Here is a 72,089-nt window from a genome sequence, read left to right as displayed (position 1 = left end):
ACATTACCAGATCCAAGAGATCACGGAGCCCAGGGGTGAAGGGTCACGCGATGGAGAAGAGCGGAGCGCGATAGCACCGCCCAGAGGCTGAAATGACTGATCGAGGTATTTACATAAAGCCTCCTTTCTCAGTTTTATAGAGATGTGGCCACCACTGCAGAGTAGTGAACCACCCCTTTAACTCCAATCATCTGTCAAGGCTTATTGTACACATTACACTGCCAAGCCCGTCAGCCAAACCTGTCAATATCGGCAGCTAATGTGTAGTGTATGGGGGGGGTGGTAGCTGTAATTGACAATCAGCTCCCGATTGACACAGGGAATCGTAATATCCATTTGTTACTTCATTCATACATTTCCGGGAAGAAAAACAGAAGGGCATCACATTTTAGAATTCTTCAGATTCCGATGTGGCTTGAGGCGGGAGACTAACATAGATCAGTTCATTTATATGTGGCGCCCCAGGACCTGGTCGCCACAACAGCATTGCCCCTCCAAAGGGTTAATGCTGAGCCTGGAGGTAATTGGGAGGTCTATTGGCCAGTAAGTTTAACATCCAACGCAGTTCCTCCCTCAGGCCAGCAGGGGGAGCTCTGAACCTGGAATTCCAGGGAGCATTCCTTAAGCCTGACCTGAGGGAGGGGTTAGTGTTCAGTCTGTAGAGAGAAGTCAGAGCAAGCAGATGCAGAGTGTGCTGTCCTGTGGAACTGGGGCCTAGAGCTGGAGCAGCTTGGCCCAGTGAAACAGGAGGAGCAGAGAGGCACAGAAGAGACTCGGACATCGGAGTCTGTGGCCACCAGGGCCTAAAATACTCCCTGGTAGCTGAATCCGAAGGGCAGGAGAGCTGCAAGCCCCTGGCCCATAAACAGCCCAAAGGTACAGCTGCATCATCAGGGCCCGGTGTGGACTCCAGCAGAGAAGCACCAGAGAGGGCCTGTGCAGCCTACCACAGAGGGAAAGGGACGTACCACCGGTCCCAGCAGAAAGAGGGCCATTGCTAAATCCAGAGAGCAGGGTCCTATCACAGTAAGAAAAGGAACAGGAGTAGGCCTCATACTCAGCTGGCCAAAACGACATCTCAGTTACTTCCAGGCCGGCCGGAGCCCTCTACCACCTGTAACGGTCTCCCAGGACTAACCGTTTGTGAAGTAAAAGAGGAGAAGGTAAAGAGACTGTTGTTTATGCCTGTTTCTTTCATTGCCTGTCGGCCCTGCACCGTGTTATCCACACAACACCATAGACTCTCACGAGCACCAACAGTGTCCCCGGGGCACCGCTCCACCTGTGGGGAGCAGTACCACCATTGCTGCCACATCATCACCCCGGAGGCCTTACACAGCAGCGGCGGCTTAATAGCCGCATACCACAGGTGGCGTCACGAACACAAACCCCAAGTCACCAGCCATATTTAACTGACACCCACCAGGGCCACGGAGTCGGGCCCCGCCACCACTGACTACCTCCAGACTAGTCCGGCCCGGCACCGGGTGTCCCATAGCCCTGGGGTGGGCGAGTCATATACAGTACACACCAAAGGTTTTGACACACCTTCTCATCTCTAGAACAACTGTTAAGAGGAGACTTTGTGCAGCAGGCCTTCATGGTAAAATAGCTGCTAGGAAACCACTGCTAAGGACAGCCAACAAGCAGAAGAGACTTGTTTGGGCTAAAGAACACAAGGAATGGACATTAGACCAGTGGAAATCTGTGCTTTGCTCTGATGAGTCCAAATTTGAGATCTTTGGATCCAACCACCGTGTCTTTGTAGAAAAGGTGATCGGATGGACTCTACATGGCTGGTTCCCACCGTGAAGCATGGAGGAGGAGGTGTGATGGTGTGGGGGGCTTTGCTGGTGACACTGTTGGGTATTTATTCAAAATTGAAGGCATACAGAACCAGCATGGCTACCACAGCATCTTGCAGCGGCATGCTATTCCATCCGGTTTGCGTTTAGTTGGACCATCATTTATTTTTCAACAGGACAATGACCCCAAACACACCTCCAGGCTGTGTAAGGGCTATTTGACTAAGAAGGAGAGTGATGGGGTTCTACGTCAGATGACCTGGTCTCCAAAGTCACCAGACCTGAACCCTATCGAGATGGTTTGGGGTGAGCTGGACCGCAGAGTGAAGGCAAAAGGGCCAACAAGTGCTACGCATCTCTGGGAACTCCTTCAAGACTGTTGGAAGACCATTTCCGGTGACTACCTCTTGAAGCTCATCAAGAGAATGCCAAGAGTGTGCAAAGCAGTAATCAAAGCAAAAGGTGGCTACTTTGAAGCACCTAGAATATAAGACATATTTTCAGTTGTTTCACACTTTTTTAAGTATTTCATTTCACATGTTTTAATTCATAGTTTTGATGCCTTCAATGTGAATCTACAATTTTCAGAGTTCTGAAAATAAAGAAAACTCTTTGAATTAGAAGGTGTGTCCAAACTTTTGGTCTGTACTGTACATGATATGTGACCCACTGGTTCATTCACACCTACAACGCGTGAGATGTCACTTTCTCTTATAATGCTAGTGCAAAGAAGAAGGCACGAAAGACTCAATGTTATGGTCCTATCTAAAATTTGAAAAATTGCAAGAAAATTTGCCAAATTTGCACTTCTCGTGGACAGAATAAATGTAGTTTTTACAATGTGAGAAGTAAAATGTATCAATTTTACGATAAGATTTAATGAGTGAGAGTTTCCAGAACTTCCTTCAGACTCAGCAAACAAAACTGATAATATCACAATCAGTCATTGATAGTTCCCCGTCTGTGACCATGGGTTTATGGCAGTGCTAGTTACTGCCGGGACACGCCTCGGGCTGCATTTACGTATATTTTTGCTGGTTTCTATTGACCTGTAACTTAGTTGCATTCATCATGGTTACAAATTATTACTTAGCAGTGCAGGAGCATAGTTCTTGCCAGGTTCATTCTCTCCAGGGGTATTCACTGTGGGGAAATTCTGCATTTTAAGCACTTGCCAAAAGGTATTCTACTAGAAGAGTCGGACTACATATATACAGTACAGTATATATCTATGTGTTGGTTTTCCCCTTAGCGTAGTCTGTGGTGTTTGTGAATTTCCCTTGAAGCCAGACAGGAGTGAAAAACTCCAAATGATGAAGGTTTCCAAGTTACCTTAAAGGGGCTTTAGGACTTTTAGGACAACCCCTTCTGATTCCACATGTTTCCCCCAGGTAAAATAATAAAGCCTATATCTCCTTCTGTCATGGTGCTCTTCCCGCCTGGTCCAGGATCGCGGTGCCAGGACTCATATGGGGTTGTGACGTCACACGAGCCCTGAGTCCAATTAGCGCCAGATACTGTCTCCCCGCCTTCAGACCAAACGAGTTAATCAACAGGAAGTGAGTGTAACGGCTGATGCTCACTTCCTGTTGTTTGTTCATTTTGTCCGAAGGCGGGGAGAAGAAGCCGTGATTGGCCATAGGGCTCATGTGATATCACAACCCCATATGAGTCACGGCACCTCAATCCTGGATACCGGGGGAAGAGTGCCAGTACGGGAGGTGAGTATAGTCTTTATTATTTTATTTGGGGGAAACATTTGGAATCAGATGGGTTGTCCCAGTAGTGGACAACCCCTTTAAAGTGATTTTTCACTTCAAAATAAAAATGTCTCCATAAATGGATAGTTCTTAGTTAACTTGCTTAGTGCCTACCTTTTCTTTATTTTTCTGATACTATTTTTAATTATCAGTCCTATTTTCATGTATATAAAATGTCTTCCCACATCCTCTATACACCTTGTGCTTTGGTAGTCTGAGACACACCCACTGTCCTGGGCTGGTCAATCTAGGGGAGGAGGAGGAGTTGTCTGCTCATGATTCCTGAGCCGGTGCATGTATACTGCCTCTGGGGTTTAAGTCTCTTAAGATGGTCCTGTTCAGTCTGGCCTTGTTCCGTGGGGGTCACGGCGCCATATCTTGGTGCTTCTGCTTCCGGGACGCCGCCAGTGATATTTCTGGCTACTGCTGTGTGCTCTGTTTCTGTGAGAAGTTCTCTGTTTCTCGTCCTGCTACCCGGTACTGTTTGTCCTGACCTCCGTCCCCCCGACCTGACCTCCATTTCCCCAGCCTGTCCTGATCTGCATTCCTGATGCTCATCCGTACCTCCATGTCCTCCAGTTTCCTGTCCTGTCCCGTGTTCCCCAAGTCCTTCCCTGTGCTTACTTGCTCTCCCAGTATCCGACCTTGGCTCTGTTCTTTGACTTTGTATAGTTTTCTCCTCAGTACAACGTGACAACCCGGCATAGACCCTGACTGATTGATTATCCCTGCTCTTGTTAGTGACCTCTAGTGGGCTTCTGTTGAACCACTCTCAGGAGTTCTTTTCCTACCTGAGTCCATGCGCCCTCGAGTGGTAGCTTGACATTCTAGTCTGATAAATTCTTTCCACCCAGCCTGCTCTTGGATAGAGCAGTATAGTGCACTTTTTGTGAATTTTATTGTTTGTGAGGTGGTATGAAATTTCATTGTGTTGAATTAACCCCTTAACACTCAATTATGGATATTGTTGTACTGGATTCAGTCAGGCTGTGTGGAGTGGGCTCGGGGCAGATATTGGCTGAGTTATAATGCCGGCATCTGCCAGTGATCATCGCTAGCTAAAATTGCAAACTTAAATGCCATTGTCAATGATTGATGTGTTTGAAGGGTGGTGATAGTTTATTATGGCAGCCAGGACAGGGCCTACTGACAAACCTGGTGGTGGCGGCCATGTTGTCATTTCTGTGAAGACCATGATTAGGAATATCGCCACAAATTTTGATTTCCTCAGGTTTTCCATCTTTAAATCAGACGTGTCCATGGTTACTGAAGTACAATCATAAATATATACTACATTTTTATATTTTGATTGACAAATACATCAAGTGTGACGCCCTGGGCAAGCCAGGGGTCACAGGTCATGACACCACCACACCCTACACCCCGGATAGGTACACCAAAGCTACACCAGAAATCCTTGTTGCCTTCCTCCAGGGGCTGATGTCCACACCAGGGGGTGGGCCAGGCAGTTGGCTCCGCCCACCGAGGAGTTCACAGCCCTGGAGGCGAGAAAACCAGGCAGTTAAGCTAGGGAAGTGAAAGAGTGTAGACAGAACAGTTTGAGAGTGAAGGGGTAGAGGAGCTAGTGAGAGGAGTTGAAGTGAAGGAGAAAGTGACAGTTGAGAAAGCCTGAAGTTGGTCCGGGTGTGTGCCCCGGACTGAGAACAGCAAGGTCAGCAGACGGCGGTGACCGTCTGCAGGAGCGGCTGATCGGAGGTTGCCGAAAGGACCGTGGACGGGTGGTGGCCCGGCGGTACAGGAGCGGTATACGAAGTGAAGCCAGCACCATTGGCAGGGGCCTTTCGGATCCCGGCAAGGCTAGGAGTCGCCGTGAATTTGCCAAATCCGTCAGTGAAGGGGACCTCTGGGTCTCCCAACAACTAAGTCCCGATTGAAGGCAACAGTCCAACCGTAGGAGAGAGACACCGCCACCGCCAAGGCACCAGTTTCTCAGGGCCAGCGCCTGCGGGCAAAGAGGGGCTCCTCCGGCCCATATCCAAGCCGGGGAGCGGGTTACCGGTGGGAACCCATCGCTACCAACATTTCATTAGGTGCAGGGACAGAGACCGTCACCGTCAACTACCGGGAAAAAGCAACAGCAGCCGTCCGTGGGAACCGTCTTTCCGGCCGTGTGTTTTACCGAGAACTGTGTCAACGTCTCAGGCTGAGTGAGTACCACAGTGCCGTGCGGCACAGCGCTGCCCCCGCGTCCCTGCACTCCACCAGGCCCCGCACCTGGCCTGCCATCCATCCCTACCCCATCACCGGGCCCCGGGACAACCAACCCCCTACCCACGGAGGGGAGAAATAACAACAAAGCTGCTCCCTGTCACCGCTCCCGGGATCCCAATACAGAGCAGCGGTGGTGTCCACACAATCACCACAACCGTGGGTGGCGTCACGGACAATAAACAATCCCAAAAACCAATCCCTTTTCACTGACGGGCGAGGAGCACCGCTCGAGTCCCCGGGATCCGGCCCATTGCTCGAGCCACCGAGCAGCAGCAGGCCGCAGCAGCAGTGGCAGCCGGACCCGAGCAGTGGGAGAGCGCAGCGTCCCCTCCTCCGCCCGCGACACAAGTTTTTTGGAAAGACTCAATATTTACAGTGCTGACTCATTTTTCAAGACTTTTGCCCTTCACCCTGCCAGCTGAATATCAGCTTCTTGGCCAAATCCTTACTGATGACCCGTTTTGCCTAATCAGTGCTTGGAGTCCATCACCATTTCTGTGGTTGTGGTGATCCATTCGCTTTTTAGAGAATTGACCACAGTTACTCAATGGGATTGAGATCTGGGGAGTTTCCTGGCCATGAACCCAAAAGTTTTGTTCCCCTAGTTATTACTTTTGCCTTGTGACCTGGTCTCCATGTTGTTCATCACGACATTGCTCCTGGATCTTTGGGAGAAGTTGCTCTTGTAAGCTGATTAGATCCCATTCTTTATTAATAGCAGTGTTCATGGACAAAATTCTGAGTGAGCCCCCTCCATGGATGAGAAGTAGTGATGAGCGAGTATGCTTGTTACTACTCGGTACTCGCACGAGTATCACTGTACTCGGGCTACTCAGCGGGGACCGAGTAATCTCGCGATACTCGTGCTGTACTCGTGGTCTTCATCTCAGCATGTTGGCGCTCTTTTGAGAGCCAGCCCTCATGCAGGGATTGGCTGGCAGACCACTGCAATGCCACAGCCCTGTTAGTTGTGGAATTGCAGTGATTGGCCGGCCTGCACAGCGTGACCGAGCCTTTATACCGGCGGGCGCGCTGTGCTCTGCTCACAGCCATCCAGACAGTCAGTGCAGGGAGAGTGTTGCTGCTTCAGGGAAAGGTTTGCGGCCCTTTATAGTTCGTTCCGGAGGAGGGCTGCAAACAGTGTGACCAGAAGTCCTTCTTAGGACTATTATAGTTGTATACAGGCAGGCAGGGTATAGCCAGGTCGGAGTACAGTAGCAGAGTCCTTCTCAGGACTATTGTTGCTATATACAGGCAGGGTATAGCCAGGTCGGAATACAGGCTAGTGACCAGAAGAGTCCTTGTCAGGACTATTGTAGCAGTATACAGGCAGGCAGGCAGGCAGGGTATATAGCCATTCCTAGTGGTGACCGTATACCAGCCTTCATCATATCTGGGGCTGGTGTACACAGTCTAAACCAGTCCAGATAGTGTCAGACTTCTCAGTAATTGTCGCTCCTAAACCTGTTAGGTTCTTAGTGCGTCCGTGCTTGCATTTAAAAACCGCACGTGTGTGCCTGTCGGTGGCAGCGTACAGGTGCACTTGTGTGTGTTTTTCACAAACTAATATATAACGCACAAGTCTAGTGAATACACGTCAGCACAGCATTGCAAAATGCGCAAGGGCGTTGGCAACGAACAAGGAAGTGAGCGTGATGGTGGTGCAGGCAGAGGCCGAGGTCGTGGGCAAGCTCTAATTTCGCCACAACAAAGGGCCACATCTAGTCGCTCGCACGTCCTGTCCCAAATTCTTGGGGACCGCAGCAGTACACCGCTCTTGAACCAAGACCAGTGTCAACAGGTTGTTAGTTGGATAGCGGATAATGCTTCCAGTCAGATTGGCACCACCACAAACACTCTGTCTTCCACACGGTCAAGTGTCAGTAGCCGTGATACTGCACCGCACATTTCAGAACCTGATCCTCCTTCCTACCACCAGGCCGAGTACACGTCCTCGGACATTACTGATCCCACACTTGGACACTCGGAAGAGCTGTTCACATTTCCATTCGCACATTCTGGCCTCTCGCCAGCTCATGTTGAAGTGGGTCATGAGGAGATCGTATGTACAGATGCCCAAATATTTGAGCAGCCACGTTCTCACGAAGTTGGCAACGTGTCTCAACAAGGGGTGGACGATGATGAGACACAATTGTCAGGAAGTCAGGAGGAGGAGCAGGGTGCGGAAGAGGAAGACGACGTGGTGGATGATCCAGTAACTGACCCAACCTGGCAGGAGGATATGCAGAGCGAAGACAGCAGTGCACAGGGGGAGGGAGGCGTAGCATCCCAACAGGCAGTAAGAAGCAGGGTGGTGGCTCCAGGCAGAAGTCAGGCAACCGTTCCCCGGAACAACAACACGACACAAGGTGCCTGTACAAATGTTAGGTCTTCCCGAGTCTGGCAGATTTTTAAGTTGGCTCCAGATGATTCTAAAAAGGCCATTTGCAACACCTGCCGTGCCAGCATCAGCAGGGGTACCAAAACTAGCAGCCTGACCACCACCAGCATGATCAGGCACATGTCAGCCAAGCACCCGACTTTGTGGGAAGTACAACAGAGTCGAGGAGCAGTGCTTGCTGATGTCACTGCTACGTCTTCGCTTGTTGTGCATGCGAGCCAATCCCCTGTCCATGCTGCCTGCGAACAAGCCTCCTCCGGTCCTGCACCTGCAGTTGCCTATGCAGAAATAACACCATCATCAAGCACGTCCTTGTCCCAGCGCAGCGTTCAGTTATCCATTCAGCAAACCTTTGAACGCAGGTGCAAATACACTGCCAACACCCCACATGCCACAGTTCTAAATGCTAACATTTTGCGACTGCTTGCGCTGGAAATGTTGCCTTTTAGGCTGGTGGAGACAGAAGCATTCCGCGACCTGATGGCGGCAGCTGTCCCACGTTACTCGGTCCCCAGCCGCCACTATTTCTCCCGGTGTGCCGTCCCCGCGTTGCATAACCACGTGTCACAAAACATCACACGTGCCCTGAACAACGCTGTTTCACCCAAAGTCCACCTAACCACAGACACGTGGAGAAGTGCTTGTGGGCAAGGCCGCTACATCTCGTTGACGGCACACTGGGTTAATATTGTGGAAGCTGGGACCCAGTCTGAGCGAGGGACGGAACACGTTCTTCCCACACCAAGGTTTGCAGGCCCTACCTCAGTCAGGGTTTCACCCACACTCTACAGCTCCGGAATGTCATGCTCTTCAGCCTCCTCCTCCTCCTGCGCATCCTCATCCACTTTACCCTCCACACCAGTCCCAAGCTGGAAGCACTGCAGCACTGCCTCGGCGAAGCGGCAACAGGCTGTGCTGAAGCTAATCTGCATAGGTGACAAACCCCACAATGCAGAAGAGGTGTGGACAGCTCTGAAACAGCAGGCAGATCACTGGCTCACACCTCTGAACCTAAAGCCAGGAAAGGTCGTGTGTGACAATGGCCGTAACCTGGTGGCGGCTTTGAGGCGAGGCCAGCTGACACATGTTCCATGTGTGGCCCATGTGCTCAACCTCGTGGTTCAGCGGTTTCTAAAGTCATACCCAGAGCTGTCTGATCTGCTGGTAAAAGTTTGCCGCCTGTCTGCACATTTTCGAAAGTCACCTACTGCTTCAGCCGGCCTTGCCGGCTTTCAGCGCTGTTTGCATCTTCCGGCTCACAGACTGGTGTGTGATGTCCCCACGCGTTGGAATTCAACTCTGCACATGTTGGTCAGGATATGTGAGCAGAAGAGGGCAGTTGTTGAGTACCTGCATCACCTAAGCCGTCGGGAAATGGGTCAAACTCCACACATAACACCTGAGGAGTGGAGATGGATGTCCGACCTATGTACCATCCTCCAAAACTTTGAGGACTCCACCAAGATGGTGAGCGGTGATGACGCCATTATTAGCGTCACCATACCGCTTCTCTGCCTTCTAAAACAGTCTCTGCTCAAAAACAAACATGATGCATTGCAGGCGGAGCGCGATGAGTTGCAGCAAGAAACAGTAGTGGGTGTGGGTGATAAATTTATACTAGCTGGGTAACCCACCAATAGACAAATAACGCCTAAAATATACCTTTTAATATAATAATATAAAATTGTAAAGGAGACCAAACAAACATATATAGCGCACATGCGCCTAAAAATTGTCACCAGCTGTGATATCCTATATCATTATCATTAAGAATATTCTTTCACAGACGACAATAGGTAATCGGCAGTAGAGTGACCCTCATCAAATATTGTGTGATAGGGAATAAAAGGAAACGATCTCACCCGTCTTCAGTACGTTAAGGGTGAATGTTCCTCAGCCGAAACAAATGCAGGCAAACGGAGTTGCCACAATTCACTGAGATCCTATGGTTTCAACAGGTGTTCCACGGATCCACTCAGAAACAACTCCGATAGCATATCAAAGAAACTTTTTCTCTCTCAACGCGTTTCATTTGATCATCAGGAGATTTAGAGAAGGAATATGGTGTCTTTCAATGAAACCGGCATATCCGCCGTAGGGTTCAGACACACATCCGATGCCACATTAATATGTCCTTCATAGGACCGGCACATCAGCCACTATATGGGTCCAAAAAACATAGTATGAGTCTCCAAAATAGAACGACCGGCCTCATATATATCAAACAGCCTCATTTCGTGAAAACCAGATACAAATTGTGTACTCACCAAGGTCCCGACACATGACATTTAATGGTACTGCGCCATCATGCCGAGCACCGGCATTATGTTTAAATAACAGAGCATTGCCGCTCTGAGTCAGGCGTGTGACGTCACATCCGCCTCACGGGTGCCCGCCCACTTCCTGCGGGTCACTCCGTGTTGAGACGCACGCAAACCAGGACGGAGTCCCGGAACGCAGGACACTCTGCGCATGCGCAGAAAACGGCCGCTGCATCTTACGGTGCAGCAGGCGCAACAGCCTGCGGTCACCATCAAAGGGAATGTTGACATAGCAAGCATTCCAAATAATCCTGCCCTGGGACATAGTTGTCCCAAGAGCAGTCAATCCAGGTTAGACATGGCTGTGCAATTATGGTAAAAAGGACAGTTTCAAACACAATTCATAAGTTATGGTACAGAGGAAGAAGAGGGGAAAGAAGGGGAGGGGGAGGGGGGAGGGGGGGAGGGGGGAAGGGGGGAGGGGGGAGGGTGATAACACACAGCCCAGCCTCGTCTCATCACAACGTGCAGTGGAGGACTATGACGAGGAGGAGGATGAAGACATGGAGCAACTCTCCGGCCAAATTGAGGATATTACATGCACACCAGTCATATCCTCGGTTCAGCGTGGCTGGCCAGAGGACAGGGTAGATGAGGAGGAGGAGGAGGAGGAGGAGGACAGCATGTTCAGTCATCGTGTTGGTCAGGATACTGAAGTACTGGCTGTTAAGAGTCTGGCGCACATGGCTGACTTTATGGTAAGCTGCCTGTCTCGTGACCCTCGCGTTAAGAACATCTTGGCCGACAATCATTACTGGTTGGTAACACTGTTAGACCCACGCTACAAGGAGAACTTTATGTCTCTTATTCCCGAGGCGGAGAGGTCAACCAAAATGCAGCAGTTCCGGAAGGCCATAGTCACGGAAGTAGGCAAAGCATTCCCCTCACAAAACGCTAGCGGCATAGGTCAGGAATCAGTGGACAACCAAGGCGTACAGCCGAGAGAGGCACAAGTCCAATCCGCCAGAGGTAGGGGAACAGTCTTTAAGATGTGGGACAGTTTTCTCAGCCCCTCACGTACCACAGCCCCTGAGGTGCGGGGTAGTGCCACAAGAAATCCTAAGTTTGCCCAGATGCTCAAGGAGTACCTTGCAGATCGAACAACTGTACTCCGACATTCCTCTGTGCCTTACAATTATTGGGTATCCAAGGTGGACACGTGGCATGAATTGGCTCTCTACGCCTTGGAAGTCCTGGCCTGCCCTGCCGCTAGCGTTTTGTCAGAGCGTGTTTTTAGTGCCGCAGGTGGAATCATTACAGATAAATGCACCCGCCTGTCAACTGAAAATGCTGACAGGCTGACTCTGATCAAGATGAACAAGGGTTGGATTGGGCCAGACTTCACCACACCACCAGCAAATGAGAGCGGAATTTAAAGTTTGAAACGGGAATTTGCCATGTACCTCCACTCACCCATGGGTACACACTTCTGGACTTTGGATAATCGCTGGACTGCTCCTCCTTCTCCTCATGCGCCACCATGATGACCGTTACAATAGTTAGGCCTTTGTTTCAGGTATACCCCCAGTGGTAAATTTTTTCGCCCATTCTTTCAGAATAGACATTACAACGACAGGAGACCCGCTCCTTTGCAATGGGAACAATGTTTTGAGACCCTCATGCACGTCTCTATCCAGGGACAACGTGGAGCCTCCCAATTTTTGGCTGCCCTGCCAAAGGGCTATACTACAATACACCCACTTCCTTACAATGGGCACTTCAGGTTTACAGGCCCTCATGCACGTCTCTATCCAGGGACAACAAGGAGCCTCCCAATTTTTGGCTGCCCTGCCAAAGGGCTATACTACAATACACCCACTTTCTTACAATGGGCACTTCAGGTTTACAGGCCCTCATGCACGTCTCTATCCAGGGACAACGTGGAGCCTCCCAATTTTTGGCTGCCCTGCCAAAGGGCTATACTACAATACACCCACTTCCTTACAATGGGCACTTCTGGTTTACAGGCCCTCATGCACGTCTCTATCCAGGGACAATGTGGAGCCTCCCAATTTTTGGCTGCCCTGCCAAAGGGCTATACTACAAAAGACCCACTTTCTTACAATGGGCACTTCAGGTTTACAGGCCCTCATGCACGTGTCTATCCAGGGACAATGTGGAGCCTCCCAATTTTTGGCTGCCCTGCCAAAGGGCTATACTACAAAAGACCCACTTTCTTACAATGGGCACTTCAGGTTTACAGGCCCTCATGCACGTGTCTATCCAGGGACAATGTGGAGCCTCCCAATTTTTGGCTGCCCTGCCAAAGGGCTATACTACAAAAGACCCACTTTCTTACAATGGGCACTTCAGGTTTACAGGCCCTCATGCACGTCTCTATCCAGGGACAACGTGGAGCCTCCCAATTTTTGACTGCCCTGCCAAAGGGCTATACTACAATACACCCACTTCCTTACAATGGGCACTTCAGGTTTACAGGCCCTCATGCACATCTCTATCCAGGGACAACGTGGAGCCTCCCAATTTTGGCTGCCCTGCCAAAGGGCTATACTACAATACACCCACTTCCTTACAATGGGCACTTCTGGTTTACAGGCCCTCATGCACGTCTCTATCCAGGGACAATGTGGAGCCTCCCAATTTTTGGCTGCCCTGCCAAAGGGCTATACTACAAAAGACCCACTTTCTTACAATGGGCACTTCAGGTTTACAGGCCCTCATGCACGTCTCTATCCAGGGACAATGTGGAGCCTCCCAATTTTTGGCTGCCCTGCCAAAGGGATATACTACAATAGACCCACTTTCTTACAATGGGCACTTCAGGTTTACAGGCCCTCATGCACGTCTGTATGCAGGGGCATTGGTGAACCTCACAATTTTGGACTGCCCTGGCAAAGGAAAATACTACAAAGACTCACTTCCTCAAAATGGGCACATTAGACTCAAGAGGCCTTCATGTACGTCTCTTCTCAGGGACATCGGAGTGCCACACAATGTTTTCACGTAAAATCTTTCATGTAATCTCCAAAAGTAACATACACCAGCTCTATCTCACTATTGGGTATGTGCCCTTAACATTTCCGCCATGAAAATTCATTTTGGTGTCATTTTGGAAGGTTTTCTGGTGAGTCCGTAAAAATGGCGTAAAACGCGGACAAAATTGTTCACAGCTGTGACTTTTGAGTGATAAATGCTTCAAGGGGTCTTCCCCATGCTGTTGCCATGTCATTTGAGCACTCTTTTTTAGGGTTTCTACATGCTGCCGGGGGTCATTTCATAAAAATACTCGGGTCTCCCATAGGATAACATTGGGCTCGGTGCTCGGGCCGAGTACACGAGTATCTTGGGATGCTCGGCCCGAGCCTCGAGCACCCGAGCTTTTTAGTACTCGCTCATCACTAATGAGAAGCCATCACACGTGAATGTTGTCAGGATGCTTTACTATTGGCAGACACAGGACTCATAGTGGTGCTCACATATTCTTCTCCGGAATCTTATTTTTCTATACCATGTTCAAAATTATTATGCAAATTATATTTTTCTCTGAATTTCCTAAATGGTCGCTGCAAATGACAGTGAGTCTAATAAAAGTCATCCCCCGTTAGAGTATACATCGAATTTTATTGAAGAAACGAAGAAACCTCCCAATAATAACAGTATAATCTTCAAAATTAAAAAAAAACCCTCAAAATGTACTGTTCCACATTATTAGGCACAGTAGAGTTTCTAAACATTTTATATGTTTTAAAGAACTGAAAATGCTCATTTGTGGAATTAGCAGCATTAGGAGGTCACATTCACTGAAATAAATGCTATTTACATCCAAAACACCCTAACAGGCTAAGTTACATGTTAATGTGGCGCCCCTGACCTGGTCAGGCACCACTGAGTACTGCACCCATGCTGGGGACAGTACAACACAGGTAATCCAGAAGGCTGACCGGGGTGTGGAACACAGGCGCATAGTGATCAGGTCTCACACATGTACCCATGAGAGGACCCCTGGGGATCCCAGGAGGGGGAAAAGCCTTCACCTTCACTGGAATAGTGGAGGGGGCCAAAAGCCTCCATCTCCTCTCAAGGGGTGTGGTAAGAGAGTCTGGTTGCTAGGTGGCGTAGGCAGGCACAAAAGGGAAAAGAGAAGGAGGAGTAAACAGTCTAGAGTCTGCAGCAGAGTGTGGAGGAGTGAGGAGCAGGAAAGTGAAGCTCAGACAGGAGCAGCAGTGAAGGTCCCAGATGTGAGCCGGTTCAGAGCAGAGTCCAGGGAGCTCGAGTGAGGAGCAGATCCCGTGGGCTGCTGTAGTCTGACAGCGTCCGCGCAGTGGCTACCGACGGGGGAGAACGGTCAACTAGGAGTGCTACCCGAAATCCATCTTCAGCTAGAGAGAGAGCAACGGAGTGGGAAGTAAGGAGACTGCTAGAGAGTACCAGGCCCAAACGGGCGGCAGATCCCGAAGCGGAGATAGATCCAGCTTTCTTTTGCTAAACCTGCCGGTGTGGGGCTCTCAAAGCCCACACCACAACACCACAAAAGCCGCAGCCACGTAGCCACAGTTAGGGCCCATAGGTCACAGGAGGCAAGCAGCTGGAGTGGCCTGGTCCAGGCGACAAGCAAACGGCAACTGAAGGGGAGTGAGGCTTCAGCAACTTCCCTGGGTGACCCCCATAGGGACTAAAAGTCGGGGTTACCCCAAACCACCAAGGGCTAAGGAAGGCGAGTTAGTAGTCACCCTCACAAGTCAGCCTGAAGGACACCTGGTTCCCACTTGGTGCATCCCAGCTACGCCCGGGTCACTCACCCTGCCATCAACTGTGAGTAAAAACCCTGAAAGACATCCTGCCTGTGTTGAGTCATTCTGCGCCTTGTAGTTCTACACATCTACACAGGGCCCTGGGGCTTGCCTCACTCTCAGGAGGCTACTACAACTGGCTGCACCCACCATCAGCCCCAGGCATCCCTTAACCTGCAGTGGCGGTCCCCACTGACCGCAAATCTGAGAGTGGCGTCACGACAAACTAGAATAGAAGATTTCCTACCAGACAGATCCATCTACGTGGAGTCCCTGAAGGTAATGCACCGACACAGCGTCCCCGGGGCTCCACATCTGGCGTCACGAACAGGATAAGGACTAGACCTGTTGAGACAGGTGACTATGTGCCTGGGCGGTCCGCTTGAAAAATTGGAAGCGCCGCCATATTGCCACCATGAAAAGCGCGCTGAAAAACAACAGCAGCCCGCGCTGGAAGAAGTTACCGCCCACGAAGAGGTGTGGCTACCCAGAGATCCCCTGCAGAGTTCTGACCTCGCTTGTGAAGAAAGCGGAAGCGTCCAGAGACGGCGGGAAGGAAAGAGAGCCACAAGCCTGCTGCTGCAGAGAGAAGAGATGGAGTCCGGACGTGGATACCCAGAACCAGGCTCTGCTGCCTGGTGGTGCCGGGAGCTTGCTATCTTCTGCGATCAGCTGGAGGCCAGGATTATGCGACAGCTCAGTGAGGGACGCACGGAGCTTCTGGAGATGGCTGCGGCGGTTCGGACCTACGAGGAGGGAGCCGCGCGACGCATGCCAGATCGAGCGGCGACGACTCAGATCCCGATGGTGCCACCGATGGGTGAGTCCAGAGTTGCCCCGGCCAGCGCAAGTGCTCCGACCCCTGCTGCTACGACCGCGGTCCCAGAAGAGGCGCCTGGCGCGGCGACGCTGAGCGAGGCCGCAGCCACGCTAGGTGCGGCCCGCCAAATCCAGGCCGCCGCAGCGACACCCCGCCTGGCCCGCAAAGGTCCGACTGCCACGGCGATACTCATCCGTGCCGCAGGTGTGACGCTGACCCAGGCTGCCACCCTGCTGAGCCCAGTCCGCCAAGACCCCACCGCAGCAGCGACGCTCGTCCGAGCCGCAAGTGAGATGCTGAACCAGGCCGCAGCCCCGCCAGGTGCGGCCCGTCAAGCCCCGATCACTGCAGCGACGCCCAGCTCCACCTGCACGGACCCCATTGAGGATGCGACGCCAATTCAGACCGCGGCTGCAATGCCCAGTCCGGCCCGCCAAGAACTGGCCGCAACAGCGACGCAGATCCAGGCCGCCGCCACGTCAGGCTCGGCCCGCACAGACCAGGCCGCCGCCATGCCAGGCGCGGCCCGCCAAGACCAGGCCGCCGCAGCGATGGCCTGCGCGGCCCGCCAAGAAAAGACTACATCACCATTTACCCCGGCCTGCAAGGCCAGAGCAGACACCGCTCCCCAGTCCAAGGAGGTCCCGGCTAGGAAGCCCACGCTGGGGGAGGACCCCGCGTACTGGCAGCTGAAGGCTGACATGGAGGCCAAGTTTCCACAGGAGATGGTGGACCAGTACATGCTCCCTCCGCACACCCCTAAGGCAACCCCTGCAGCAACCACGCCGAAGAGTCCACCGCCTGGGCCAGCTGAGGAACACTCATCCCCAGCGCTGCCACGACCAGAGTGCAGCGAAGAACTAAGGGGGAGAGGAGGGCAAGAAGCTGAGGAGTTGCCCCCGGAGCCAGCAGCAGTGCTAGTCCCAGAGCCGGAGATGCTGCCATATTCCCGCTGGGACGAGGAAGACCTGACACCTCCTGCTGAAGAAGACCTGCCCAACCGCCCCACCTGGGAGCTTGTAAGCTGCACTTCGCAGAATCCAGCCCGCAAGACACAGCGCCGCAGTAGAACCCAGTCTTTCCCTGCACCGCCATCCCCAGAGCAGAGAGAAGTCACGGCCAGAGACCTACAAGAAAAACGGTTCCTGAGAAGAGCCAAAGCACAGATCAGAGGACCCCTGCGTCGAGGAATTGTCGAAGATTTCAGCCTCAAATCAGGATACGGCTTTATAGTATCACCTGGTGTGAAGGAAGGGATTTTTGTCAATCGAAGGGATGTGAGAGCCCACCTGCCCAGAGGACACCCTGGAAGAAATTTGAAGATAGGAGACTCAGTGGAGTTCACTATGCATCAGGGAGAAAGAGGCTGGTATGCCCTAGATGTTGCACCATGTTCTAGAAGTCCTTGCAGAAGCCCTGCAGTCACAACAGAAGATGAAGACAGAGACACTGAAGAAGAAAGAAAATACAACGAACCCACAGACGAAGAAAGAGATCAAGAAACCAACAGGTGCCGCAGCCCTACAGGCCCAAGCCCTGGTATGGAAGAGTAGAGGAATCTGCATAAAGTAAAGCATACAGCAAGTTAAAGTTTTGAAGAGTTGGAAGTTTTGCAACGTTTACGTTTAAGTATGTGCCCACATAAACTTGTGTGAGAAAACCATAAACCTTAAGGCTATGAACTGGCTATAGCCACAAACTCTCGCAGTGTAAATAGTTACACCAGAGGGCACCACCACCACCAGAGTCAGCCTGTTTAGGGGCTTGGCTCGTCTGCAACCAGGAGGAGCCCGTCCGTATATAGGGCCTTGGCTCACCTGCGACCAGAGAGCATGCCTGTTTATGGGGCCTGGCTCTCCACCACAAAGAGGGTACCTGGTCAGCACCAACTGTGGAGGCCGCCTCTACATCCTGCCAGAAGAGGCTGAAGGCGCGGATCCACCAGGCCAGGTATACCCTGAAACCACCAGCCCATGAAAGCCGCCTCTACATCCTGCCAGAAGTGGCTGAAGGCGCGGCCAACGGGAGAGGCAGATTGGAGGAAAGGTCTGGGGAAGTAGATGGCCCAGATCTGGTTACCAAAAGGACCGGTGACCTGCCTCCTGAAAGGGTTTGGGTGGGTTAACGGACTTGTGGGTGGAGGGTGGTGATGTATGGTACCTGGTGCTTTTAAAATGTTTTACATGTTTTAATGTTTTATGCATTTTTAAAATGTTGTCTTGCAGCCCGAGGACGTGCTGGTGATAACTAAGGGGGAATGTGGCGCCCCTGACCTGGTCAGGCACCACTGAGTACTGCACCCATGCTGGGGACAGTACAACACAGGTAATCCAGAAGGCTGACCGGGGTGTGGAACACAGGCGCATAGTGATCAGGTCTCACACATGTACCCATGAGAGGACCCCTGGGGATCCCAGGAGGGGGAAAAGCCTTCACCTTCACTGGAATAGTGGAGGGGGCCAAAAGCCTCCATCTCCTCTCAAGGGGTGTGGTAAGAGAGTCTGGTTGCTAGGTGGCGTAGGCAGGCACAAAAGGGAAAAGAGAAGGAGGAGTAAACAGTCTAGAGTCTGCAGCAGAGTGTGGAGGAGTGAGGAGCAGGAAAGTGAAGCTCAGACAGGAGCAGCAGTGAAGGTCCCAGATGTGAGCCGGTTCAGAGCAGAGTCCAGGGAGCTCGAGTGAGGAGCAGATCCCGTGGGCTGCTGTAGTCTGACAGCGTCCGCGCAGTGGCTACCGACGGGGGAGAACGGTCAACTAGGAGTGCTACCCGAAATCCATCTTCAGCTAGAGAGAGAGCAACGGAGTGGGAAGTAAGGAGACTGCTAGAGAGTACCAGGCCCAAACGGGCGGCAGATCCCGAAGCGGAGATAGATCCAGCTTTCTTTTGCTAAACCTGCCGGTGTGGGGCTCTCAAAGCCCACACCACAACACCACAAAAGCCGCAGCCACGTAGCCACAGTTAGGGCCCATAGGTCACAGGAGGCAAGCAGCTGGAGTGGCCTGGTCCAGGCGACAAGCAAACGGCAACTGAAGGGGAGTGAGGCTTCAGCAACTTCCCTGGGTGACCCCCATAGGGACTAAAAGTCGGGGTTACCCCAAACCACCAAGGGCTAAGGAAGGCGAGTTAGTAGTCACCCTCACAAGTCAGCCTGAAGGACACCTGGTTCCCACTTGGTGCATCCCAGCTACGCCCGGGTCACTCACCCTGCCATCAACTGTGAGTAAAAACCCTGAAAGACATCCTGCCTGTGTTGAGTCATTCTGCGCCTTGTAGTTCTACACATCTACACAGGGCCCTGGGGCTTGCCTCACTCTCAGGAGGCTACTACAACTGGCTGCACCCACCATCAGCCCCAGGCATCCCTTAACCTGCAGTGGCGGTCCCCACTGACCGCAAATCTGAGAGTGGCGTCACGACAAACTAGAATAGAAGATTTCCTACCAGACAGCTCCATCTACGTGGAGTCCCTGAAGGTAATGCACCGACACAGTGTCCCCGGGGCTCCACATTAACATAGTGTTACGTCACCACCGGAGTCCGATCCAGCGACTTCTACTCCGATAGCCAGATGACGCCATATTCCTGCCATGGATAGTGCTGGTGATAGGAGAGGAGTCGATGCCAGCGGCACCGGTGGGTGAAAGGCTCCGCTCATCCACTGGGCTGGGTTTCCTTGGGATCTGCAGTACCACTGGCTGACTATAGATGGCGTGTGTCTTCCAGCTGAAGTTACCATCATTCAGCTACAACCAATGGGAAGATACCACACCCTTCTTAATTCCCCTCCTGTCTGCTGACCACTGCCAGAGATAGTTCTGATATTCTGGTCCCTGTTCCGCCCTGTTCTGTTTAGTGATTCTGGTGTTCTGACTTCTGCTTGTTTCCTGACTACCTCTCCTGCCTGCTGTTTATGTGCCTCGCTGCCCGATCCGGATTTGATCTCTGCTACGTTTTCTGATTACATACTTGCCTGCCGATTCTGTCACTGTTCTGCAATTCCTGGTTTGACCCTGGCTGACTACTACTCTCTCGGACTGCAGACTTCCACAGGTAGTGATCTCAAGGGCACTGTGTAATTCCAAATCCCTGTATAGGGGTTAAAGGGTTTCAGGGTTCTAGGGGTCCTGCTTGGTGAAGTGGTTTCCCTCTAGCCTGTCCATTACAGAATCTGTGGATCCAGGCAGGTGTAACACATAGGAACCCTTCTTTGATATCACCTTCACAATTCGTGCATCCATTGAACTTGTGAGTTTTCGGAGAGTTTCTGCTTGAATTTCTTTGAATGATGTCATAATAGCCTCCCAGAGCTGCTGTTTTGATGTGAACTGCCTCTCACCCTCATAGATATTTTGCTTGCTGGTACTCCAAAGGTTCTCTATAGGGTTGAGGTCAGGGGAAGATGGTGGCCTGGTGGTTGTCTCCTTTTATGCCCATAGCAGCCAATGACACAGAGGTATTCTTTGCAGCATGAGATGGTGCATTGTAATGCATGAAGATGATTTTGCTTCTGAAGGCACATTTCTGCTTTTTGTACCATGGAAGAAAGTTGTCAGTCAGAAACTTAGCAGAGGTCATTTTCACACGTTCAAGAACCCTAAAGGGGCCTACCAGATGTCTTCCCATGATTCCGGCCCAAAACATGACTCTTTCACCTCCTTGCTGATGTCGCTGCCTTGTTGGGACATGGTGGCCATCCACCAACCATCCACTACTCCATCCATCTGGACCATCCAGGGTTGCTTGACATTCATCAGTAAACAAGACTGTTTAAAAATTAGTCTTCATGTATGTCTGGGCCCACTGCAACCGTTTCTGCTTGTGAGCACTGGTTAGGGGTGGCCGAATAGTAGCAAGCCTTTGAAGGATCCTACAGCTTGAGGATCAAGGGACTCCAGAGGCAGCAGCAGCTTCAAATATCTGTTTGCTGGTTTGTAATCGATTTTTAGCAGCTGCTCTCTTAATCCGATGGACTTGCCTGGCAGAAACATTTCTCATTCTGCCTTTATCAGCACGAACACGTATGTGCTCTGAATCAGCCACAAATGTCTTCACAGTACGATAATCACGCTTACGTTTTCGTGAAATATCTAATGTTTTCATTCCTTGTCCAAGGCATTGTGTCGCGGGCGGAGGGGCCGCGCTCGCTACGCTCGGGTCCGGGGCTGCTGCTGCTCGGTGGCTCGAGCGGTGGGCTGGACCCGAGGACTCGAGCAGCGCTCCTCGCCCACGAGTGAAAAGGGATGGTTTGTTTGGGGAGATAGTTTGTGACACCACCCACGGGTCGTGGTGATGTGAAGCCCCGCAGGTGTTGTATCGGTGCATACCTTCAGGGACTCCACGTAGCTGGTGCTGGTCACAGGTAGGGAATCTTCGGTTTTGATCGTGACGCCACTCTCAGTATTGCGGTCAGTGGGGACCGCCACTGCAGGTTAGGGGACGCCTGGGGCTGATGGTGTGTGCAGTTAGTTGTAGTAGCCTCCTGAGAGTGAGGCAAGCCCCAGGGCCCGGTGTAGGTGCGTAGTACCACAAGTCGCAGAATGACCACACAGGCAGGATGTCTTTTAGGGTTTTTACTCACATTTGATGGCAGGGTGAGTAACCCGGGCGTAGCTGGGATGAACCAGATGGGAACCAGGTATCCTTCAGGCTGACTTTATGAGGGTGACTACTGACTCGCCTTCCTTAGCCCTTGGTGGTTTGGGGTGACCCCGACTTTGAGTCCCTATGGGGGTCGCCCAGGGAAGATTCTGCAGCCTCTCTCCCCCTTTTGGTTGCCGTTTGCTTGTTCCCCGGACCAGGCCACTCCAGCTGCTTGCCTCCTGTGACCTATGGGCCCTCACTGCGGTTACGTGGCTGCGGCTTTTGTGGTGTTGTGGTGTGGGCTTTGAGAGCCCCACACCGGCAGGTTTAGCAGAAGAAAGCTGGATCTATCTTCGCTTCGGGATCTGCCGCCCGGTTGGGCCTGGTGCTCTCTAGCAGTCTCCTTACTTCCCACTCCGTGCTTTCTCTCTAGCTGAAGCTGGCTTTCAGGTAGCACTCCTAGTTGACCGTTCTCCCCCGTCAGTAGCCACTGCGCGGGCGCTGTTAGACAGCATCAACCCCACAGGTCTGCTCCTCACTGAGCCCTCTGGAGTTCTCCTCTAACTGACTCACTGCTCCTCCTCTCCTGTTCTTGCCTACGCCACCTAGCAACCAGACTCTCCACCACACCCCTTGAGAGGAGATGGAGGCTTTTGGCCCCCTCCACTATTCCAGTGAAGGTCAAGGCTTTGCCCCCTCCTGGGATCCCCAGGGGTCCTCTCAAAGGTACATGTGTGAGACCTGATCACTATGCGCCTGTGTTCCACACCCCGGTCAGCCTTCTGGATTACCTGTATTGTACTGTCCCCAGCATGGGTGCAGTACTCAGTGGTGCCTGACCAGGTCAGGGGCGCCACATTCCCCCTTAGTTATCACCAGCACGTCCTCGGGCTGCAAGACAACATTTTAAAATGCATAAAACATTAAAACATGTAAAACATTTTTAAAAGCACCAGGTACCATACATCACCACCCTCCACCCACAAGTCCGTTAACCCACCCAAACCCTTTCAGGAGGCAGGTCACCGGTCCTTTTGGTAACCAGATCTGGGCCATCTACTTCCCCAGACCTTTCCTCCAATCTGCCTCTCCCGTTGGCCGCGCCTTCAGCCACTTCTGGCAGGATGTAGAGGCGGCTTTCATGGTCTGGTGGTCTTCAGGGTATACCTGGCCTGGTGGATCCGCGCCTTCAGCCTCTTCTGGCAGGATGCAGAGGCGGCCTCCACAGTTGGTGCTAACCAGGTACCCTCTTTGTGGTGGTGAGCCAAGGCCCCATAAACAGGCATGCTCTCTGGTCGCAGGCGAGCCAAGGCCCTATATACGGACGGGCTCCTCCTGGTTGCAGACGAGCCAAGCCCCTAAACAGGCTGACTCTGGTGGCGGTGGTGCCCTCTGGTGTAACTATTTACACTGCGAGAGTTTGTGGCTATAGCCAGTTCATAGCCTTAAGGTTTATGGTTTTCTCACAATAGTTTTTGTGGGCACATGCTTAAACGTGAACGTTGCAAAACAAAACTTTCAAACTGGTCGAAACAGTAACTTCTTACTTTCCTTTACTTTACTCCTCTTTACCAGGGCTTGAGCCTGTATGGCTGCGGCACCTGCTGCTTTCCTGCTCTTTGTCGTCGTCTGTGGTAGTTTCATCTGTAGGTTCCTTGTCTTTTCTTTCTTGATCTTCATCTGTGTCTTTATCTCTGTCTTTTCTTTCTTGTAGCATGGGGTGGCTGTAAGGTTTGCTGGTGCATAGTGCTACGTCAAGCGCGTACAGTCCTCTTTCGCCTTCATGCATAGTGAATTGTACTGAATCCCCCATCTTTAGGTTTCTGCCAGGGTGTCCTCTAGGCAGATGAGCGCTCACATCTCTTCTGTTGACAAATATCCCTTCTTTGATACCAGGGGCTACAATAAAGCCGTATCCGCTTTTCAAGTTGAAATCCTCCACTACTCCTCTGCAAAGGGGTCCTCTGACCTGGGCTTTGGCTCTTCTGAGGGACCGTTTTTCTTGTAGGTCTCTGGCTGTGACTTCTCTCTGCTCTGGAGACTGTGGTGCAGGGGACAGCGGTGTTCTGTTGCGACGCCTTGTCTTGCGGCCTGAACTCTGCGTGGTACAGCTTGCAAACTCCCAGGTGAGACTTTTAGGCAGATCTTCGTCAGCGGACGGTGTCAGGTCTTCCTCATCCCAACGTGAATAGGGTAACATCTCCGGCTCTGAGTATTGCTCCACTGCTGGTGGCTCCGGAGTCAGCTCCTCAGCTTCCTGGCCTCCTCTCCCCCTTAGTTCTTCGCTGCACTCTGGTTGTGGCAGCGCTGGGGATGAGTGGTCCTCAGCTGGTCTGGGCAGTGGACTCTCTGGCGCGGCTGCAGGGGTTGCCTGAATCTCCTTGGGGGTATGCGGAGGGAGCAGATACCGATCCACCATCTCTTGTGGGAACTGGGCCTCTAGGTCAGCCTTCAGCTTCCAGTATTCGGGGTCCTCTCCTATCAGGGTCTTCCTAGCAGGGACCTCTTTGGACTGGGGAGCGGTGTCTGCTCTGGCCTTGCAGGCCGGGGTAAATGATGAGGTAATCTCTTCTCGGCGGGCCGCGCCTGGCATGGCGGCGGTCTGGTCTTGGCGGGCCGCGCCCTGTTTGGCGGCGGCCTGGTCTTGGCGGGCCGCGCCCTGGATGGCGGCGGCCTGGTCTTGGCGGGCCGCGCCCTGGATGGCGGCGGCCTGGTCTTGGCGGGCCGCGCCCGGCATGGCGGCGGCCTGGTCTTGGCGGGCCGCGCCCGGCATGGCGGCGGCCTGGATCGGCGTCGCAGCTGCGATGGGATCTGTGCAGGCTGGGCTGGACGTCGCTGCAGCAGTCTGGGCTTGGCGGGCCGCGCCTGGCGTGGCTGCGGCCTGGTTCAGCACCTCACTTGCGGCGCGGACGAGCGTTGCTGCGGCGGTGGGGTCTCGGCGGGCCGGGCCTAGCAGGGCGGCGGCCTGGGTCAGCGTTACGCCTGCGACGCGGATGAGGGTCGCGGTGGCAGCCGGTTCTTTGCGGGCCGGACTGGGCGTTGCTGCAGGGACCGGGTCTTGGTGGGCCGAGCAGGGCATCGCTGCGGCCGCTGGGGCTTGGAAGGCCGCACCTGGCGTGGCTGCGGCCTGCTTCAGCGTCGCCGCACCGGACGCCTCTTCGGGGACCGCGGGCGTGGCAGCAGGGGTCGGGGCACTTGCGCTGGCCGGGGCATCACTTGACTCACCCACCGGTGGCAGCATCGGGGTCTGCGTCGTCGCCGTCCCGTCTGGCACTCGGCGCGCGGCTCTCCTTTCATAGGCCCGAACCGCCGCGGTCATCTCCAGCATTTCCATTCGTTCTTCCCGGATCTGCTCCACAACCCGGGTCTCCAGCCGGTCACAGAACTGGGCCAGCTCCCGATACCACCAGGCAGCGGAGCCCGGTTCTGGATTTCTGCGGTCAGACGCCATTTCTTCTGCGCCCTCTTCTGCACGACTCTCCAGCTGTGGACTCGCCGTTGCCTCTGATAGCAAGCTGTTCAGTTTCTGCTCTGCCTCTTTCAGCAGCTCCTCTCCCAGCAGCAGGCTTGTGGCTCTCTTTCCTTCCCGCCGTCTCTGGACGCTTCCACTCTCATAGCTGGCAAGGTCAGAACTCTGCAGGGGATCTCTGGGTAGCCACACCTCTTCGTGGGCGGTAACTTCTCCCAGCGCGGGCTGCTGTTGTTTTTCAGCGCGCTTTTCATGGTGGCAATATGGCGGCGCTTCCAATTTTTCAAGCGGACCGCCCAGGCACATGGTCACCTGTCTGAACAGGTCTAGTCCTTATCCTGTTCGTGACGCCAGATGTGAAGCCCCGCAGGTGTTGTATCGGTGCATACCTTCAGGGACTCCACGTAGCTGGTGCTGGTCACAGGTAGGGAATCTTCGGTTTTGATCGTGACGCCACTCTCAGTATTGCGGTCAGTGGGGACCGCCACTGCAGGTTAGGGGACGCCTGGGGCTGATGGTGTGTGCAGTTAGTTGTAGTAGCCTCCTGAGAGTGAGGCAAGCCCCAGGGCCCGGTGTAGGTGCGTAGTACCACAAGTCGCAGAATGACCACACAGGCAGGATGTCTTTTAGGGTTTTTACTCACATTTGATGGCAGGGTGAGTAACCCGGGCGTAGCTGGGATGAACCAGATGGGAACCAGGTATCCTTCAGGCTGACTTTATGAGGGTGACTACTGACTCGCCTTCCTTAGCCCTTGGTGGTTTGGGGTGACCCCGACTTTGAGTCCCTATGGGGGTCGCCCAGGGAAGATGCTGCAGCCTCTCTCCCCCTTTTGGTTGCCGTTTGCTTGTTCCCCGGACCAGGCCACTCCAGCTGCTTGCCTCCTGTGACCTATGGGCCCTCACTGCGGTTACGTGGCTGCGGCTTTTGTGGTGTTGTGGTGTGGGCTTTGAGAGCCCCACACCGGCAGGTTTAGCAGAAGAAAGCTGGATCTATCTTCGCTTCGGGATCTGCCGCCCGGTTGGGCCTGGTGCTCTCTAGCAGTCTCCTTACTTCCCACTCCGTGCTTTCTCTCTAGCTGAAGCTGGCTTTCAGGTAGCACTCCTAGTTGACCGTTCTCCCCCGTCAGTAGCCACTGCGCGGGCGCTGTTAGACAGCATCAACCCCACAGGTCTGCTCCTCACTGAGCCCTCTGGAGTTCTCCTCTAACTGACTCACTGCTCCTCCTCTCCTGTTCTTGCCTACGCCACCTAGCAACCAGACTCTCCACCACACCCCTTGAGAGGAGATGGAGGCTTTTGGCCCCCTCCACTATTCCAGTGAAGGTCAAGGCTTTGCCCCCTCCTGGGATCCCCAGGGGTCCTCTCAAAGGTACATGTGTGAGACCTGATCACTATGCGCCTGTGTTCCACACCCCGGTCAGCCTTCTGGATTACCTGTATTGTACTGTCCCCAGCATGGGTGCAGTACTCAGTGGTGCCTGACCAGGTCAGGGGCGCCACAGTGATAATGGGCACCACTGCTGCTGGTGACTGGGATCCCGGGAGCGATGGCAGGGAGCAGCTAGGATGTTGGTTCTCCCTCCGTGAGTAGGGGTTGGTGATCCTGGGGCCCGGTGGTGGTACGGGGAGGCAGGAAGGCCAGGGAGCAGGGTTGCGGGGCAGCACGGCTTGGTGCCTGAGGGTACTGGTGTACTCACTATTCAGATTAAAGTCACACAGAGTCACTGGTAAACTAGAAACTGCCGGAGTCCGCAGCCTTCGGTACGGAGGGTGTTTAAGTCCCACACACGGTGCAGCAGACCTCTGTTCTTTCCCTGCAGTCAGGTGCCTCTTTCTCCACTCTTTCTCTTTCTTTCCTCCTCGGCCAGGGACGGGGAGTCCACTCCCCTGCAGTGATCCGGGATCTCTTTCAATACCGGCGGGCCACTACCCTGCCCCGGTCACCAAGTCCCTTCCTCACTAACAGCCTGTCCCGGCCCTTTTGGAGCACGCTTCTGTAGCAGCCCGGGAGCTACAACTCCGGACTCCTCTCCTCTCCCTCTCCCCACACACTCTGCTCTCGCCCCTCCCCTCCTGCTCAGTTAGCTCTTACACTGGGGGGGGGGGGTCCGTCCTGCTGCACTGGTGTGGGATCAGGTTACCAAGGAGGAGAATGGCCTGCACTTTGCTGAATTTTTGTAGGCTCTGTGACACCCTAGTTTTGCCAGGGCGTCCCAATTGCACTATTTGATGCTTTTCGGCAGCAGAGAGATCCTTTTTCCTTCCCATGTTACTTGAAAACTGTGGCCTGCTTAATATTGTGGAACATCCAGTTTTCCTTTTATTGGGCTCAGCCGGCAAACTAATTATCACAGGTATCTGAGATTAATTTCAGTGATCCAAAGAACCCTGAGACACAATACCATCAATGAGTTTCATTGAAAAAAAAAAATAATCGCTATGACACTTAAATCCAATTTGCATAATAATTTGGAACATGGTGTGGCTGTCCCAAACAGTTAAGTGTGAGCTGTGAAGTATTATCCTGTCTTATGTACAACCAACCAGTCATTAACTTGCATAATTTCTAACAATAATGAAATAACTCTGCGTTGTTTGTCCCAATCTATACAACAAAGCTGAAAAATGAGCCCATTGTGCCTGCACTAATGACAAGTTCCATTTAACTATCCTGGATTAAGACCCTATGGTGTAACATTGTTAGTATCAGACAACCTCGAGAATTATTATCATGAGTTAATTGGTATAACTTTCCTTCCATGCAATGTCTCGCCTGAATGTTGTAATGAACGTCTACCCGCAGTATGAAACCACATGTCACATTATCGTTTCTGAATTGTTTTTATAGATGACTGTTCCTCATTCTGCAATGATGGTTATTTATGACACGTCATTGTACTTTTGCCATTGTTGGGCTCTTTTATTCTAATTTATTTTATAATTGACATTGTTTTAAGAAAAGAAAATGTTTGCGACATGTATACAGACCCATAGATTGCCATATGGGCTTCTACAGAAGATAATGCAAGATGATGGAGTTGCAAGTGTCTGCTGACCCGATGTTGATTCATTGCTACAGCCCCCTCATGGTCTTTAACTGAACAGAAGGACATTGACTTCCCCCTGTGCAGAGGAATTGCGCTGCAGCTCCAGTCAAGTGAAAGGTGCCGGCTCCGGTCCGCACGGGCACCGCACTCCTTCTCCAAGGGGTGTGTGCGCGAATGTGACTTTGGGTGGTGTGCATGACACTTACTGTTTTTTCAAGCCGGTGTCTATCACCCCACTGGCAGTAGTCATAGACAGTTAGTACCACACTCAACACCAGAGTTCGCTTAGTCAACCAGAAACATTGACTTTTATTCTTCACGCCAGTATGGCACACATGGTCTTCCTTTCCTTCTTTCCTCTCAGTTTGGGATACTACTCCTTGGCCTGTTGCCCTCCTCTATCTTGGGTCTTGTCCTCCAGCTTCGAGGTCTGTGCCTCCTTCCCTCTGACTCCATTCACCTTTGTTTAATTTTGGGCCCTGGTGGCTTTCTAGCCTGAAGACTGTCTAAGCCTGTCCGTGTTAGTCATAGGCTCCGGACCTCCCGAAGTTAACCCAGGGTTCCCTGACTGGCCCTAGCATCAAGGCCACATCTTCTCACACTTTAACCCTATTCTACAATGGCTCCTCTTGAGACCTCTCAACTGTCCTCCTTCCCACATCTGTCACTTCTTCCTTAACCCTGCCCCTTCCATCCTGCTGGTATCTAAGCCCAACCACTAAGTGGTGCCTTTGGTGACAGTCCCGGTCTACTGTACCTGGTACCTGTACCCAGCTAGTAGCACAACATATTACCATATACAATTGGTCTAACGCATGAAATTCATTGCATAAACCGTACAGGAGCTATTCCACCCTCTTCACAAGTATATGGGATAAGCTGCAATTTTCTACACAGCCTGGCTGGGAGCACTGCTATTTAGGAAAGGACAGTGAAGGTGGCACCATGCTGATTTATCCTCAGAATCAGGATTGGATCCCAATCTATAGTTGATGGGTGGTGTAACACACCAAAATGCTATCATTTCATGAGACTGGTATACCACCCTCGTTAAGGGCAATATGACTGGGATGGGTTAAATGGGTATACCAGGTCCTACCACTGGGACGCCAACTGCTCTAGAGAACAAGGTTCTGATTGGAACAAGAGTTGGGGGAAAGGGGGGCCGGAGCTCGGTCTAGGGTCCTTGCTCCTCCTTGGCAGTTTGTTGGCTAAACACGAAGACATCCGTGCATTGGGAGTCCGGTTGAAGCACACCACTTCATCGCTAAAGGTTGTACCAGGCCGGTGGCCTGATGTTGTAAGCCGTGACCGACCCCATCCACAAAAAAGATGAGTTTTATTGTTTATTTACCTCTCCAGTAAAGTTACAGTTGAAGTTATACATGTGTGGTGTGGGAATTTGGCTTCAGGTCACAGCAGTCTGACTGGAACAAGAGTCAAGCATAGGCATCACTCCATTCATTGTCTGTGAACTGCTGGGAATAACTGGTGCGTATGCTTAGCCTCCACTCCATTCACACAAGGGTCTTAGTGGCAGGACCCATCCTGTAGATGGGTGATCAATTGTTTTTATTATTTTTTTTTTTAATATCCTTTTAATTGCGATTATATGAACAATGTGTATGGAGGACGAAGCAGCAACAGTTTTAGAACAGCATTGCAGAAGAGGAGCGTACCAACCTAGACATTTAAAGTCTATGGACAGTACGGTAACATTTAACATATACTTGTATTTTGTGAAGAACAGTCAACGGCGATCCAAAAAACCACTATTGTCCTCTTCATTCAGAATTTTGTTAAAATAAAACTAAAAAAATATAATTTTTTTCTGAACATCTTACTTTGTTTATATAGCTTACTGATAGATTTTATGATTTGGCAAAAGTCGCGAATGTGACCTTATGAACTTTTTGTGAACCCGTCATAGACATTTTCTTTATTTCTCCCAGTTCCTCTTTTTCTGTCTGGACCTTTCCATGACGTTATGTCATCTAATCTTAATGGATAAGAGAGAGAATTTCATTCATAAATTGAAAGGGAATTAACGTTAAAATCTGCCCACTCATCTCTGGGGAAAAAAATTCCGGTAGGTCATGAAGAGATAGGACGGAGGTGGTGACCGATAGTCTGATCTTACACTCCCCTTGTTCCTTGCTAAGAATAAAATTAATCATTTCCTGGTCAATCTGACCAAAAGTTATCTGAAGATCTGATAAAATGCTGTGTGGCATTTCCTTATTTCATGGTTCAAGTTTCCAAAATGGGAAGCCATAATCATTACGTCTAGGGCCAGTATTGGTTTTCCTCCTCCATTATAGTCCTACCATGATGGCCAAATAGAATTTCCTATACTCTTAGCTGTAGGACTTTACAGAAAGCTAGGTGACAATTTATGTGGACGCTTTATTAAATTTTACAAAGGGGTAGATTAATCAATTGAAAGATGTAAAAAACCATAATGTTTATTGATGGAAGGTCATGGGTAGTGGTCAATGGTTATGTCCCATTGTTCCTATACTTACCAGTGCATACAGTACAACATTTTGGGATGTTTCAGCCCAACAAACACCTACTTTTAAAAGTACTTTTGTAGATCCTTTATGAGGTTGGACTTTTTGGGACTATGCTGGCCAAAATCGAGCCTGTTAACAAGTATGCAGGCAATATACTTGGAGGTCTGGGACAACCGGGTAGATTGTTGGCGGAAATCTTCCTGCCCTTTGCTCCCTTCATGTACTAATCAATAATGAATACAGATGTATCAATCTTTATTTTTCCTTCAATTTCATTAAAGGGATTGTCTTGTTTTAATATTTATTACTCCATAAAAGCAGAGACATATAAAAGAACACACTGACCTTTTTACTCATCGTCACTGGGTCCAGAGATGCCTCTACGTTTGTTGACCGATTGCAGTGGTGGTGTCATGTCTACGGCACTCATAACGGATGTAGTCAATCACGGATCCCAGTGGTTCTTTCAATGTAGATAACAAGAGTCTTTGTGCTCAGTGATTAACTGCATGGCTGTCAACAGTATGTCACCACTGCAGCCCATCAACAAAGTCTTAAGCAGGGGCAGAGAAGAAGTGTTGGACATTAGGAGTGTGAGGAAAGCTCAGTTTGTAATATATTTCGGAGCCTAGGGATAGAGCTGAGCAGACCCATGGAAGTTCGGGGTCTCCAGGTTCTGCCTGGCTATATTTTGGGACTTGGACTTAACCGAACTTGATCCTGGAGCCCGAACCCAATTGGAAGTCAATGTTTGGGCAGTTCGGCTCTCCACACACATACATAAAGCCAGCCATAAAGAGAGCATTTCAAGGAGGGGGCAGGTTTTTTTTTTACACACTACATCCGAAAACGTTTTCACCCCCAGTGAGAGCTATTCAGAGACTGTGAGCGGCTCGCACTGGGCCAAGTATCGAATGTACCCGAGCACCTCGATGTTCGATCGAGTGATTAGTATCTGTCGCGGGCGGAGGAGTGGACGCCGCGCTCTCCCGCTGCTTGGGTCCGGCTGCCGCTGCTGCTGCGGCCTCTGCTGCTCGGTGGCTCGAGAGATGGGCCGGATCCCGGGGACTCGAGCGGCGCTCCTCGCCCGTGAGTGAAAAGGGGATTGGTTTTGGGGATTTATTGTCCGTGATGCCATCCATGGTTGTGGTGATTGTGTGGACACCACCGCTGCTCTGTATGGGGATCCCGGGAGCGGTGACAGGGAGCAGCAGAGTTGTTAGTTCTCCCCTCCGTGGGTAGGGGTTGGTTGTCCCGGGGCCCAGTGATGGGGTGGAGGATGAGGGATGGCAGGCCAGGTGCGGGGCCTGGTGAGGTGCAGGGTCGCGGGGGCAGCGCTGTGCCGTACGGCACGGTGGTACTCACTCAGCCTGACACGGTGACACAGTTCTCGGTAAAACACACGGCTGGAAAGACGGTTCCCACGGACGTCTGCTGTTGCTTTTCCCCGGTAGTTAACGGTGACTGTCTCTTTCCCTGCACCTTGTGTAATGTTGGTAGCGATGGGCTCCCACCGGTAACCCGCTCCCCGACTTGGATATGGGCCGGAGGAGCCCCTCTTTGCCCGCAGGCGCTGGCCCTGAGAAACTGGTGCCTTGGCGGTGGCGGTGTCTCTCTCATACGGTTGGACTGTTGCCTTCAATCGGGACTTAGTTGTTTGGAGACCCGGAGGTCCCCTTCACTGACGGATTTGGCAAATTCATGGCGACTCCAAGCCTTGCCGGGATCCGAAAGGCCCCTGCCAATGGTGCTGGCTTCTCCTTGTGTACCGGTCCGGTACTGCCGGGCCACCACCCGTCCACGGTCCTTACGGCACCTCCGATCAGCCTCCACTGCAGACGGTCACCGCCGTCTGCTGACCTTGCTGTCTCAGTCCGGGGCACACACCCGGACCAACTTCAGGCTGCTATGTGACTACTTTTCTAGCTTCACTCCTCTCACTTGCTCCTCTACCACTCCACTCCAAAACTCTTCTCTAACTGTTCTGCCTGGTTTTCCCGCCTCCAGGACTGTGTACTCCTCGGTGGGCGGAGCCAACCGCCTGGCCCACCCCCTGGTGTGGACATCAGCCCCTGGAGGAAGGCAACAAGGATTTCTGGTCTAGCTTAGGTGTACCTAACCGGGGTGTAGGGTGTGGTGATGTCATTACCTATGACCCCTGGCTTGCCCAGGGCGTCACATATCCATACAGGACTTGAACACGGAGTTATTTTAAAAGTCCAAATTCGGTATGAACCCCGAACTTTACAGTTCAGGTTTGCTCATCTTTCCCTAGAGAATGATTAAATGTAAAATAGAACCCCTTTAAAAACTCCAGTTTTGGAAAATCAATACATTATGGTGAGATAATCGCAAAATCAGGCTGCATTAACTTTTATATTTAGACACATTTAGTATAGGCATCTCCTGACAGAGTGTCCAAAAATTATGTTTTTGTAAGCTGGTCATTCACCTCACTACTCAGGTAAATTCCTAGGAAAACAAAAGACACAACCAGGCTTGGACTAGCCCACAGGAGAGCAGGAGAATCCTCCGGTGGGCCCCTTTGCAGTGGTATGTCACTTACCTCCCCAACATAACCAGTAGTTGGCACAATACTCTTATTTCACTATGTACACACATAGAAAACATCTACAAACTACCTAGTGTAGCGCTTGTGTCCCTGCAGGGATGCCAACTTATTCACTTCCCCGGCCATGTTGCGTCCTCCTCTGCTGTCCTGCGGCCGTGCACATGTGCTCTTGCTTCTTCCCCCTCCCAGGGCCTGTGCATGCAGCTCAGGTCTCTCTGGAGTGTGCACTTAGGGCACACACGCGCACACCTACCCTCTTTTTAAAGGGAACCTGTCAGCTCCAATATGCACCCAGAATATAATTAGTAATCCCTACCTAACTGTCCCTGTATACACTAGCATAAATAAGCAGATCTTTATAAAAACTATTTCTAAAGATCGTTTATTATATGCTAATGAGGCCAGGGAATAGAGCATTAGTTCCCTTGGCTAGTCGGCCCACATAGCATGTTAGTACGCCCCTGTGGGTGTGCTAACATGCTAATGAATGCGCAGCGATACCACATCTACCTCACTTGTGATGGTGGCCGGTGGAAGATGAATGCACACTAAACTGATGCTGGTGTCGCGGGCGGAGGGGACGCGCTCGCCACGCTCGGGTCTGGGGCTTCTGCTGCTCGGTGGCTCGAGCGGTGGGCCGGACCCGGGGACTCGAGCAGCGCTCCTCACCCGTGAGTGAAAAGGAATGGTTTGTTTGGGGAGATAGTTCGTGACACCGCCCACGGGACGTGGTGATGATGGCACCACTCTGCTGGTGACGGGGATCCCGGGAGCGATGGTAGGGAGCAGCTAGGATGTTGTCCCCTCCGTGGGTAGGGGTTGGTGTTCCCGGGGCCTGGTGATGATGCGGGGAGGCTGGATGGCTGGGATGCAGGGTTGCAGGGCAGCGCGGCGCGGTGCCGGATGGCACCGGTGTACTCACTCAGACAGAAAGTCACACAGTCTCTGGTAAACCAAACGGCCGGATGGACCGGTCCCGCAGCCGGCTGCAGTGTCTTTGCTCTCCCCGGACAGGTGATGGTGGCTGTCTTTCCCTGCACCTGTGTAGAATGTGTCGACTCCGATGGTTTCCCAACGGTAGTCCGCTCCCCGGCGTATAGGTACCGTAGGAGCCCTTTTGCCCACAGGCACTGGCCCTTGGATTTCTAGCCTGTGGAGGTGGCTGTATATTCTCACAGTGTGGACTGTTGCTTTCTAGCGGGACTTGGGTGTTAGGAAACCCCTGAGGTTCCGGTCACTCTCGGATTTGACCGTTGTTGGCAGCTCCAAGCCTAGTCGGGGTCCGATGGCCTTGCCTGTGTGCTTAACTTCACTCCGCTCCCCGGTTCGGTACCGGTGGGCCACCGCCCAACCCCGGCCTTACGGTTCTGCAGAGATCCGCTAACTCCTGCAGACGGCCACCACCGTCTGCCGACCTTGCTGACGGTGCCTGGGCTCCTACCCAGACACACACAGACTTTTACTCCTCTCACTTTCACCTCCAAACTCTATCTGTCACTTTTCCCGCCTCCAGGCCTGTGAACTCCTCGGTGGGCGGGGCCAACCGCCTGGCTCCACCCCACCTGGTGTGGACATCAGCCCCTGGAGGGAGGCAACAAGGGTTTTTGGTTGACTGGTGTAACTATCCGGGGGAGGGGGTGTGTGTGATGTTATGTCTGTGACTACCTGGCTAGTCCAGGGCGTCACATTGGGCGTAAGTGTGCCGCCCCCGTGCCAGCAGCCAGGCTGCTGCTTGGATCCGGATCCGGGGTGGCTCGAGGGGTCTCCAGACCCGGGGGTCGCGCGGCCACTCGATAGAAGGAGGGACTATGTACGGGGGGATGAGAAGTTTGTGATGCCACCCATGGTGCGTGGTAATGTGAGGGACCACCGCTGCTGTAGTGGAGCCTGGTGACGATGGTGTGGCAGCCTGACCCGTCAGATGGTTGGTGAATAAGTGCCGCTGGGGTAGGATTAGGGGTATTTCAGTGTACCCACTCAGTCCAGGAATAACAACACCGACAGCTTGTAAACCAGAATTCTGAGCACCAATGCAGCTTGTAGGGAGCACGGTTGGGTCCGTGCCCTTGGTGTTGCTGTTAGCCTGTGGCCCTGTCCTTGGCACCTCTGTCTCTGTTGGACCCGTGGGTATAAAACTCTTCGGGTCCCTCTCACCTGTATGGCTGACGGAGTGAGCTTGCTCTCAGGGTTCACGCGTAGGATTTCTTTGGACTGTATTGTGAAAGTCCTATCTCATCGGTGCGCTAGTACCCCGATTTTGGAGCGGGTTGGGATGACACTTGAAGTCTTCACCCCCGTCGGGTAAATTACCGAAACGCGTGAAGCTACTTTACGGCCTGGGGTCCACGTACCCCATCGTGCCCTGGCCCCTGCCCGGTGATAACTCAAGGCTGCCGGCCGCCCTCCTCGGCAGTCCGTGCCCCTTGACACTGTCCCCTGCGACCGGGGTTCCAGCTCCTACCAGTCCCAGACCAACGTCTGCCACCTAGTACACAGGAGCTCTCCTCCGTAGCCTCTCCTCACGAGAGCAACCACTCCACCTCCTCTCCTTTCAACTTCCCTAGCTCAACTCCCCAGCTCAACTGTCACTTTCCTCACTTTCCCCTCACCAACCCCCCATGTGGGCGGCCCTATTCCCTTCATGCCCCTCAATGGTGTGTCTGGTAGGCTAAAGTGGGAAGTGTTCCTAGGATTTTGATTGGCTAAGCTGTTAGCAACACCAAAGGACCAGGATCCGTAACCAAGGAGGGTGGATACTGTGCTGAAGGTCAGATTGCACAATACCCTGTGATGACCTGATAGGCCAGGGCGTCACATAAGCTTCCCGGCTTCAGTGAGGTATAGTGTGCATAACCGGAAGTGCTGGGACTCCGGATCATGCGCACTGCGCATCCATCCCCCGCCGGCCCCCATCAAGAGTAAGGTATGTGCGGCTTCGCTGCGCATTCATTAGCATGTTAGTACACACACAGGGGTGTGCTAACATGCTATGTGGGCCGACTAGCCAAGGCAAGTAACGCCCTTGCAACTAGTCTCTGGCCTCATTAGCATATAATAAATGATCTTTAGAAATACTTTTTCTAAAGATCTGCTTATTATCCTAGAGTGGACTGGGAGAGTTAGGCAGGGATTACTAATATGCACCCAGAACTGCTTGTGAGTCTGGGTGCATATTGGACCTAACAGGTTCCCTTTAAAGGGCCAGCACGCCATTTCCAGGAAATGCCTCTCAGCCAATGGCTGACAGGCACTATGTTATTAAGGCACCCTTCTATTAGGGGAGGTGCCTGCGCAATGTCCTTAGTTAGTTTAGCTACCAGTCTGCTGGCTAGTTGTCAGGTACAGGTATCCCTGTGTCTGTCACCTATACCTATGTCCATCTTCCCATACCTATCTACCCTGCCATGCCCACCATACTTGTCCGTACCCTCCTGTCTGTCTACGTCAGCCATCCTGCCTGTATTTGCCTGCACATGAGTCCGTCTTCTGTCCTGGGGGTCAGCTGCCACCATCCTGGTCACTGCCCTGGGAGTGGTATCTGGCGACTGCCTCATGGTAGGAGCTTACTTAAGCCCCAACCACTAAAGAGTAAGTCGGGGTCCCCCCTATGGTCCAGTGGATCCATTACTCCCGCACGCTGCCTCTACACCTGTCGTGAGTGTTGCACCTAATATATTAGTATATAGAAGCATAGGTAAAGTTGTGAATGTAATATTTGCATGTAGTTGATCAGTGGACCACCAGAGTCAGTGTTACTGGTGGGCTCCTGCCGCCCCAGGCTGACACTGGACACAACTCTATTTTCTTTCTGCTATATGGGCACATTCCACTTATTTTTTTCGACAATTAATGTTAAATCTGCAGCTTTATTTTACATTTCAGTTAATATAAGTGCACACCTGATGATTTATATTCCCTAGAAGTAATGATAATGGCTAATATTAATTTACAAAAAGCAAAGGTCTTAGAAAACTAGATATTAATATGGAAAGTATGTTAGTAAATTGTATTATGGGAGTTTATCAGTCAGCAGGATTTTTTTGCATGAACAACCTAAAAACAAGCAGTATTTATATAGAACAGGTAAAAATCTGTCCTATTCCCTTCAATTTGTAGAAGGGTTGCCATTGCAGATTAGGGCCCACTGAAAGCTACAGGCATCACCATCTTCATAGGAAACTTTTTTTGGGGAGTGTAGGGGGGTTGCTGCCATACCACTAAAAATGCTGTAACACGTAATATAACACGTGGTCATATCCAGGGTCGGACTGGGCCACCGGGGTGCCGGGGAATCCCCCGGTAGGCCCCGGATCCTTAGTGGGCTCTCCATGCTTCACATAGGGCCCCAGGCTGGTAATCACAGGTTGTGCTAGGGCAGGGGGCCCCAGGCGGCATCACCAGCGACAGTGCTGAGGCCGCGAGACCAGCTGTTTCTATGTCGGCCGGGGCTACAGTGCGCCTTCAAATTGTTTGTGTGCCACCCAGTTAACAGACGCAGCCGCTGCTGCTAACTGTGATGTCACGCAGCGCACCCTGCACTCAGCACTGATGCTTACCAATCAAGAGAATCTGCAATGGAGCCTGGGTTGTGGCCAGAACCCAGTGGCTAGAAGGACCTTCCTAGTGGGCATGATCGGCTTGGTTGGGGGGTGTGGACATGTTTCCTCCCGTCCACTATATGGTAAAAGGGGGAGTTTCTACCTGGTATCAGCTATGTTGGCCCCGCCCCTTCTGATCACATGGGATTGACGTCAGCACGGGTCCTTTAGCCCACTAGAATTTAGACTCTACCATGGAACCTGCGGGTCAGACGGGAGACAAGCCGGGGGAAGGTAAGAACTTTTCTAATATCATATCCATCCCAAGTTGGTATCAATAAAAACTTTGTCTTGCCCTACAAAAAATAAGCCATCACACAGCTTCATCAACAAAAAAAAATAAAATGTTACAGGTCTTGGAAAATGACAACACAACCCAACACATTATGTTTGCTGCAGGAAGTTCAGTTGCTGGAGATCTTCTGTTGGAGCCGTGCCATTTGCAGCCTTGGTGTTTGGCTGCAATAGTTACGTTTGTTGTATCCTTTTGTCTATGTGCCCCTATCTGTCTTCCTTCCCTTGTGTTTTATTATCACAGTGGTGGAGTCTAGTGCACACTGCGGCCTTTGCACTAGCCAGGGTGAGTGGAGCGACAGCTATTGACTAGGCACATGATGGTGGAGGGGGAAGGACCCGTTTAAGGGACGTTAGGGAGTGCAGGCGACAGACACAGGATAGTGTCAGGAGGTGACCTGTCTCTCCTCTCCTTACTATAAGGACCTTCCTACATCCTTTCCATCCCACTGCACCATGCCCCGGACATTCCCCAAGTCCGGGACAGAATAGCGGTGACCTGTGATACCTGGCGGACCTACTAAGAAAAATTCAGAGCTATACCTGAAGAAGAGTAAAGAGGATGTGGTGTAGCCCCTTCAATCAGCTGATTAGCTGTGGTGCCATTAATATACTAGCCCTGGAAAACCCCTCTAACCCATATGGGACTTTTATATCAAAATTTCCTTGGTTGCACTCGATACAGAGAGGACAATTCTTCATCTTGTTTATGAATGCAATAGGGGAAGTGAAAGCCGTGTAAAAAAAAATTATTTGTCGTCATTCTCAGGTGTGTAGCATTTTTACGCCATAAAGAGACCGTGCGTGCTACAAAGAAAAACTCCGGCAGAAGTGAAATTTCCTTTGATGGCCCCACCTAACTCTTCTGGTGTTAGTCTGTTTGACATGTCATCAACCCTTCAGGCTATTTGCCATTATTATTAGCTTCCAGCTGCACCTATCGCCCGGCAGAAGCCCAAATAATGTTATATGTAATACCTATTACACAGAATTAGTAAAAGTAAATCTGTAGCGCCCCTGAAGCCATCAGGGTGCTACAAGGCTCTGCATCCCCACAAGGATGCAGGACCTACCCCCTAGGGCCCTGGGAGACCAGTGCTGGTAACAAAAAAACTCAGGTAATCCCAGTTTTTCCTCAATAATCCCCAATACAATGGTACATAGCTAGGGTCAGACCAATGAATGGCCACCTAGAGGTGGAGCCAATCCAGTCCACTAGTTGACCAGGTGGGAAGGGGCAGACTGTGGAGAGAAGTGGAGTGTGAGAGGAGTAAGAAGGTGGACGTAAGGAGATATTCTGACTCGGGCTAACGGTGACCTGGTACCCAGGAGAGTAGTTGCCGGTGGAGTACGGTGAAGTACTCCCGGAACTACGCACCGACGGAGTACAGGACCCTAGGACAGGAAAGAGCTCCAAGCCGACCTGTTAACACCTGCACAGCAAGTGGACCATCAAGGACCTCGCTGACCGTAAAAATCAGAAGACTCAGTAGCAAAGGGAGAACCGGGGACAGGACCAGAGACTCCAACCCCACAGGGCTCACGCTACCGTCACTAGAGGCCACAGGCAGTAGACTGGCAGGCAGGTAGCAGAAGCACTGGAGGCTGCAGGCAGAATACAGGGAAGCAGGTAGCAGGCGCACTGGAGGCCGCAGGCAGGAGACAGTGAATCAGGTAGCAGAAGCACTGGAGGCCGCAGGCAGGAGACCGGGAAGCAGGTAGCAGAAGCACTGGAAGCTGCAGGTAGGAGACAGGGAATCAGGTAGCAGAAGCACTGGAGGCCGCAGGCAGGAGACCGGGAAGCAGGTAGCAGAAGCACTGGAGGCCGCAGGCAGGAGACAGTGAATCAGGTAGCAGAAGCACTGGAGGCTGCAGGCAGGAGACTGGGAAGCAGGTAGCAGAAGCACTGGAGGCCGCAGGCAGGAGACAGTGAATTAGGTAGCATAAGCACTGGAGGACGCAGCCAGGAGACCGGGAAGCAGGTAGCAGAAGCACTGGAAGTTGCAGGTAGGAGACCAGGAAGCAGGTAGCAGAAGCACTGCAGGCTGCAGGTAGGAGACCGGGAAGCAGGTAGCAGAAGCACTGGAGGCCACAGGCAGGAGATCGGGAAGCAGGGATCACCCTGGGCCATCTGCAAAGCTCAACCTTTGAGTACAACAGAGTTCTGTGGACTGGGATGAGGGGATTATAGCCTGGATCCGGGACAGGTATGTAACATTGAGGTGCATGTCTCACTTGTAATTGTTTTAGCTAACCTTTTATGAATCTTAAACCCTAATTGTACAGCTAATTTTTTATTGCCTTTTTTTGTTTTTTTCTTCTCTGCTTTCAAGAGCCATTTTTCATATTTAAGCTGCTGCTGCCCTCTCACTTCCTCCGGATGTCAATTATGTCCAAGGGAAAAAAAGAATGAATCCACTGCTGATTGGTCCAAGGGATTGAGGGGCATAGCAATGTCACAGGAGCCCCAGGAGAGTGCCAACACTGCTGGAACAGTGCCTGCATCGGAAATGAGTATAGGTGTTGCTATTTTAATGCTGGTAAACAGAGGGATTCAGAAGGGGTTGTCCAAATAGTGGACAACCCCTTTAACACCTTATACTGAATCCTAATACACACCTCAGCTGCTTCAAAACATCATAATATACTCTTTAGCTTCTGCACAGCATCATAATACAGACCACTGCTGCTGTACAGTATTATAATACACACCTCAGCTGCTGCAGAACACTGTAATACAGACATCAGCTGCTGCAGAACATCATAATACAGACCACAGCTGCTGTACAGTAGTATAATACACACCTCAGCTGCTGCAGAACATTGTAATACAGACATCAGCTGCTGCAGAACATTGTAATACAGACATCAGCTGCTGCAGAACATTGTAATACAGACATCAGCTGCTGCAGAACATTGTAATACAGACATCAGTTGCTGCAGAATATTGTAATACAGACATCAGCTGCTGCAGAACATTGTAATACAGACATCAGTTGCTGCAGAATATTGTAATACAGACATCAGCTGCTGCAGAACATCGTAATACACTGTGTGCAGAATTATTAGGCTAGGTTCACACTTCCGTTAAATTTTATCAGTCACAATCCGCTGCTCTGGTAAACAACGGAATCCGTTTGGCGGATTCCGTTGTTCCCATAGACTTGTATGAGCGGCGGATTGTGACTGATGATGCTGCATTGCACCCTCCGCCCGACTGATCAGTCGTGGAACGACTGACTGTGGGGTGGAAGGAACGCAGCCTGTAACGTTTTTTGACCAGCGCAATCCGTAGGATTTTGCTGCGCATGCTCTATCTGGCTCCCTGCACACGTAACCAGGATACACATCGGATTACTAAGCAATGCGCTTTGGTTAGTTACCCGATATTTACCCTGGATACGAGTGCAGGGAGGCCGACACTTCCCTGCTCGGCTCCGCCCCCTCCCGCACTCCGCATGTGTACACACACACACACACACACACACACTCACACACTCACCTGTCCCCAGCCCTGCAGTCCCCGCGGCACTAACGTCCTCAGCGCCACGGCCCCGCTCGGCTCCTCCCTCCTCGCACTCTTCCCCCCTCGCGCTCCGCCCCCCTCGCTCTCCACCCCCGCACACAACGGAGTCCGACAATGAATTCTGTTCTTTGTCATCCGTTGTACAACGCATCAGTCACATGCGTCAAGCAACGCATGTGACTGATGCAAAACAACGGAAATGTGAACCTAGTCTTAGGCAAATGAGTATTGTGATCACATGATACTTTTTATACATGTTGTCCTATTCCAAGCTGTATAGGCTTGAGAGCCAACTACCAATTAAGTAAATCAGATGATGTGCATCTCTGTAATGAGGAGGGGTGCGGTGTAATCACATCAACACCCTATATAAGGTGTGCTTAATTATTAGGCAGCTTCCTTTCCTTTGGCAAAATGGGTCAGATGAGAGATTTGACGGGCTCTGAAAAGTCCAAAATTGTGAGCTGTCTTGCAGAGGGATGCAGCAGTCTTGAAATTGCCGAACTTTTGAAGTGTGATCAGCGAACAATCAAGCGGTTCATGGCAAATAGCCAACAGGGTCGCAAGAAGCGTGTTGGGCAAAAAAGGCGCAAAATAACTGCCCATGAATTGAGGAAAATCAAGCGTGAAGCTGCCAAGATGCCATTTGCCACCAGTTTGGCCATATTTCAGAGCTATATACACCAAAAGGAGTTGTGCAAGCCAAGGTTTAGAATAAAAGCATTTATATTTTATTATTATTAAACAACAATAACATGATAACAAAAATGGATCAGCCCAGAAAGGACGGATGGAAAAGTGGGAAACATTGGGCACTTGTTATTAAAATACCGGACTAGCAAAAATAGACAATGTGTATTTGAATATAAGTATCCAAGCTGTTTCAGTCCCAAATATCTCTAGTAAGTGTCAAAATATACATATACATAATATGGGACTACAGAAAAAAACAGCTAAGTTAACATCATATACGTAGAAAGCATTTACCAAGGGTCCGGGTTAGTAGTAGCACCGCAACCTCCCACCAACACACTGACGCGCGTTTCGCACCTCAAAGGTGCTTCGTCCAGGAGAAGACAACTTCTTCAAGCAGTGGTACAGGAAGAAGTCGGTATCGTTCAAGAAAAACATGATTTTCATGCAGGACAATGCTCCATCACATGCATCCAACTACTCCACAGCGTGGCTGGCAAGTAAAGTTCTAAAATATGAAAAAATAATGACATGGTCCCCTTGTTCACCTAATCTGAACCCCATAGAGAACCTGTGGTTCCTCATAAAATGTAAGATCTACAGAGAGGGAAAACAGCCCACCTCTCGGAACAGTGTTCTGAGGCTGTGGTGGCTGCTGCACGCAATGTTGATCGTAAATAGATCAAGCAACTGACAGAATCTATGGATGGTCGGCTGCTGAGTGTCATCATATAGAAAGGCGGCTATATTAGTCACTATTTTTTGGGGTTTTGTTTTTGCATGTCAGAAATGTTTATTTCTAAATTTTGTGCAGTTATATTGGTTTACCTGGTGAAAATAAACAAGTGAAATGGGAATATACTTGTTTATTATTAAGTTGCCTGATAATTCTGCACAGTAATAGTTACCCGCACAAACAAATATCCTCCTAAGATTGCCAAATCTAAAAAAAACCCACTCCAACTTCCAAAAATATTAAGCTTTGATATTTATGAGTCTGTTGGGTGATTGAGAACATAGTTGTTGATCAATAATAAAAAAAATCCTCTAAAATACAACTTGCCTAATAATTCTGCACACAGTGTATAGACATCAGCTGCTGCAGAACATTGTAATACAGACATCAGCTGCTGCAGAACATTGTAATACACACCTCAGCTGCTGCAGAACATTATAATCCAGAACACAGCTGCTGTACAGTATTATAATATACACCTCAGCTGCTGCAGAACATTGTAATCCAGACAGCTGCTGCAGAACACGCATGTAATTGATTTGGGTAAAGACCCTATTGGTGACTCAATAGTGTCCATGAGTTATAACAAGCCATGTTTTCTGTCCATACAACCAATCACAGCCCAGCTTTCATTTCAGGAACTTCCCTGGCACAATGGAAGCTGTGCTGTGATTTGTCGCTATGGGCAACAAGGCTGGTTAGGCCTAGATGAGGCCTCTTCTCTTTGTAGATGATGAATAGTTGTGCCTTGTTCCTCATCATTTGGTTACTTGTAGTAGTCAATCATGTGGTATAATAAGGAAGTGAAATTATTCTAACAATTGTTTTTTAGGAAGTTATTGTCTGCACAGCATTGTGCAATGTACAGCTGTTTATATTACAGCGTGTGCCCTATAATGGCTTCTCAGGGCGGTGGAACTGGTTTTACAAGGCATTAAATGCTTACGTCCTCATGATCACAGCCATAAAAAGTATCCCGAATATAAGCAGAATAAGTCTTATTCAGGACGTTTTCCACATTCCTGGAAATTATAAATATTCAAAGTCACCCTGACCCCTAACATTGCTGACAATATGTGCCTCAGCTGCTGCAGAATCTCTTTTTGAAGAAAAAAAGAGGATAGAGCTGCCTGTCCACCATTACTTGATTGATTTAAAAATTAGGTGTTTATCATGATGTTCTGCAGCAGCTAAGGCTGCTTTCACACATCCGGTTTGAGCCGTGTGGCTCAATCCGGCTGTGAAACCTATGCAACGGATGCGGTGAAAACACCGCATCCTTTGCATAAGTTTTCTACATGCGGCGTGTCCGGTTTTTGCCGCTTGCGGCATGCTACTGAGCATGTGCAGTGGCAAAAACCGCATGCGGTGGCCGGATGCGGTGTTTGCCGCATCGCGCCGCATCCGGCATCCATAGGGATGCATTGGGAAAAGCGCCGCATCGCCCGGATGCGGCGCCATGCGTTTTTTTTTGCCGCACAAAAAAACGTGCCAGGCAACGTTCCATCCGGCCGCCGTATCGGCTAAAACTGCCGCATGCGGCAAAAACCGGACGGAACGCAAGGCCATGCGGCACAATGCGGCACTAATTAACGTCTATGCAGGAAAAACGCAACCGGCAGCAAAAAAAAAAGTTTGCGTTTTTCCTGCAAAGTGTCGGATTGTGCCGCATAGCAAAAACCGGAGGTGTGAAAGCAGCCTAAAATGTGTGTTATGAGGTTTTGTAGCAGCTGAGGTGTGTTTTATGAGGCTCTGTAGGATCTGAAGGATGTATTATGAGGTTCTGCAGCAGTTGAGGTGTTTTTTTTTCTTCTATTGCAGTTGGGCTGTGTATTGTGCAGTTCTGGAGCATCTAATCTACATTATGAGGTTCTGCAGCAGCTAAAGTGTGTATTATGAGTTTTTGCAGCATCTGAGGTGTGTATTATGATATTCTGCAGCAGCTGAGGTGGGTTTTATGAAGTTCTGTAGGATCTGAAGTATGTATTATGAGGTTCTGCAGCATTTGATGTGTTTATTTTTTCTGTTGCTCCAGCTGGGCTTTGTATTGTGCAGTTCTGCAGTATCAAATATACAGTATCAGGTTCTGCAGCATCTAAAGTGTGTATTAAGAGTTTCTGCAGCAGCTGAGGTGTGTATTATAATGTTCTGCAGCAGTTGCTGTCTGCTGCAGTTTGTTGCAAGTTGTTTTGTTTTTATACTACCTCCTTTCCCTTGTTATTCCTTACCCGTATATCCTTAGTTGCTCCCTGGTGTAGGTTTTAGGTGTGTATGAGTTTATATTTTACCCCTGTCTGTAATTTGTTGTTGCTGGGGTTTTGGAAATTTCTGTCCTGGTCAGTCCCCAGGGTAGTGGATGTGATGAGGACTTGTCATCAAGGTCAGGACAGGAGTCAGGGCCAGGTCGGGGGCCCGGACCACCCTACCTTGAAGGGTACCTCCGGGTGTGAGGGTGAGCTCAGGGACGCCAGCATTAGGTTTTCCATCGGTTACCTTATCTTCCCTGGTCATCCGTTACTCCCAATCCCTGACACTTACCAGGTGATCCTATAACACTAGGTGTAGTAATTTAAATGAAGACAAGGATAACATGGATTGAACATACTCTTATCTATAAAGGTATAGGCAGGAGGGTTATATTCAACATCCAATTGACACAATGAACCCTTTAACCAAATGTTACATTAATTCTAGCCTTTTTATTCCAAAACCTACATATGTAGTGTCATGGTTCGCCTCCCCGTCCACATGGCTAGGGGGCGGAGCCTTCTCCTGGGCCTCACTTCCGGAGCCTGGATGCCTTAAAAGCTGACATTTCCAGTGAACCAGCGCCGGCTATAAGCTTAGCACTGCTTTTCCTGTGATTGCTGGTCCTGTGAGTGATATCCTGATCCATCTGTGCCTGCGCCCCCGTGCCCTTGTCTGTGTTCCGTAGCCTGGTCGTCCCTCCAGTCCTCTGTCCCCTCACCTACCTCCCCACTCGGTGGCTTCCTCTGGTACTGACCTCGGCCTGACCTTGACTCTGCTTCTGCTCTCTTTTCCGGTTTTCCTTCTGCCCGTACTGTGCTTGACCCGACTCTCCTGACTATTCCTCGCATGCCCTGCAGCTCTGCTCCCCAGATGTGATGTGAGGCAGTGTACGAGCACACACTGTGTATTTACTTCCTGGTTCTCGTTGCTCCGTTTAGTGTCTTCTGCTGCAGAGCTTCGGCTCCCCCTGGTGGCATCTTGACATGTAGCCTTGCTTAACTTTTCCAACACTGGCAAAAATAAATAAGCTCTGCTACCCTGAAAGCAAGATGGAAAGTATCCTATACCAGACCCATTATTAACAATTTATCACTCAATGTAATTGATGGATAATTGGGAAGCATCAGACACATAAGATGTTCAGCGATTCCTGTTGAAATTAGTTGGTTTGACTTACTTTAATTTTGATAAAGATTGATATTTCCAGGATACATACTTTCCATGACCAAGAAACTGCAAAAACACCCATGCCCTTATTATCTCCCGCCTGGACTAATGCAACCTCTTGCTCTGTGGCCTCCCTTCTAACAATATTGCACTTCTACAATGTATCCTACACTCTGCTGCCCAACAAATCCACCGGTCTCCTCGCTATTCCCTGGCCTATCCTCTGTCAATCTCTCCACTGTCTTCCCCTTGCCGAAAGACTCCAGTTTAAAACACTAACCATGACAGACAAAGCCATGCACAACCTGTCTCCTCCATACATCTGTGACCAAGTCTACTGGTACTTACCTGCACGTAAACTCCGATCCTCACAAGATCTCCTTTTCTCCTGCTCCCTTGTTTCCCACACTCACATACAAGATTTCTCCCGTGCCTCCCCCATACTCTGGAATGCTCTACGCCAACACATTGGACTCTCCCCTACCGTTGAAACTTTCAAAAGGAACCTGAAGACCCACCTCTTCCGACAAGCCTACAACCCGCAGTAACCGTCCGTCTATTACACTGCTGCACGACCAGCTCTATCCTCACCTACTGTAATCTCACCCATCCATTGTAGACTGTGAGCCCTTGTGGGCAGGGTCCTCTCTCCTCATGTAGACTGTGAGCCCTCGTGGGCAGGTTCTTCTCTCTTCCTGTAGACCGTGAGCCCTCGGGGTCAGGGTCCTCTCTCCTGCTGTAGACTGTGAGCCCTCGTAGGTAGAGTCCTCTCTCCTGCTGTAGACTGTGAGCCCTCGTGGGCAGAGTCCTCTCTCCTCCTGTAGACTGTGAGCCCTCGTGGGCAGGGTCCTCTCTCCTCTTGTAGACTGTGAGCCCTTGGGGTCAGGGTCCTCTCTCCTGCTGTAGGCTGTGAGCCCTCGTGGGCAGAGTCCTCTCTCCTCCTGTAGACTGTGAGCCTTCATGGGCAGGGTCCTCACTCCTCCTGTAGACTGTGAGCCCTCGTGGGCAGGATCCTATCTCCTCCTGTAGACTGTGAGCCCTCGTGGGCAGGGTCCTCTCTCCTCCTGTAGACTGTGAGCCCTCGTGGGCAGGGTCTTCTCTCCTCCTGTAGACTGTGAGCCCTTGTGGGCAGGATCCTATCTCCTCCTGTAGACTGTGAGCCCTCGTAGGCAGAGTCCTCTCTCCTCCGGTAGACTGTGAGCCCTCGTGGGCAGGGTCCTCTCTCCTCTTGTAGACTGTGAGCCCTCGTGGGCAGGATCCTATCTCCTCCTGTAGACTGTGAGTCCTCGTGGGCAGAGTCCTCTCTCCTCCTGTAGACTGTGAGTCCTCGTGGGCAGAGTCCTCTCTCCTCCTGTAGACTGTGAGCCCTCGTGGGCAGGGTCTTCTCTCCTCCTGTACCCGTCTGTGTCTTGTATTGTTCATGATTATTGTACTTGTCTATGTATGCCCCCCCTTTTTCATATGCAAAGCACCATGAAATAAATAATGCTATAATAATAAATAATAATTAATAATAATAATGATTACCCTCAGTGAGCCATCCACTAAAATGTAGCCTGAAGTTTTATTAACTTTCCACTAGAGGGAGACATCTGACAGCAAATCTGTATATTCGGAAAAAACACTTGGACACCACCAACCAGGATGGGAAATAAAGTTTTGATTAAAACCAGACAAGTCTAAATCCCGCATTTTAAGCTGTGCCATCCACTTTCCCATGGGTTCTAACACTCATGGACACATAAATAACTAGCCGCTTCAGCCCTTAAGTGCTCCGCCACAGACATATTCTTAGGATTATTATTTTTTTTTTTTGTTTGGGACAAAAATCAAGGTTTTTTTTATCCTGTGAAATTCAAATATTGCAAAAGTGCATTTATCATGTTTTGCAGCAACCAGACGTTTCCAGCTGCTATGAGAATTTGATTTACATAGTTAAAGTTTTGTAAAAATTGAAGATTTATAAACAACTTAAAAATAAAGTCTTCTCTTGCACGTTCTTCTACAGAAGCGCAGAATCTGGAATCTGGATCTACGAAGGAGCATAGCTCAGTGCTGTGACCTGTGACAATGAAGAAATGTCACCCGCCTGTCATTTATCAGTCGGTGAAGATTTTCTCTTCCTCATCTGTCACTTGTTATAAATTGCATATCATCGTGGATGGACTTTCCTCTCCAGGAGTTTCCAGGAAACCATCGACGTGACAGGTGCTTTGTATTATTAAATGTTAAAAAAGGTATCCAGGTGATTTGTTACTAATTATTAAAGTTATTGTTTTTGCCCTTTTGTTTTTTCCTCCCCTTCTTCCAAGAGTTATAACTTTTTTATTTTTCCTGCGTGAGTTTTTGTTTAATTTTGGAGGAGTTGTTTTGAATTGCAAACTAGAAAAATTGCCGACACTTCCTAATCTCATAATCTGAACTGGAGCATACTGAACATGACATACAATATCCAGATTAGCATTTGCATTGAAATAATGGAAAGGAGAAAAAACAAGAATGTACATGGTGAACATTGGAATATGAATATGCATTACTGCCAAGAAAACATTTGTTTGAAAAATGAGTTACTTAGCAAATAAAGGTGGCCAAATTTACTTGTGCCCAGACACCACGTCAAGGTGTAACTCTTGTGTCGCCCTCGTGCCGGCAGCTCGAGGGGTCTCCGGACCCGAGGAGTCGGGGTCGCGCGGCTACCCGGAATAAAGAGGGGGATATTTACAGGGGAAGATATGGAAGGTTCGTGACGCCACCCGTGGTGCGTGGTATGATTGGAGTACCACCCCTGTGATTAGGAGTACCCGGTGACGATGGTGCAGGCAGCCAGGTGTTTAACCCCTCCACGGGTAGAGGGGATGCCCCGGGACTCGGTGATTGCGTTGGGGAGGTGCCGTTGAGCCGGTAAGGGTTAATTGCGTACTCACTCAGTCCAATAACGCTGACGTTGACAACCGTATTAAACCAAAGTTCTTGATGCACTGCAGCAGGGAGGGAGCACGCCTGGATCCCGTGCCCGTTGGTGTTGCTTGTTAGCCTGTAACCTTAACCTTGGCACCTCTTTTCTGTAGTTGGCCCCTTTTAGCATGGAACTAAACGGTTCCCGCTCACCAGTATAGCTAACTGGGTGAGAGTGCTCTCAGGGTTCACGCTTGGTATTTTCTGGACTATGTAGTGGGAAAGTCCTATCCCCCTCATTGCGCTAGTACCATGATTTTGGAGCGGGTGGAGAACGGATCTTGAAGGCTCCATCCTTGTCCGGTAAATTACCAGGATGCCTGAAGCTACTTCCCGGCCTAGGGTCCACGTACCCCGTCATGCCCTGGCCCATGCCCGGTGATGGCACAAGGCCGCCGGCTGTCCTCCTCGACAGTCCGTGCTCCTTGTCACGATCCCCTGCGACCGGGGTCCAGCTCCAACCAGGCCCAGACCAACTTCTGCAACCTAGTACACCAAGGAGCCCAGCTCCTGACCTCTCCTCTCGAGAGTCACTTCGCAACTGTTCGTCTCCTGACACTCCTGACCTCCCCTTACCAACCCCCCAAGTGGGCGGCCCTATTCCACTCAGGTCAGCCACTGGTGTGTCTGGTGGGTGTGGTGCAGAGTGTACCTAGGGTTTTGATTAGCTTGTTCTTAGCAACACCAAAGGTCAGGGACCCATAACGAAGGAGGAGGTGGATATCATGCAGAAGGGCAGATTGCACAATACCCTGTGACGACCTGATAGGCCAGGGCATCACAACTCTCATCTGGGTCTTACTCTAATTTCTATGCCTCTCTTGTCCAAACTAGACTATTATATGGGCTAGAATAGAACCTGCAAAAGGAAAATGAAAACCCTTGAAATAACTGGGATGGGCATGACTCCATAATACAAGCTAGAAAAATTGCCGACACCTTGACGTGGTTCTGGGCACAAGTAAATTTGGACACCTTTATTTTCTAAGTAACTTATTTTTCAAAAAAATGTTTTCTTGGCAGTAATGCAGATTCGTGTTCCAATGTTCACCATCTAGGTTCTTGTTTTTTCTCCTTCCCTTTCACTTGAGTGCAACTGCTTTTTTAGATATTGTATGTCATGTTCAGTATATGAGATTAGGAAGTGGCGGTAATTTTTCTAGTTTTGTCCTTTGTCTGCTCATTCCTCCCAGTTATTTCAGGTGTTTTAATTTTCTTTTTGCAGGTTCTATTCTAGCCCATATAATAGGTCAGATTGGACAAGAGAGGCATAGCAATTAGAGTAGGACCCAGATGAGAGTTACACCTTGACGTGGTAACTGGGCACAAGTAAATTTGGACACCTTTATTTGCTAAGTAACTCATATTTTTCAAAAAAATGTTTTCTAGGCAGTAATGCATATACATATTCCAATTTCACATCTACATTCTTGTTGTTTTTTCTCTTTCCCTTTACTTCAACAACATTTATAATACAGAGGAACAGCACAACACAATAGGGGTGGGGTGAACGGGACCACCCCCTGCAGAGTTATATGAGGCCTTGCTTTTTTGTATTGAGCTGTACTTTTTCTTTATACAATTTTGAGTTACATACAAAATTTTTATCACTTTTTATTACATTTTTAAAGGAAGTGCAGAATCAAAAATTGGCTATTGTGGATTTTTTTGTTTCTTTGTTTGGATATTTATAGTCTAGGACAAACATTTTTAAAAAAATTTGTTCCAACAATACCACGGGTTTTTTTTTACATTTCACTATTTACATTCATTTCTAAAGGAGAGCTAATTTCCATACTTTATTTCCCCAGGGAATAAAGAGGTAAATCTTTAATTTCTTAAACGTAATCTGTCACCTCATCTGAGAGCAGCATAATGTAGAGACAGAGACCCTGATTCCAGAGATGTGTCACTTACTGAGCTTTTTGCTGTCATTTTGATAAAATCAATGTTTTCTCTGCTGCAGATCTAGCAGTTATACAGAGCTCATGAATATGCTGGACTACCTGCAGCATGCCAAGTAGTCCTGCAATGATAATCTACTGCTGATTAAACAGTGATTTGTATCAAAACTACACTAAGCAGCCTAGTAAGTGACACATTGCTGGAATCAGGATCTCTGTCTCTACATTATGCTGCTCTTAGGGGTACAAGCCGATGATAGCGATGCCGAGCGCTATAGTCCCCGCCCCCGTCGCAGCAGCGATATCTTGTGATCACTGCCGTAGTGAACATTATCGCTACGGCAGCTTCACATGCACTCACCTGCCCTGCGACGTCGCTCTGGCCGGCGACCCGCCTCCTTCCTAAGGGGGCGGGTCGTGCGGCGTCACAGTGTTGTCACACGGCAGGCGGCCAATAGAAGCGGGGGGCGGAGATGAGCAGGATGTATACATCTCACCCACCTCCGTCCTTCCGCATAACCGGCGTGAGCCGCGGTGGACGCAGGTTCAAGATGTTCCTCGTTCCTGCGGCTTCTCACACAGTGATGTGTGCTGCCGCAGGGGAACGAGGAACAACATTGTACCGTCGCTGCAGCACAATTATGAAAATGTCGGACACTACACCGATGATACGATTACGACGCTTTTGCGCTCATTAATCGTATCATAAATGATTTACACACTACGATATCGACTGCGATGCCGGATGTGCGTCACTTTCGATTTGACCTCACCGACATCGCACCTGCGATGTTGTAGTGTGCAAAGTACCCCTTAGATTAGTTGGCAAAAACCTGATGACAGATTCTCTTTAAGGCGATTTAAACCTGTGATCACCTGATTATAGAATCTTTGCACTGCAATACTGTACCTTTGTTGCATGAAGAGGGCTCAGTTCTTGAGGGCACTCTACATGAGCAGTCACACATCCATGTTAATAAGGGATTAATATCCAATCGATGAGGGACCAACTCCCGATAACCCTGAAAGAGCTGCTGTGTCGTTTTCTTGTCAGTGTTTACTAGGTATAACTTTGCACATTTTTCTTTTTGTTATTGTGCCTGGTACTGTAGCTCAGTCCCATTCACTTGAATAGTACTACTGACCTGTGTACAAAGCTACAGCACCAGGCACAGCAACAACAAATATGTCCTTCTTATCTGATCTTCAGGGGTGCTGGAGTCCCACAGATCTGATATTGATGGTCTATGCAAATGATAATCCTTAGTTACAATCAATTCTCTTCAAATTCAGCAGAATAGGACTCCGAATACGATGAAATTATTTTAATGGTCCCTATAATGTTCATTTCGGCCCATCTGACCTTAGAGAAGGTAATAGTAAAAATTTGGAATAATATATTTTCTCTCTTAGATTACCTGAAAAAGATCAAGTTTTACATTGGATTTATCTAAAATAAATAAATAAAATCAAGTAATGTGTTCTGTGCTAGTGGGAAGACTCGTGTCCTGCTCCAATTCTTATTTCTTGCCCCGCAACCTATGTACAAGAGGATCCAGACCAACTCCTGAGCTAATGGGTATGTGTGACCAACGAGGCCAAGCATATTAGGTTGATATTCTCAGATGGAATAAGAAAGATAGATTATACAGATAGAATTGTAACATCAATATCTTTACACAGGATAATTTTTTAAGGCTCCAGTTGAAAAAGTAATATTTTACATGATGCTACAACTATAAAATACTCTCTGGTGCCACTAGATGGCGACAACACCCATGTTTCATTTACAGAGCAAAATCAGTCCCTATGCAGTGAGTGCCATCTAGTGGTGGCTGCAGGCAGACATAATTTTATCATTTGGGGTATTTTGACATTTGTAAATTTCCCTCTACATACCCCCTGGCTATGTTTTGCATGGATAGTCACATTCCCAAAAATCTAATTTTTATTCTATTAAGTAAGCAAAAAGATTTCAATTAAATGTTAGCAAGCGATGATCTTGAAAATAAGGAGAAATTGATAAAGTATATTAGAAAAAAATAAATAAAAATAATATATATATATATATATATATATATATACATATTCATGTTTCAATTATTTTAAATATTTTTCATTAAATCTAATATTTTATAGAATTATCATTTAGGCACTAGGTTTAAGCAAAAGTACAAGATTTTCTAAATGAAATACAAGTAATCACCAGCAGAGGGCATATGCTTACGGGATTTCGTGAGCAGTTGATAACCAGTACACCAGGGATTTCTTAAAGACTAACTGTTGTCTTCATTTTTTCACCATAAATCAGTAATACATGTGAAAAATGGTAAAGTTTGTATAATATCTTATTAGGAAAATCTGCTTCTTTCTCTTCCTGGATTGATCAGTCATTCTGAAAATTCTCAATTCACGGGTAAAAGCGGCTTTCAGTTACTATACACTAACAAGCAAAAGGGTAACTTTGTTTTGAACTTTAGACTTTCAGGCTCCATATCTCACCATCCACTACAGCTTTAAGCGTGATACTACCTTCATTTTATAGACAATCATCTTGGTTATCTTATATATAAATTTAACTTGCAACTATTTAGCATATGATTGTGACGCCCTGGACTAGCAGGTCATCACAGGGTATTGTGCAATCTGCCTTCTGTGCAATATCCACCTCCTCCTTGGTTATGGGTCCCCAACTACATGGTGTTGTCTACATCAGTCAATTAAAGTGCTATGTACACTCTGCACCACACCCACCAGACACACCAGTGGACGGCCTGAGTGGAATAGGGTCGCCCACTTGGGGGCAGGGGAGGTTGGTTGAGGAGGTCAGGAGTGACAGAGAGTTGAAGTGAGAGTTGGAGAGAGAAGGAGAGAGGAGATCAGGAGCCGGGCTCCTTGGAAGTAACTAGGTGGCAGACAGTGGTCTGGGCCTAGTAGGACCTGGACTCCCGGTCACAGGGGATTGTGACAAGGGGCACGGAACTGTCGAGGAAGACAGCCGGCGGCCGTGTACCATCACCGGGTTGGAACCAGGGCACGGCGGGGCAGGTGGACCCTAGGTCAGGGAGTAGCTTTAAGCAACCTGACAATTGACCCGACGAGAACGGAGCCTTCAAGATCCGCTCTCCACCCGCTCCAAAATCGGGGTACTAGCGCAACGAGGGGGATAGGACTTTCCACTAAAACGGTCCAGGAAATCCCAAGCGTGAATCCTGAGAGCAAGCTCCCATAGTTAGCCACACTGGGGAGTGGGACCCGACTAGTTCTATACTACGGGGGCCAACTAGCAAGAGAACTTAGTGCCAAGAGGATGGTCACAGATCATCAGGCAACACCAGTGGGAATGGGACCCAAATGTGCTCCCCTCGGCGGCAGCGGTGTCCAGAACTTTAGTTTACCAAGTTGTCGGTGTCAGCTTTATGGACTGAGTGAGTACGCAAGTGACCCTTTCACTCCCAACGGCACTCCCCAACACCATCACTGAGTCCCGGGGCATTCTCCCTACCTGTGGAGGGGTTAAACACCTAGCTGCCCACTCTATCGCCCCTGGGTACTCCCAGCTGCAGCGGTGGTACTCCACCTTACCACGCACCACAGGTGGCGTCACAAACTTTGAATATACAATCCCCTGTAAATACCCCCTTTAATTGAGTGGCCGCACAACCCCCGGGTCCAGACACCCCTTGAGCCACCGCGGATCCAGATCCGAGCAGCCCGGCTGCTGATGCGGGGGCGGCACACAGGCATGTAACCCCTGAAACATCTTCTTGCGTCCCACAGGCCCCTAACCATCACAGCCCTATGCCGGGGGCTGTAGCCATCTACACTTTACTTCAGATGATTTCCGCCATCGCCATCGCCCACAGGAACTCTCTGCAGAGCTTCACCAAATGCAGCCACCGGCCAATCATGGGCCAGCAGGTGACATCGTTGTATGACGTCACCGGCTGGCCTCTGATTGGCCCATGGCTGCCATTGGTGAATCTCTGCAGGAGATAATGACTGCTGAGGGGGAGGGGGACAGGGGATATTTGTTATCTGCTTGCCCCCTTCGCTCCAGCAACCATTATCAGATAACTTTTTGTAATTAGAGCTATAAATATCACAAAATTATGGATTTTTTTGAGAAGTGACACACCCAGAGTTATGCTCGTGGTTTTTTTTACGAATTTTGACACACCAAGCTCAAAAAGTTAGTCATCACTGTAAGAGAGCAGCTATGTGGCATCCCAATATATATAGTTGCGACTTTAACTGATAGGAAATAGGTCACTCTACAATGTAAAAAATGCCAGACATTCTAAAACTGGAGCTATTTTTGGGATAGTGTGCATTAATATCGCAGTTATCGGTTTACCTTACCAGTGTGTACTAGTATATTTTATGTAATCTCATGATGAACCCACTGATTAGACAGTAGGGGAAGCTCGTAGATCTATTATATCCTGCTTAAGAATTTATGAGATCTGAAATGATATCCGTGAGTTAATTTTGAGTATCTACTGTAAATGTATCTGTAAGACTGGAGATTAATTAACATCTACTTCTATAGGATTAATAAGATTGAATATCCCATTAATAATACCTCTGGATTGGGAGTATGTAGCTAGAACTCCTGCTGTAGTTCTGACCATGCTATGCTTCATACCACTATATTGGCGAGGGTGCTGATTATTTGTATTATATGAATTGCTAGATGACACTCAGGGTTTTTTAAGGTCAAGATAAGGTCTGAAGACCAAGCTGCTCATAGGATTGCTAGAGAGGCAAATCAGAGCCCCCACTTGACTGCAAAAGACCTTCAGGTAGATTTAGCAGACTCTGGAGTTGTGGTACATTGGTCTACTGGTCAGAGACACCCGCACAAATATGGCCTTCATGAAAAGTCATCAGAAGAAAACCTCTCTTACGTCCTCACCATAAAACTTTGCGTCAGAAGTATGCAAAAGAAAATCTAAACAAGTCTGATGCATTTTGGAAACAAGTTCTGTAGAAAAAGATGAAAATTATAAAAAATATGTTTGCCTAAAATACAAAGGAAATGTGTCATTTTCACTTTATGCCTTTGTCATGCGGTGCTCAGGTGACCACTCACGTGGTGCCGCATCGGCGTCGGACTCTGTTCACATTGCAGAGTCCAGCAGGCAACTTAGGGTCTCCTAGTTGCTCAGCCTCAGCAGGGCGTTGGCTGAGTTTTTTTCCAGTCCTGCAGGAGTTAATTCCTGTGGAGTGGTGTGCGGCTATTGGAGACTCAGGTTGCTAATTCTTATTCAACTGTCTCTTCCCTATTTAAGGCTGGGGAGTCTGTTTGTTGCTGCCGATATTAGCTTCAGTGATTACGGTCTTTGTGGCGAACCTATTTGTGGTGACCTGTAGATTGCTCTTTGAGTGTCGTAGAAATTTCCCCTTTGTGCATTTACTTCCTTCCTTAAACTTTATTCCCCTGTACCTGTATAGCAGGGGTCTCAAGCTCGGCTGGGTGTATGGGCCGCACAGAGGAAAAAAAATAATTTGGGGGGCCGCATTCTTTGCAGGACAAAGTGACATTTTTATTGGTACCATATATAATAAATTATTTTTTTTTACATCACTGATTTTGAACATTTTCAGTTGTTTATTATAGCAAACGTGCACATTCTTTGTTTAAATATAAAAAAAAAATATTTTTTTTTTACATTTTATCCCTTTTTTGTAACTAATAGTCTTACAATTAGCACTATATAGAAATTTTCACCAACATCTTTTAGTAATGTTCCCCATCTTGTTGTAACGTGCCCATCCTTGTCCCCTTGTAGTATTGTGCCCCATCCTAGTCCCCATCCCACAGTAATGTGCTCATCCTTGTCCCCATCCTAAAGTAATGTTCCCCATCCTTGTCACCATCTTGTAGTAATGTGCCTCATCCTTGTCCCCATGTTATAGTAATGTGCCCATCCTCATCCCCATCCTATAGTAATGTCCCAAGCCTTGTCCCCATCTTATCGTAATGTGCCCATCCTGCACTAATGTGTTCATCCTTGTCCCCATCCTATAGTAATGTGCTCATCCTTGTCTCCAACCTATAGTAATGTTCCCCATCCTTGTCCCCTTGTAGCAATGTCCCCATCCTATAGTACTGTCCCATCCTATAGTAATGTCCCCATTCTATAGTAATGTGCCCATCCTATAGTAATGTGCCAACCTTGTCCCCATCCTATAGTAATGTCCCCAGCCTTATCCCTATCCTATAGTAATGTTTCCCATCCTTGTCCCCTTGTAGTTATGTCCCTATCCTGTAGTACTGTGCCCATCCTAGTCCCCATCCTATAGTAATGTCCCCAGCCTTGTCCCCAATCTATAGTAATAATGTCCCCATCCAATAGTATTGTGCCCATCCTTGTAATGTCCCAATCCTATAGTAATGTCCCCAGCCTTATCCCCATCCCATAAATGTAATGTGCGCACTTTGTCTCCATCCTGTAGTAATGGGGGGGGGGCAGTGGCTATAACTTACCGATCACTCCCCTCACCTTCCTCAGACTCCAGAGTGAAGCTGTGAGGAGCGGTCTCCGGCCCCAGATCAGTGATTGGACAGATCGGAAACAAAGGTCGGTCTCTCCAATCTCCAATCAGAGCTGGGGCGGGTGAAACAGAGGTCACCCAGCTCCAGCCAATGATCGGTGCTATAGCTGCACTGATCATGGCTGGATTTCAATGTTTCAGCAATTTTCAATGGCTAAAACATTACAGTGGCTGTGATTGGCTGAGCGGCGTTCATCAGCCAATCACAGCCTCCGTAGGTCCGAATCTAAGGTATTTGCAAAGCGATCTCAGCCACCGGGGCTCCAGGGCTGTGATTTTGCCATGGCGTACTGGGTATGTCAAGGGTCCTTAAGTACCAGGTAGCCATGACATACCCAGTACGTCTCATAGGTTGCTAAGGGGTTAATGTGCTGTCCTTCACATACACACAAAAACCCCCAAATTCTTCTCACCTGTCCCGCGTTCCCTCGGCTGCCTCATCTCTGCTTCGTGCGGCCCCAAGGCCCGTACCCCTGTTCACTATCGCGGCCGCTGCAGTGTCACTGTCAGTGATTTATGTCAGATGATTGTGTTGCTGGCGCGAGAGCGCAGCGCCGGCAAAACATTCAGCAGACATAAAGTGCAGACAGTGGATGCGGCTCCTGCACCTGCTGCTTTAGTCACTGGGGGCACAGGCCTGGGGGCCGCACGAAGCAGCCTGGGGGGCCGCTTGCGGCCCGCGGGCCACGTGTTTGAGACCCCTGCTGTATAGTTTCTCCTTTGTGTTTGTGTGCAGTGTGTACGAGTTTTGTTTTTTTCCCCCTGTCCGTGTTGTTTGTGGGGCTTGTTACGGTGTGTGCAGCCTGACCCAAAGGTGGGGAGAGGGGCAGTAAGCTCTGCAGCACTAACTGATCTAGCAGCTTGGTCACTATACTGGAGTCCAGGTTGGTTCTGGGAGATGCTGATTTCTCAGCTGTTCCTCCTTCTGTGTAATTGCTCAGGCTTATTTTCTGAGCATGCTCCTCCAGAACTCTGCCAGTTGTATTATTTTCTAGCTTTGTTGCTGCAAGCGTCTGTCTCCTGGTATAGTGACTGATCTTGGTACTCGACCCTGGACTGACCTTCCCCTCTGACTTCCGTTCCTGTCTGGCTCCTGACCCCGGCTTTCTCTCCTGACTACTCTGTTGCCTGCCCCTTGTGCTCATAGTTTCTCTCCTGGTTACCCGACCTTCAGCTTGTCTGATGACCTCTCTCTTGTCTGCTTCCTGTGTCTCTTTGTGTCCTCTTGGTTCTGACCCTGGCCTACCCAACTTACCTCAACCTCTAGTTATCCCCAGTGTCACCCAGCCTTATTATTGCATCTCTCACTCCTTGGTGAGAGGGTCGTTATAGCCAGGACCTGTAAGAAGAGAAGACGTCACCCGGAGGAGCCAAGCCACCAAGTGCCAGAAGAGAAGTTCCCACTTGCCTTGCCTGGAGAAGTGCGTTCCAACGAACCCTGCTGTGCCCGGAGAGAGATGGTTTTTCACAATGGTACCGTGAGTCTGCATTTGTGCACTTTGGTTAGGGCATGGCCACAGTCGTTAGAGCACGGGAGCCACACGGCCCCAGTAATGGAGGCCAGTCAAACTGTAGTGTACCACTCCGGTTTTGGTCAGGCTGCTCGGATCTGGGATCGTGGTGGCTCGAGGGGCCCGGACCTGGGTTGGCAGACAGTTTGATCTGTGAAAAGGGGGTATTAACAGGGGAGAAGTTCGTGACGCCACCTGTGGGTTGCGGTAATGGCAGTACCGCCGCTGCTGTAAGGAGTACCGGGGCAGATGGAGTTAAGCAGCCTGATGTTAGTCCCTCCACAGGTAAGGATGGCCCCGGGCTCAGGGGTGTTGGTGGTAGTTTGGGAGCGCAGGGTGCAGGGGATCAGAGTACTCACTGTGGGTAATCGTGGTGCTGGATGAAGATTATAAAGGCGACAGACACGCTGCAAGTAAACCAAGTTCTCTGTGTGCCACAGTGACTGCGGGGAGCTCTTCCAGGTATCTGCTGCCACCGGTGTCACTTGGCAATCCGAAGCCTACCTCCGTGCACAATTTAATTGTCTGTTTCTGGCCCTGTGGCTTGAAGCTGTTATGGCCCCGCTCACTTTGTGAAGTGTAGCTGTGCTCTTGAGGGCTGGCACTTGGCACTTCACTGGGCTGCTTTTTGGCTGGAAAACGCTGTCCCCCGCATTGTGCTGATGCCCCCAATCTCTGAGCTCTGTGGGAAGGTCCCTGAAGATCTCCTTCCTCTGCAGGTGCATTGCCAGGACGTTGAATCAGCTCCTGACCTAGGGTCCTGTACCCCGTTACCGGTCAGTTTCTTTTGGGCTTACTGGTGCCAACAATCCTCCTAGACTATGTCTGTCGCACCCCTTTCCAATGTCACTGCCACCGGTCCCTGACTCCTCTGGTCCTGGAACACGATCTGCAACCCAACCTCGCTCTAGTGTGAAGCCCCGCCGGTGCTGTATCGGTGCATACCTTCAGGGACTCCACGTAGCTGGTGCTGGTCACAGGTAGGAAATCTTCGGTTTTGATCGTGACGCCACTCTCAGTATTGCGGTCAGTGGGGACCGCCACTGCAGGTTAGGGGACGCCTGGGGCTGATGGTGGGTGCAGTCGGATGTAGTAGCCTCCTGAGAGTGAGGCAAGCCCCAGGGCCCTGTGTAGGTTTGTAGTACCACAAGTCGCAGAATGACTCACACAGGCAGAACTGTCTTTCAAGGGCTTTACTCACATTTGATGGCAGGGTGAGTAGCCCGGGCGTAGCTGAGATGAACCAGGTGGGAACCAGGTATCCTTCAGGCTGACTTTATGAGGGTGACTACTGACTCGCCTTCCTTAGCCCTTGGTGGTTTGGGGTGACCCCGACTTTTAGTCCCTATGGGGGTCGCCCAGGGAAGATGCTGCAGCCTCTCTCCCCCTTTTGTTTGCCGTTTGCTTGTTCCCCGGACCAGGCCACTCCAGCTTCTTGCCTCCTGTGACCTATGGGCCCTCACTGCGGTTACGTGGCTGCGGCTTTTGTGGTGTTGTGGTGTGGGCTTTGAGAGCCCCACACCGGCAGGTTTAGCAGAAGAAAGCTGGATCTATCTTCGCTTCGGGATCTGCCGCCCGGTTGGGCCTGGTGCTCTCTAGCAGTCTCCTTACTTCCCACTCCGTGCTTTCTCTCTAGCTGAAGCTGGCTTTCAGGCAGCACTCCTAGTTGACCGTTCTCCCCCGTCAGTAGCCACTGCGCGGGCGCTGTTAGACAGCATCAACCCCACAGGTCTGCTCCTCACTGAGCCCTCTGGAGTTCTCCTCTCACTGACTCACTGCTCCTCCTCTCCTGTTCTTGCCTACGCCACCTAGCAACCAGACTCTCCACCACACCCCTTGAGAGGAGATGGAGGCTTTTGACCCCCTGCCACTATTCCAGTGGAGGTATAGGTTTTGCCCCCTCCTGGGATCCCCAGGGGTCCTCTCATGGGTACATGTGTGAGACCTGATCACTATGCGCCTGTGTACCACACCCCAGTCAGCCTTCTGGATTACCTGTATTGTACTGTCCCCAGCATGGGTGCAGTACTCAGTGGTGCCTGACCAGGTCAGGGGCGCCACATTCCCCCTTAGTTATCACCAGCACGTCCTCGGGCTGCAAGACAACATTTTAAAATGCATAAAACATTAAAACATGTAAAACATTTTAAAAGCACCAGGTACCATACATCACCACCCTCCACCCACAAGTCCGTTAACCCACCCAAAACCCTTTCACGTTGGCCGCGGCTTCAGCCACTTCTGGCGGATGTAGAGGCGGCTTACATGGGCTGGTGGTTTCAGGGTATACCTGGCCTGGTGGATCTGCGCCTTCAGCCTCTTCTGGCAGGATGCAGAGGCGGCCTCCACAGTTGGTGCCGACCAGGTACCCTCTTTGTGGTGGTGAGCCAAGGCCCCATAAACAGGCGTGCTCTCTGGTTGCAGGTGAGCCAAGGCCCTATATACGGACGGGCTCCTCCTGGTTGCAGACGAGCCAAGCCCCTAAACAGGCTGACTCTGGTGGCGGTGGTGCCCTCTGGTGTAACTATTTACACTGCGAGAGTTTGTGGCTATAGCCAGTTCATAGCCTTAAGGTTTATGGTTTTCTCACAATAGTTTTTGTGGGCACATACTTGAACTTGAGAACGTTGCAAAACAAAACTTTCAAAACTTTAACTTCTGTACTTCTTTCTTTACTTTACTTTACTCCTCTTTACCAGGGCTTGAGCCTGTATGGCGGTGGCACCTGCTGCTTTCCTGCTCTTTGTCGTCGTCTGTGGTCGTTTCATCCGTAGGTTCTTTTTCTCTGCTTTGTCTTCCTTCTCTTTCTTTAGGACTTTGTGTTACGTCCAGGGCATACAATCCTCTTTCACCTTGGTGCATAGTAAACTGGACTGAATCTCCCATCTTTAGATTTCTGCCAGGGTGTCCTCTGGGCAGATTAGCTCTGACGTCTCTCCGATTGACAAATATCCCTTCTTTGATACCAGGGGCTACAATGAATCCGTATCCACTTCTCAGATTAAAATCCTCCACTACTCCTCTGAAAAGGGGTCCTCTGGCCTGGGCTTTGGACCTTCTCAGGGCTCGTTTTTCTTGCAGGTCTCTGACGGTGACTTCTCTCTGCTCTGGAGATGACGGTGCAGGGGATAGTTGCGTTCTGTTGCGGTGTGTCTTACGGGCTGGATTCTGTAGGGTGCAGCTCACAAACTCCCAGGTAAGGCTTTTGGGCAGTTCTTCTTCTGCAGATGGTGTCAGATCTTCCTCATCCCAGCGAGAATAGGGCAGCATCTCTGGCTCTGGGTATGGCTCTGGAGTCAGCCTCTCAGCTTCCTGGCCTCCTCCCCCCCTTAGTTCTTCCTGGCACTCCTTGGGTAGCAGTGCTGGGGATGGACTTCTTTCTGCCGGCCCAGGTGGGGAACTCTTTGCCGTGGTTGCTGCGGGAGCTGTCGGGATACTCTTTGGGGTGTGCGGAGGGAGCATGTACCGCTCCACCATCTCCCGTGGGAACTTAGCTTCCAGGTCGGCTTTTAGCTGCCAGTATGCGGAGTCCTCACCTACCAGAGATTGCCTAGCAGGGACTTCCTGAACCTGGGGAGCCTTGTCTGCTCTGGCCTTGCGGGCCGGGGTAAATGGTACGTCAGCCTTGTCTTGGCGGGCCGCGCCTGGCATGGCGGCGGCCTGGTCTTGGCGGGCCGCGCCTGGCATGGCGGCGGCCTGGTCTTGGCGGGCCGCGCCCTGTATGGCGGCGGCCTGGTCTTGGCGGGCCGCGCCTGGCATGGCGGCGGCCTGGTCTTGGCGGGCCGCGCCCTGTATGGCGGCGGCCTGGTCTTGGCGGGCCGCGCCCTGTATGGCGGCGGCCTGGTCTTGGCGGGCCGCGCCCTGTATGGCGGCGGCCTGGTCTTGGCGGGCCGCGCCTGGCATGGCGGCGGCCTGGATCGGCGTCGCAGCTGCGATGGGGTCTGTGCAGGCTGGGCTGGGCATCGCTGCAGGGACCGGGTCTTGGTGGGCCGAGCAGGGCATCGCTGCGGCGGCCGGGGCTTGGCGGGCCGAGCAGGGCATCGCTGCGGCGGCCGGGGCTTGGCGGGCCGAGCAGGGCATCGCTGCGGCGGCCTGGGCTTGGCGGGCCGCACCTGGCGTGGCTGCGGCCTGGTTCAGCGTCGCCGCGCCGGGCGCCTCTTCAGGGACCGCGGGCGTGGCAGTAGGGGTCGGGGCACTTGCGCTAGCCGGGGCATCACTCGACTCACCCATCGTTGGCAGCATCGGGGTCTGAGTTGTCACCGCCCGATCTGGCACTCGGTGCGCGGCTCTCTCCTCGTAGGCCCGAACCGCCGCGGTCATCCATAGGAACTCCTCGCGTCCCTCTCTGATCAGCCTTCCGACCCTGGCTTCCAGTTGATCGCAGAACTCGGCGAGCTCCCGACACCACCAGGCAGCGGAGCCTGGCTCTGAGTCTCTGCTCTCAGACGCCATCTTCATTAGCAAGCTGCTGGCTTCTCTTCTGCTCCGCCGTCTCCGGACGCTTCCGCTCTCTTCGCTGGCAAGCTCAGAACTCCGCAGAGGATCTCTGGGTAGCCACACCTCTTCGTGGGCGGTAACTTCTTCCAGCGCGGGCTGCTGTTGTTTTTCAGCGCGCTTTTCATGGTGGCAATATGGCGGCGCTTCCAATTTTTCAAGCGGACCGCCCAGGCACATGGTCACCTGTCTGAACAGGTCTAGTCCTTATCCTGTTCGTGACGCCAGAAGTTGTGAAGCCCCGCCGGTGCTGTATCGGTGCATACCTTCAGGGACTCCACGTAGCTGGTGCTGGTCACAGGTAGGAAATCTTCGGTTTTGATCGTGACGCCACTCTCAGTATTGCGGTCAGTGGGGACCGCCACTGCAGGTTAGGGGACGCCTGGGGCTGATGGTGGGTGCAGTCGGATGTAGTAGCCTCCTGAGAGTGAGGCAAGCCCCAGGGCCCTGTGTAGGTTTGTAGTACCACAAGTCGCAGAATGACTCACACAGGCAGAACTGTCTTTCAAGGGCTTTACTCACATTTGATGGCAGGGTGAGTAGCCCGGGCGTAGCTGAGATGAACCAGGTGGGAACCAGGTATCCTTCAGGCTGACTTTATGAGGGTGACTACTGACTCGCCTTCCTTAGCCCTTGGTGGTTTGGGGTGACCCCGACTTTTAGTCCCTATGGGGGTCGCCCAGGGAAGATGCTGCAGCCTCTCTCCCCCTTTTGTTTGCCGTTTGCTTGTTCCCCGGACCAGGCCACTCCAGCTTCTTGCCTCCTGTGACCTATGGGCCCTCACTGCGGTTACGTGGCTGCGGCTTTTGTGGTGTTGTGGTGTGGGCTTTGAGAGCCCCACACCGGCAGGTTTAGCAGAAGAAAGCTGGATCTATCTTCGCTTCGGGATCTGCCGCCCGGTTGGGCCTGGTGCTCTCTAGCAGTCTCCTTACTTCCCACTCCGTGCTTTCTCTCTAGCTGAAGCTGGCTTTCAGGCAGCACTCCTAGTTGACCGTTCTCCCCCGTCAGTAGCCACTGCGCGGGCGCTGTTAGACAGCATCAACCCCACAGGTCTGCTCCTCACTGAGCCCTCTGGAGTTCTCCTCTCACTGACTCACTGCTCCTCCTCTCCTGTTCTTGCCTACGCCACCTAGCAACCAGACTCTCCACCACACCCCTTGAGAGGAGATGGAGGCTTTTGACCCCCTGCCACTATTCCAGTGGAGGTATAGGCTTTGCCCCCTCCTGGGATCCCCAGGGGTCCTCTCATGGGTACATGTGTGAGACCTGATCACTATGCGCCTGTGTACCACACCCCAGTCAGCCTTCTGGATTACCTGTATTGTACTGTCCCCAGCATGGGTGCAGTACTCAGTGGTGCCTGACCAGGTCAGGGGCGCCACACTAGCTCCCCGGGAGCTCACTATCCCCACCTCCTCTGTTCTTTGAGGGCTCTCACTACTCTCTTGCTTCCTCCCTTCCACCAGTCTGCCTGACCCCTAGGTGGGTGGCCCTTTTCCAGCTAGACCAACCCACTGTTGTGTCTGATAGGTCCTGATGTGAGGTGTTGATTGGGATTTGTGGTGCTGATGGTAGTGACACCGATTTCTTAGGAACCTGGAACCATGGAGGTAGGCCCTGCACTCTGGGTAAGGATGCAGTACCCTGTGGCACCCTGATGTACTCACGGGCGCCACAGTAGCATAGTGTACCTAAGTGTATTTTTGATGTTCTGTACTGTTACTACTTTGTTGTGTGATAGTTGACACGATGGCTGTAGTCTGCCCAAGCTAAGAAGTTTACTTGTTTTGTACTTATTACCTCTGCAAATACTCCCTTCCTGCTGCCTTGCAACAGTTGCGTATCCCTGCCTGTAAATAAACCCTATTTATTTGTAGTCTCGTCTTATTTTTTTAGATTTTTTCACATCCCTAGGCCCATCAATAAGGGTTTGTCCATTAGTGGACATCCCCTTTAAGGATCATTACTGTATATATTTATATTCTAATATAAAATTATTCCACTTATGATGAAGACTGTGTCTGGCGCCACAAAAAAATGAGCAATAAAAAGCTCAATTTACTAATTTCTCCTCATTTAAACTGGCACGAAGGCGCTTTTTAATTAAATCTTGCTCAGAAAGGAGCCCTGACAAAAGAAAGGAAGAAACTGAAATCTGATGATAATTATACAGAAAGGTTTTCATCTGCTTTGCATGTAAATGGATTCACTTTTCTATCCCAAGTAAAACCAAAAAAAGGAAAACCGAGGAGAAGAAATGCTTTCTGGCACCAACCCCGGGGCGGACATACTATTGCTGCAAACTGTGAAGTGGTCCAATAGGCAATGGGGCCTACTGCTGTGAAGCCCCACAGGTGTTGTGTCGGTGCATTACCTTCAGGGACTCCACGTGGATGGAACGGTCTGGTCACAGGTAAGATGTCTTCTCTTAGGGTTGTCGTGACGCCACTCTCGGTATTGCGGTCAGTGGGGACCGCCACTGCAGATTAAGGGGTGCCTGGGGCTGATGGTGGGTGCAGTCAGTTGTAGTGGCCTCCCGAGAGTGAGGCAAGCCCCAGGGCCCTGTGTAGGTGTGTGGAACCACAAGGTGCAGAATAACTCAACACAAGCAGAATGTCTTTCAGGGGTTTTACTCACTGTTGATGGCAGGGTGACTAACTCAAGCCTAGCTGGGATGAACCAAGCTGGAACCAGGTGTCCTTCAGGCTGACTTGTGAGGGTGGCTACTGACTCGCCTTCCTTAGCCCTTCTGTTGTTTGTGATGACCCCGACTTGCAGTCCCTACGGGGGTCACCCAGGGAAGTTGCTGCTCCCCTCGTTTCGGCCCGTTTGCTTGTAGCCTGGACCAGGTCACTCCGGCTGCTTGCCTCCTGTGAACTATGGGCCATCACTTTGCTACGTGGCTGCGGACTCTGTGGTGTTGTCTTAGGGGTTTGAAGGGCCCCCTCAGGCAGGTTTGGTAGAAGAAAGATGAATCTATCTCTGCACTGGGACCTGTTACCCGTTGCGGGCCTGGTACCTCCCCAGCAGTCTCCTTACTCTGCCACCCGTTTGCTCTCTCTTTAGCCTTGGGTGGATTTCGGGTGGCACTACTAGGTGACCGATCTCCCCCATCAGTAGTCACTGCGCGGACGCTGTTAGCTTGCAGCAGCTCCAGGGCCCTCCGTCTACTCTCCCTGAGCTCCACACTAAACTAGCTCACTTGTGGGTTCTGCACGTCTGCTCTGTCTGAGCTCCACTTCCACACTCCTCTCTCTTCAACTCCCTGCTCCAGACTCCTCCTCCCTCCTTCTTCCTCTTTCCCCTTTGTGCCTGCCTATGCCACCTAGCAACCAGGCTCTCTACCACACCCCTAGAGTGGACATGGAGGCACACCCCCTCCTGGAAGCTCTCAGGAGTCCTCCCAAAGGTACATGTGGGAGACCTGATTACTATGCGCCTGTGTAGTCACACTTCGGTCAGCCTTCTGGATACCTGTATTGTACTGCCCCCAGCATGGGTGCAGTACTCAGTGGTGCCTGACCAGGTCAGGGGCGCCACATTCCCCCTTAGTTATCACCAGCACGTCCTCGGGCTGCAAGACAACATTTTAAAATGCATAAAACAGTAAAACATTGTAAAACATTTTAAATCCACCAGGTTCCATACATCACCACCCTCCACCCACAAGTCCGTTAACCCACCCAAAACCCTCTCAGGAGGCAGGTCACCAGTCCTCTTAGCAACCAGGTCTGGGCCATCCGCTTCCCCAGACCTTTCCTCCAATCTTCCTCTCCCGTTGGCCGCGCCTTCAGCCACTTCTGGCAGGATGTTGAGGCGGCTTTCGTGGTCTGGTGGTTTCAGGGTATACCTGGCCTGGTGGAGCCGCGCCTTCAGCCTCTTCTGGCAGGATGTAGAGGCGGCCCCCACAGTTGGTGCTGACCAGGTATCCTCTTTGTGGTGGAGAGCCAGGCCCCATAAACAGGCGTGCTCCCTGGTTGTAGGCGAGCCAGGCCCCATAAACAGGCATGCTCCCTGGTTGCAGGCGAGCCAGGCCCCATAAACAGGCTGGCTCTGGTGGTGCTACCTCTGGGGTAACTATTTACACTGCGAGAGTTTGTGGCTATAGCCAGTTCATAGCCTTTGGTCCGTAGGTTAAAGTACACAAAGCCTGGTGCAAAGTGGCAATTTCTCACATTAGTATATGTGGGCACATCTCTTGAACATGTAAACGTTGCAGAACTTGTCAAAACTTGTAACTCTGCTGTACTTTACTTTACATGGATTCCTCCTCACCAGGCCTTGGACCTGTAGGGCTGCGGCACCTGTTGCTTTCTCCATCTCTGTCATCATCCGTAGTGGTCTCATCAATGGGTTCTTTGTCTTTTCTTTCCTCTCCTTCTGTGTCTGTTTCTTTTTCTCTTTCTTTATCTTGTAGTGTTGAGACAGCAGGGTTTCTGTAGGGATTTCTGGGGCATGGTGTAACTTCTAGTGCATACCATCCGCGTTCTCCTTGGTGTTTGGTGAATTCCACCAGGCCTCCCATGTACAGGTTTCTTCCTGGATGTCCTCTAGGCAAGTGTGCTCTAATGTCTCTCCTACTTACAAATATGCCTTCCTTCATACCAGGTGCAACTATGAAGCCATATCCTGATTTTAAACTGAATTCCTCTACTACACCATGACAAAGGATTACTCTTTCTTGGTAGCGAGTCTTTCTTTGGTGTTGTTTATCTTCAAGGTCTTTAGCTGTTACATCATACCTGTCAGGAGATTGCTGGGTTGCAGCTCGTCTTGCGCGTGCACGACGTGAAGCTCTAGTTGTGGGGCTCCTCTTTACCGCAGGCTCCCAGGTCACTTACATACTTGGTAAGGTGAGGGCTAGAGGTTCTTCTTCTGAGGGTGTTGGGCTCTCTTCCCAGCGGGAATACGGCAGCATTTCTGGCTCTTGGGTCATCTCCTCAGCCTTCTGGCCTCCCCTCCCCCTTAGTTCTTCTGAGCACTCCTCTTGTGGCAGTGCTGGGGATGGATTTTTGTCAGCAGGCCAGGGTGGTGGGCTTTTTAGCGTGGATGTTGCAGGAGTCTTCCTGTGGGCATGTGGAGGGAGCAGATACCGGTCCACCATCTCCTTTGGGAAATGAGCCTCTAGATCAGCCTTCAGCTTCCAGTATTCGGGGTCCTTGCCCAGCGGGAGCGGGAGGTCCAGTTCCTTGGGCTGGGCAGCGGTGTCTGCTCTGGCCTTACAGGCCGGGGTAGCAATTGTACAGTCTTGTCTTGGCGGGCCGCGCCCAGCATGGCTGCGGCCTGGTCTTGGCGGGCCGGGCCTAGCATGGCATGGCCTGGGTCAGCGTCACTCCTGTGGTGTGGATTAGCGTTGCCGCGGCGGCGGGGTCTTGCTTGGCCGAGCGGGGCATTGCTGCTGCGGCCTGAGCTGGACGGGCCGGGCTGGGCGTCGCTGCTGTGGTGTGGATGGGCGTCGCTGCTGCGGCGGGATCTTGGCGGTCCGCACCTGGCGTGGCTGCGGCCTGGATCGGTGTTGCTCCTGCGATGGGGATGGGTGTTGCTTCTGCGGTGTGGATTGGCATCGCTTCTGGGGTGTGGATTGGTGTCGCTTCTGCGGTGCAGATGGGCATCGCGGCGGCGGGATCTTGGCGGGCCGAGCCTGACGTGGCTGCGGCCTGGGCTTGGCGGGCCGCACCTGGCGTGGCTGCGGCTTGGTTCAGCGTCACCGCGCCGGGCGTCTCTCCAGGGACCGCGGGCATGGTAGCGGGGGTCGGGGCACTCGCGCTGGCAGGGGCATTAGGTAACTCCCCCCTCAGCAGCATCTCCGGTGTTCGGGCGGTCGCTGCTCTGCGCGTCGCTTGCCTCGCTATCCACTTCTCATGGGCCCGAGCGATTTCAGCCATCTCACTGAGTTCTGCGCGTGCTTCCCGGATCTGATGCAGCACCTTCGCCTCCAGCCTCTCACACCACTGGTCCAGCTCCCAGTTCCACCAGGCAGCAGAGCCCATCTCTGGATCGCTGCGTGTGAACGCCATCTTCTCTGCGTCGTCGCTGCTCTCCTGATCTTCTCTCAGCAGCAGCAGGCCTGTGACTTCTTCTTGCAGCTTAAATATCAGTCTCTTCACTTCTCAGGAGCATTCCCAGCATTCAGGGTCAGAACCTTCCTCCTTCCCTCTCACAAGGTCAGGACGCTGCAGGGGATCTCTGGGTAGCCACACCTCTTCGTGGGCTGTAACTTCTTCCAGCGCGGGCTTCTGTTGTTTTTCAGCGCGCTTTTCATGGTGGCAATATGGCGGCGCTTCCAATTTTTCAAGCGGACCGCCCAGGCACATGGTCACCTGTCTTTACAGGTCTAGTCCTTATCCTGTTCGTGATGAAAGATGTGAAGCCCCACACGTGTTGTGTCGGTGCATTACCTTCAGGGACTCCACGTGGATGGAACGGTCTGGTCACAGGTAAGATGTCTTCTCTTAGGATTGTCGTGACGCCACTCTCGGTATTGCGGTCAGTGGGAACCGCCACTGCAGATTAAGGGGTGCCTGGGGCTGATGAAGGGTGCAGTCAGTTGTAGTGGCCTCCCGAAAGTGAGGCAAGCCCCAGGGCCCTGTGTAGGTGTGTGGAACCACAAGGCGCAGAATAACTCAACACAAGCAGAATGTCTTTCAGGGGTTTTACTCACTGTTGATGGCAGGGTGACTAACCCAAGCCTAGCTGGGATGAACCAAGCTGGAACCAGGTGTCCTTCAGGCTGACTTGTGAGGGTGGCTACTGACTCGCCTTCCTTAGCCCTTCTGTTGTTTGTGATGACCCCGACTTTCAGTCCCTACGGTGGTCACCCAGGGAAGTTGCTGCTCCCCTCGTTTCGGTCTGTTTGCTTGTAGCCTGGACCAGGTCACTCCGGCTGCTTGCCTCCTGTGAACTATGGGCCCTCACTTTGCTACGTGGCTGCGGACTCTGTGGTGTTGTCTTGGGGGTTTGAAGTGCCCCCCCTTTCAGGTTTGGCAGAAGAAAGATGAATCTATCTCTGCACTGGGACCTGTTACCCGTTGCGGGCCTGGTACCTCCCCAGCAGTCTCCTTACTCTGCCACCCGTTTACTCTCTCTTTAGCCTTGGATGGATTTCGGGTGGCACTACTAGGTAATCGCTCTCCCCCGTCAGTAGTCACTGCGCGGGCGCTGTTAGATTGCAGCAGCTCCAGGGCCCTCCGTCTACTCTCCCTGAGCTCCACACTAAACTGGCTCACTTGTGGGTTCTGCACGTCTGCTCTGTCTGAGCTCCACTTCCACACTCCTCTCTCTTCAACTCCCTGCTCCAGACTCCTCCTCCCTCCTTCTTCGTCTTTCCCCTTTGTGCCTGCCTACGCCACCTAGCAACCAGGCTCTCTACCACACCCCTAGAGTGGACATGGAGGCACACCCCCTCCTGGAAGCTCTCAGGAGTCCTCCCAAAGGTACATGTGGGAGACCTGATTACTATGCGCCTGTGTAGTCACACCTCGGTCAGCCTTCTGGATTACCTGTATTGTACTGCCCCCAGTATGGGTGCAGTACTCAGTGGTGCCTGACCAGGTCAGGGGCGCCACACTGCCACCACCAAAACAGAAGGAATTGTAAATTTTGATGAGCTATTAAACTGCCAAAAGCCTATATATTGTTCTTACACAGAAGTGACCGGCAGTGGGGTGGCGGACACACCCCAGAAGACCCAAGTAAGTGTTGCACCCCCCGGCCATGGTGGAACACATGCACAAGTTCAGACTAGTGAACTAGAATGAAGCCCTGGAAGGCCCAGGAAGATGATGTCACATGCATGGAAATCTGCAAAGCCTAACGTAGAGCACAACAGAGGGCAGTGGACCAAGGTGACGGGAGCAGAGCCCAGACCTGGAACAGATGTGTAACCCTACTCCCCTCTTAAGGTTCCTCCTAGATGAGTTTCACGGCCAGGGATAGAAGCAATACCCGCCATAGAGGACAACACCAAGGAAAGGGAAAATGAATGCCCTATCGCTAGGGAAAGGGGGAAAAGTGATGACCCCTGACAAAAACCTGCAGCTCTCCCTCACTGCCCTCACCAACCTTATAAAGATTCCGCACCTGTTGCCGAGCAGAAATACCTCAACTTTAGGAAAACCCTGATCTGG

The sequence above is a fragment of the Anomaloglossus baeobatrachus genome, chromosome 4 (genome assembly GCF_048569485.1).
Source record: "Anomaloglossus baeobatrachus isolate aAnoBae1 chromosome 4, aAnoBae1.hap1, whole genome shotgun sequence".
In the NCBI taxonomy this organism is placed as follows: domain Eukaryota; kingdom Metazoa; phylum Chordata; class Amphibia; order Anura; family Aromobatidae; genus Anomaloglossus; species Anomaloglossus baeobatrachus.
Note: the sequence above shows the minus strand (reverse complement) of the source record.